The sequence below is a fragment of the Neofelis nebulosa genome, chromosome 12 (genome assembly GCF_028018385.1).
Source record: "Neofelis nebulosa isolate mNeoNeb1 chromosome 12, mNeoNeb1.pri, whole genome shotgun sequence".
NCBI lineage: Eukaryota > Metazoa > Chordata > Mammalia > Carnivora > Felidae > Neofelis > Neofelis nebulosa.
Window position 1 is genome coordinate 56,777,819 of NC_080793.1, and position 72,089 is coordinate 56,849,907.

The 72,089-nt window shown below is 37.6% G+C and overlaps 1 protein-coding gene across 1 annotated transcript; it reads right to left on the minus strand.

Moving 5' to 3' along the window:
• Positions 1 to 18,662: 18,662 nt before the first annotated feature.
• Positions 18,663 to 39,194, minus strand: TYRP1 (tyrosinase related protein 1). The gene is made up of 8 exons (XM_058695353.1): positions 39,084 to 39,194; positions 38,191 to 38,653; positions 36,763 to 37,085; positions 33,469 to 33,673; positions 29,454 to 29,621; positions 26,352 to 26,531; positions 21,218 to 21,364; positions 18,663 to 20,125 (listed from the first exon to the last, which is right to left on the minus strand). The coding sequence occupies exons 2-8, from the start codon at positions 38,573 to 38,575 to the stop codon at positions 19,920 to 19,922; spliced, it is 1,614 nt and encodes a 537-aa protein (XP_058551336.1). The 5' UTR covers positions 38,576 to 38,653; positions 39,084 to 39,194; the 3' UTR covers positions 18,663 to 19,919.
• Between the last annotated feature and the right edge of the window lie 32,895 nt (positions 39,195 to 72,089).

The window sequence follows — 72,089 nt, forward strand, 5'->3', positions numbered from 1 at the left end:
TTCCACCTCTCTACCTTTCCTTTCCTAAAGGTGTTTGTTGTGTTGCTATTTATTGTAGTACACACAACTGGTTGCTCATCTAATTTCTTTTCTCCTCAACATTTTTTTTTTTTATTTGCATTCTGTCATCCACCTCAGCCCTATTGCTTCAGGGCTGATATTTTCCTATTCCAGTCCTGAAGTTGAGCCTTGTAGGTTTTAGGATAAATCCACTTTTTATTTCCAGGCATTAATTCAGAAACACTGGTCTCTACTAAAGTATTGATGACTTCTGACCCACCACAGGAAATGGTTCACAAATGGGTATATGAGACATAATAGAGCACTTGCTGGGGCACTCGAAGAGCTGGTTTCCGTTCTGGTTGTGGCTGTGCTTTGATGCGAGGCCCAGAACTGCTGCTCTCATCTCTTTGCCAGCCAGAGGACTAAGCAGACCCTTGGAGAAAATCAGGGCCAAAAGCGCCTCAGAGGAATGGAGCCTTAGCTCTGATTGAACCACAGCTGAATGGTAGATTTTAACTGTGTAAGCTTTAATAATCCACCTAATGTTGTTCTAGCTATTTAAATTGGATGCCCTCTTGGGACGCCTGGGTGGCTCGGTTGGGCGGCCGACTTCGGCTCAGGTCATGATCTTGCGGTCCGTGAGTTCTAGCCCCGCGTCGGGCTCTGTGCTGACAGCTCAGAGCCTGGAGCCTGCTTCATATTCTGTGTCTCCCTCCCTCTGACCCTCCCCTGTTCATGCTCTGTCTCTCCCTGTCTCAAAAATAAATAAACGTTAAAAAAAATAAAAAAAAAATTGGATGCCCTCTTTTGATCAAATCCATCAAGCTGATACTTGATAGAGGAAAAAAAAACTATAAGTATCTTAAATGCCCATCAATTGAGAACTGATTCAATAAATAATCACAGATTTACTTATTTATATAATAGAATAGTAAGCAGGACTAAAGATGACACTGTAGAAGATGACATAGAAAAATATTCATAATATTTTTGTGTATAAATGACTTAGAAAACAGTATACATATGATCAGTCTTGGCTTAACATCTATATTTTCGTAGAAAATGAGTGAGAACTTAAAGAGTGCTCAGTACAGTGCTTACAGTACAGCAAATATACAGAAAATGTTACCTATTATTATTTTATTTAACACAATGTTAATAGTCATATGTAGGTGATAGAATATGGAAGACATCATTTTCCTATCTTGGCTTGTCTGTACTTTCTAACTTTAACATATTTCATTTTGTAACAGTAAGAAAAAAACACCTCTTTCAAAATGGTTTAGATCTTAGATGCTACTATATTATCATCATCGTCTACTTTAAAAAAATTTTTTTAAACATTTATTTTTTGACAGAGCATGAGCAGGGGAGGGGCAGACAGAGAGGGAGACACAGAATCCGAAGCGGGCTCCAGGCTCCCAGCTGTCAGCACAGAGCCCGATGTGGGGCTCCAACCCAGGAACCATGAGATCATGACCTGAGACGAAGTCGGACGATTAACCGACCGAGCCACCCAGGCGCCCCATCATCATCTACTTTTCAAAGATCAATACATCACTGTGGCATAAAGAATTCTGATAAAACCCCTGCCTATCTGCTTCTTAAAAGCATTTTCCAGCTGACTTCTCATTCTTCAAGCATTCGCTTCCATTTGAAATACTTATTTTCCCTACCCTCTTTTGAAACGTTTATTTCCTCTTCAAGACACAACTAAAATACTGCCTTTTGCATATATAGCCTTTCCAGGCCATGCTGATCAGATGTGGTTCCCTGCTCTTTTGAAAACTATATGAATAGAATTGGCAAGCTGATTTTTTTTTTCTTTTGTGTTTTGTGTATATATGTACTTTTTTAACTTGTATAGTTTTCTTTTTTTTAATATGTAGGCAATACCAATTAAATATTGGGAGATTTCCTCATAAGATAAGCATTCTGGATTTTCTTTTGAAAAATAGTGAGACCTGATAGCCTCACACGTGCAGGATGACGATGACAGTCAGCTGAGATGAGACAGCAGCTGCCCTTTGCAAGTTCAAATGCTTCCTGAAGCACCCTTTCCTTTGAGTGACCTCCTGACCCTAACATAGATTGTGGGACTATAGCACCTGCAAGGTTAGTTTGGTACTTACGTGCATATCCTAAGCTACTTTGCATGGTTGTTTTTCATATGTAGATATCCTAAGCTGTAAATTTCTTGGGGCCCAAAACCCATGCCTTGCACATATTTGTAAACTTAGTGCTCTATGCCCAGTGGGCTTGTAATTCATTACTTGCTGAATGAACCAGTGAACAAATAAATGAAACCTTTGCCACATCTTACAAATTCTTTAACTGAAAAAGCTTTTTTGCAGTTACTTTGATTAGTCAACTGGAGAAAGCATATAAGAAAGCCACGTTCGTACACAAATAGGAAAATTGCATCATGGATCGTGATTCCTGAACATGCCCCTTGTATCGTTGAACTTCAACGAAGTGGTTGGTTTTTAAAGGTGATACGTGGGATCTGATCTACCATCGAACTAACAAATATTATTTGCTTACAAAGGTTTGGATGAATTCACTTTTGTTCCTTTGCTGGTAGAAATGTGTTTACCGCCTGGAAAACAAGACAGTGACAGAAATGTCGAAAACTCCAGGATAGCACCATCACTTTTGGAAAATGCCATTAGTTCTGTCAAGCTGGGTTCACAGTGGTGAACTTGGGGAAAGAATCTTAACAGTAGTCAGTTTCAACTTCTATATTTAATTTTGTGAAGGAAGGCAGTGTAGTATCATATTGGGTTCCCTTACAACATCTCTTATAATTGTAGTTGCTTTAAGTTGGGGAGGAAAAGGGTGGAGAGCAAGTGACATAATGTTTGGTTGTGGAGAAAAGTTCTCCTGGTCATGATATTTTCTGTGAACACTCAGCTTCCAAAAGCCTAGAATTTGAAACATATTCTTGAAGATCCTTACAAACATGAAATCAAGCTTATTAACCTGTGTGGCAGGACAAGGGAGAAAGATCTAGACATATGGGTAAAAGCTATAAAGTTGAGGTTGCCATTTTAACAAAAGGTTCCTTGTTTAGAGAGTTCCTTTTCTCTGAACTGTCCATAACCTGGCAGCTTTCTGGCCGTATGATATGGGACAGGCAGTACATCTTACACTGGACTGTGACATTGATAAAGTCAGTCTTGTCTCGGTCTTATAGTCTGAACTTTGGAGATTATATGTGTGTGTATATATATATATATATATATATATATATATATGTGTGTGTGTGTATATATATATATGTATATATATGTGTGTGTGTATATATATGTCTATATATGTATATACACATATATACATATACACATATATATACATGTATATACACATGTATATACATACACATATACATATACACATATACCCATATATATACATACATATGTGTATATATATATATACCCACATATATATATACATATATATAGAGAGAGATACAGATATTATATATATATTATATATGTATTATATATATATAATATATATATTAGAGATACAGATTTTCATCTGAATACCAGCTCTGCTACTTGATGTTTAATGGTCTCTCTGAGCTTCATTTTATCTGTAAGATGTCAATAAATATCTTAAAAATATGAACTTCATAACGTGGCTGGGAATATTTAAAATCATAGAGTTAGTGTACGGCAAACAGTTTCCCCATTGTCCTCCAGGTTTTGGAACCTTTTTGCTTTCTTTACCTTCGTGTTTTCAAAGTGTGCTCAGTGGGGGAAGGGATCTGATAAGATCACTCATCTTTAGATGCAAATATTTGATAAGGTCTCAAGAGTCATCTGCCCTTGGATGTGTTTACCAGGGGTCAAAGGTTTTAAGTCAAAAGAATGAATCTTAACTGTGGAATTTTAGGAATTAACTACTGATTGAGGGAGATATTCATTGCTCAGATGTTCACTTCCCCATGCTTTTGTGTTCCAATCATGCAAACGGTAGGCAGTCTGCATGCTTCCAGTAGCCATTACCCAAATAATGGGTAGGACATAAAAAGATATTATATTAAAAAAAAATACAACATTAGGGGCACCTGGGTTGAGCATCCAGCTGTGGCTCAGGTCACGATTTCAAGTTTCGGTTGGTGAGTCTGAGCCCCGCATCGGGCTCACTGCTGTCAGCTTGTCAGCGTAGAGCCTGCTCCGGATCCTCTGTCCCCCTCTCTCTGTCCCTCCCTCGTTTGCACTCTCTCAAAAATAAATTTAAAAAAACATAAAAAAAAAGTTTTAAAAAATAAAATAAAAAAATTAAAATATTATTGAAAATAATAGTAGCTATTAGTATTAAATATTAAAATATTTTAAAGTATTAAAATGATTTCCTATGTTTCTATTTTAAAGACACCGGGTTTCTTCTGTTCCTTCTATGGTTGCCTGATACTTAAGAAATAAGTGTCTAATCTCTCTTGAAGAAAGGCAGAACTCCAAAATAAAATACTATTGGTAACAATGACATTGTTATCAAACATTTTTTTCACTCAACTAGGGGAAGCACCAGCACAGAAATTAAGGCAGCATCTGTAGGATGGAATTTGCCAGGTAAATAAATATATAGAGTAAGCCAAGGGCTTTGTCTCCTTAAAGGGAAAGAACACCTTGAAGGTGGGAGAGATTACTGAATATACAGTAAGTTTTATTTTTAAAGCCCATTGAAAGACTAAACATTATTTTTTGAATCCAGAATCAGTGGGATCAACATTTTTTTTTATTAAAGATTTTTTTACGTTTATTTTTTTATTATTTGAGAGAAACTGAGACAGTGTGAGTGGGGGAGGGATAGAGAGAGGGAGAGAGGGAGAGCGACAGAATCCCAAGCAGATCCTGCCCTGCTAGTGCAGAGCCGATGGGGAGCTCGAACTCACGAACCCAACCGTGAAATCATGACGTGACCAAAACCAAGAGTTGGAGGCTCAACCGACTGAGCCACCCAGGCGCCCCGGAATCAGCATTCTGAACTGAAAGGTGAGGTTTGGACTATGATTGGGGACTAATGGATAGAGCTTTGGGCAAATAGAGCTTTTGCCACATCCTGTATTGCTAGCACTCCTGCTCCACCATTACCATTAGACTTGTAGCTAATTTTGAAGTCAACCCCCCTAACAAGCAAATGAGGCAGAGATTCCCTTAAGATCCATTTTATAGCCGATAAAAATGAGGCCTGCATGACTTGTTACACATCAAAAAAAGTGGCTAAAATAGATTCCAGCCTAGGCAACCTGCCAAGATGAAAAAGCACTTCGATTCTTTAAACTTGTTAAATTAAAGAAACAAGGAGGCTTGATGTAGCTCAGTAGAGCTATGTGATCTAGATACCCACGTTGGTCTAAGCCTGTAAACGCCTCAAGGCTGGGAAATCAAAACACTAAGGACAACCAATCATTAACAGCCAAAGAGGCTTTAAGCTGTAACCAATAAATAATTTCCTTTCTTTGCTTCTGTACTTTCTTCACTCAGGTCTTTACCCTGGTTCCTGCAGGCAGGGTGCCCCTTGCCACTTTCAGTTTGGCACTCCCTGCTTGCAAATAGATTTTCGGTCAAACTCTTAAAAAATGTTTAATATGTATCAGTTTATCAATTAACGAACATCAAGGCCACATGAATTTTGTAAATCTCCTCATCTTTCTAATTTCCTCAAATCATCGTATCCTCTATTTCTTCGCTGTGCCAATACTTGAAGGGTCTTATAGGTTGCGCAATGTTTAATATTTCCCATCAGAATTTAAAGTCAAGCATTACTGTCCAGTGTCTGTACTTGAGACTGTGAATGTCAGTTGTACCCAGCAAAGGCTCTCTGCTCATAAGCCCCCTGCAGTCTTTCCATTCTGTCTCTCTAGTTGGGAACACCTTGAATTATCGCAAGAGTGGCCATTCACTGTCATAACTACTCTGAAAACCTTTGGGGGCTAACGCTATAAAAGAAAAAAATATATACCAGGTCCTTTCTGTTTAGGTAGATTGGCTATGATAACTGCCCAGGAATTTAATATTTTTTAAAACTCTGCGTTTGTAAAGATCAAAAAGGAGACACCAAAACGACGGTCCGTATTTTGCATTGATGTAAGTGGGTATCAGTGAGGAGAGTTCCACTCTGCACATGCACAGACACGTGCGGGATCTATACAAATACACTGAACACCGCCCTTGTACTTCCGGGTGTTGGGATCTTTTTTTTGGTCTCTGTTGAAAATAGAATAGTGCCACCCCGTGGAAGTTAGGAGTTGTGCGAGCAGCTCCTTTAAGTTCACTCTGCTCAATTTTGTTCAATTTAGTATGTATCTACTTGCTTCTACCCTGCACTAGGTAATCTGCGGAGTATCTGGTCACAAAAAACAAGTAAGACATAGTTTCTGTTCTCAAAGAATATGTAGGATCACAAGGCTGCTAGCATGGAAACTGCCAAGGATAAGCCTTGGTCAAATTGCGGTGCAGAGTAAGACTGGTCAGGTGCAGAAAAGGTGGAGCAGAGAGAAGAGCATGAACCATAGCCAGAAGCAAGAAAAAAACATGCTTTTTTGAGAAAAGCCAGTGGTTGGTGGTCCTAGAACTTAACCTGTGGGAAGAGGGCGAGACAGCTTGCAAAGCTGTCCCAGGCTGGTTGCAGAAGGCGCCAAAGGCATGCTAAGGAGATTGCACGTTAACTGACTCTTTTAGGTGGGGCAGGGGCATAGTTAAGATTTAGCAGAACAGTTTGGTAGTAAGAGGAAGAAGTGAGAGGGGGAAGGAAACAGTGGTTGATTAAATTTCAAGTCCTATCAATGAGGGAGAGGCAGGGCAGAGGGAAGATCTAGGAAGGAGGTGTCATATCGGACTCACATTCACAAAGAACCTCAAACATAGATTAATATCATCTCCAAGTAAAATTATGCATTCAGGTTCAGGTAAACACTGCCAGGTTTGAAAGAATATGTTATGAAGCAGTTTTAAACTTGTGTTCCAATATTAGACATATTTCTTATAATAGAGTCTCAATTTTCAGTAAGTCCTATAATTTTTTCACAAATAGCACAGTGTTACTTGCCCTGAAAGCATTACTCAACCTATGTATTTAATAAATGCTTTATGGTTTGTAACTGATTTGGCTTGTTAACATTCTGAAAGTCTCACTAAATGAAAATATCCAAGTTCCGGAAAAATTCAGCTAGGCAGTGGTAAAAGGATTAAAGAAAGGGCAATGAAAACTATCTTGGGGGACAAATGAACAGATATGGTGTGGATTAGTTATAAAGATGATTGGTGGCTAGCTAGCAGATGAAGGAGAAAGGAGGAATCCAAAATGGCTCCCAAGGTTCTAAGTGACTTGTAGATGTGCTGCCATCTTTTACCTGAGGCAAAGGCTGAAGGAGGATGAAGCATTTTTATGTAGGAAAATGAAATAGTTGCATTTTGGAAATATAGCATTTGAAGTTCTTTAGAGCAAGTTGAATGGATTTGTCTAGCCCGCAGTTACATACATGAAACTGAAGCTCGTGGCAGGGGCTAAGGTTAAATATAGAGATTTGGGCATTAGCCACATTGAGAGGGAAATGAAAAGTAGAAGGGTTGAGACCCCTTGGAGAGTGTGTAGTCTGTAAAGAGCAATGGAATGACGATGCCCCTTGGGACACTTTTTAAGTCTGAAATATATTTTTACAAGGGCAAGTGACTTACCTTTCTTGTGAAAATTGTAATATATAAAGCCATCTTGCTTGCATGGAAGTTTAAAGAAAAGGGGGACAAAAAAACCCCAAAAAACAACTAGGATTAAGATGAAGAATGTGGAAATTTCTGCTATATGGTTAAACCAAAATGTGTATTCTAGAAGTATTAGAAAAGAAACATAGCAGAAAATGAGGAATCCAGGTAGAGAGGAGGGAAAATAATTGGAGAGCAGGAAGCTTCGTGGAAGATTTATGAGGATATAGCAGAAATCCTCAGTCAGTTTTCCAGTCTGGATTCAGTGTCCTCTATCATTGCTGAAAGAGAGGCTAAGGATAAAATTTTCATGGCAGTTTAATGAAGAAAAATGTAGAATTTGGAACTGGCTAAATTTTTCTCTATTGGTAACAAGCAAGCCAATTTCTCAAAATGGGCACACAAAGGAAGTATTTATGGTCAGCTGGAAAATGGCCCTCAAAGATATCCAGGCCCTAATCCCTGGAAACTGTGAATGTTACCTCACATGACAAAATGGGTTTCGCAGTCTTGATTAAATTAAGTGTCTCAAGATGGTGACATTATCCTAGGTTATCTAGGTGGTCCTTAAATGCAATCACAGGTATCCCAAGTGGAAGATTTGACAAAGAGAAGAGAAGAAGGCCATATAACCAGAGAGAACCCTGCTGCCTTTGGAGATGGAAGAAGGGGCCATAAACTAAGGAATGCAAGGAATAATATTCTCTAGAAGCTGGGAAAGGCCAGGAAAAGGATTCTCCCCTAAAGCCTTGTGAAGGAGCACAATTCTCCCCACACCTTGATTTCAACCCAGTGAAGCTGATTTTGGACATCTGGCCTCCAGAAGCGTAGGAAAATAAATTTGTGTTACTGTAAACCATCAAGTTTATGGTAATTTGTTACAGTGGCAAGCAGGAAACTGAAACAGTATTTTAAACTTATAAAATAGCTTCTCTAGAGATCTCCCGAAATATTCTTAAATAAGAAAAAATCCTTTACTTAGGCAAATGTAGAAATATTTTTAAAAGTGTTTTGGCACAGTACAAAATAAAGCCTCAAAAAAAGTGGGCATAGTTCCAATTTAATTCTCTGAAGAACTTGCATAAATGAACTTTAACCTTCAGCTATAAGAATGACATGATCAGTAGAGTTGGCCAAAGGGCTATGGAAGCAAATTGAATAGCTGAAGATTTGGTGTCCAGGATAGGGTAATAATTTTTCAGCCATTCAAACAGACAAATTAATAAATATATATTAATTTCTTTAGTAGACAGTGTCACTTCCATCATGGAATTTCATTTATTTCCTCCCTCTCTCCCTTCCTTTCCTTCCTTCCTTCTTCCTTCCTTCCTTCCTTCCTTCCTTCCTTCCTCCCTCCCTCCCTCCCTTCCTTCCTTCTTTCCTTCCTTCCCTCCCTCCCTCCCTTCTTTCCTTCCTTCCTTCCTTCCTTCCTTCCTTCCTTCCTTCCTTCCTTCTTTTCTTCCTCTTTTTCTTCCTTTTCTCCTTCCTCTTCTCTTCCTCCTCCCTTCCATCTCCCTCCCCTCCTCTTTTCCTTCTTTATTTTTTACCTGAAATTTCTGTCACTGGGGCACCTGGGTGACTCAGTGGGTTAAACGTCCACCTTCAGTTCAGGTCATGATCTCACGGTCCATGAGTTTGAGGCCTGCTTCAGGCTCTGTGCCGACAACTCAGAGCCTGGAGCCTGCTTCAGGTTCTGGGTCTCCCTCTCTCTCTGCCCCCCCCCACCCAACTCACACTCTGTCTCTCTGTCTAATGAATAAATGTTAAAAAAAAATTTTTTTTTTGAAATTTTTGTTACATTTGATCAGAGAGGGAACACTTTACATTTTGCTGTAGATGAAAGGAATTGTCTGTGATGTCATTAGAACCACGTTTCTAAATTTTCCAGTGATGTCTTCCAGACCCTTATAGTTCGGTAACCCAGGCCATCTAGCTTTCTCTGTAATTGTCTCCCTCCTCAGATGATAGGATAATGTTAGTGATGTAAGACATGAAGTGCCCTGGCTGTTTGGAGGAGACCGTGGTTGTGCGAACTCTGGAAGAGATCCTGTCATCTTCTTGTTTCCTGACTGCCTTGTGTGTCATTATCTGCCTGATTCAGATCTTCAGCTATTTTTTTTGGGGGGGGAGGGGGGCAGCTACAAATCATACCACTGCGATTGGACACATACATACATACATGCAGACTTCCTGTGTCATGTGGTGTCAGAAATGGACTGAAGATGACATGTGCGTCAGTAGTCACGGTTTTGGTTTTCCAGTCATCTGAGGACTTGATGTTTTTTCAAATAAAGTTTGGAGAAAAATTAAAAGGTAAGCTCTAGTGGATTTCTGAAATACACTAGATCTGTAAGTTTAGAGATGTCACTCTTACTTCTCTGGTTTGATCCTGGGGAGGCATCCAGAGGACAGATACAGCCGACCAAGAAACTTAATTCGGAGAGAAGAGGAAACAGAGAATGACCTGACTAAAGGGATGGGCGTTTTCATAGACAGCATGCTTTGATACGTATCAGATACACACTCTTCCGAATCACTGTATGTGGATGTATTACTTTATTTGAATGTAAAATATTTTTATTTACTTTTTTATTTTTTTATGTTAATTCCAGCAGAGTTACCACACAGCCCTATGTTAGTTTCTGGGGTAGAGCTTAGTGATTCAAAAGTTCCCTGTATTACTTGATGCTCATCAAGATAAGGGTGCTCTTAATCCCCTTCACCTTGCATTACGTTTTAAACTCTGTGTTAGTCTCATTAAACAAATCTGTGCTGTTGGTGAAAAAGATTAATTCAAGACTCCATGCTGATGGGCTTGTTGAATTGAGTCCGATTCCTATAATAGATAGCAATAATGACCTCAGATAAGGTTTAGTGAGTTTCTAAAACATTATGTGTCTGGAAAGGAGAAGATAATTTATGATGCCTAAGAATGAATGATAGGGCCTTACAATGCCAAAAAAGGTATGGAAAATAATGTGTGTTTGCAAAAATGTATCATTGCCATATTTTGTTCCTTCTAGTACAAAATCCATTCTGTCATCTGCAGATGAACATTCACGGTTGCAATTTTAGCTCAGTTTTCAAAAGAAAAATCTTTCAAATGTATAAATAGTATAGACTGGCATAAACATATTTATTTTACTGTGCTCTTTTTTCATTAGCACTAAAGTTTGCAAGTTCTGGGACTATACTGACACCTAGAGGAAGTCAGTCTTAAGCAACACTGGCAGTGGTTTTCACAGTCCCTTGTAGGTAAATTTCCCACCCTTGGGGCTTATGTTTAATGACTTATGTTTTTCCTTCTTTTCTAAGAAAACTTTGAGTTTAGTTTCTGTAGAAGCATCTCATATCATAAAGTACAGTATAAGACAGCGAGAAAAGAGGGGCAAAATGAAGAAACCTGATCTATTTATTAATGGAATTAAAATTTATACCAAAATTAAACCGCATTCTTGTTACTTAGTAATGCACTATTGCAGATTCCACAGTGCTTTGGGAAGTTAGTAATTTGAAGATAATTTTAAAAATCAAGTTAGTTTTACTTTTTAAGTATCTATTATGCAGCATAGTTAGAAGCATAAAGTTTGTAATAGAACAAAATTATAGTATTATACATGTATGCCTAACAGTTTAGGATTTTGTGTCTACACGTGCTTTAAGGATTTATTTATGTATTTTAAAACTCAATGGGGGAGTCAGTTAAGGAAATGCATTTCCCCTTAGTTTGGTCTGTGTAGTCTGATTCTGTCTTAAATAGATGTTCTTTTGGAGTTTCCACTGAACAGGGGGTATTAAATGTACTGAGAAGAGTTTCAGTTTTTCCATGGCAAAGGGACATAAATACAACAAGAGTAGGGGAAAGATCTATTTTGAGGTTGCCTCACAAAGCTGTGAAGGCACAAAAGAGGCAGACGCTGCCGCCACAAATGAGGCTTCTGAAAGGAAATGTTGCCAAACCCAGGAGCTCCCATAGCTATTTGCATAAGTGCTAGCAAAGTTCCTCAGCCGATCTGGTCCTGCACCCCAGACGCAGGAAAGCAGATGAGGCAGCAGATGACCGTTTACATTGCCAGGGTGTGTGAACCGGCGAACATCCCCCACATTACTCACTAAGTAATGAGGAGGGGCCTCAGATATGTTCCACAATTCAGATGGGCCTGCCAGTTGGCCCCTGGGCTTCATTCTGTGTGATCCATACACAGCAGAGACACTCAGGAGGCAATGCAAATGAATCAACAGACAGCACGGAGGTCCCAGCAGCAGCAGGCAAGGTACCGCCTATGCAACAGGGCGCGATGACAGATAATTAGCTGTGACATGCCCCTCGATGGCAGTGGGATGAGAGCGTTCATTTGGAAACCAGTGTGCAGCATGGCATCGTGAATCACGAGATTTAAGTTTCGGGTGTAAATTCCTTTTTTTTTTTGCCCAGGCCTTTTTTTATGGAAGTTGTTGGAAAAAGTGAAGTTTTCATGATTCTAGGGAGGGAAGTGAAAATTTATTAAGCACATACTACTTTCCAGGCATCAGGAGATGTACTTGCCATGCACTGCGCTTTTAGTGTTCTAAAAAAATCCCTGTTTTGTAAGAACTGCTCTTCTTTTACCGAGAAGACAACTGAGGCCTCTAGAAGCAATTGAACTTGTTCAATGACATATTGCTAATAAAGAGACATGAAACCAACCCAGGACTGTTTGGGTGCAAACTCGGTTGGTTCTCTCATGTTGCCCATCACATACAGATGTTGACTACCTCTTCTTCTCCTTCTTCTCCTTCTCCTTCTTCAAGAGAATTCCATAGAAAGTCCTCATCTTTCTCTTTTACCCACCTCTTTGGATTTTATTGGCTTTATCCAACTCTGGTGATATGTTTTTCTTTCTTATGTTTTTGATATTTTTATGTCATGCTATTTTTATTTCTTCTTGAAAAAGTTGAAGCAGTTATGTTTTTTAAAAAAAATCACTGTAGAGGACTCTATTGGAACTATCAGGCCAACTTAATAGGGACTATATATTAGAAAATTGTATTGTATCATGTTAATTTTCCTGAATTTGACAGCAGTGTTGCGGTTATTTAAGAGAATGCCATTATTCTTAAGAGATACATGGAAATACAGGACAAGGGGTCCTGATAACTGCTACTTTCAATTTGTTCAGAAAAAAGAAAAAAATATATATACAACATATAGGTATATATGGAAATAAAGTGACAAGGAAAACATACAGAATATTGACAATCGGTAAATTTAGGTGCAGTGTATGTGGGAGTTTATTGTATTCTTGTAACTGTTCCATAAATGGGAATTTTTTCAGAGTAAGTTAAAAATGAGTTGTAATATTTTTTGTAGCCTTCTATTAGACCATTTTTTTTAAACATTAGGTGTACATTTACAGAGTTAACCATGATTTTCATTATTTGTAGTCTCAGTGGCTGAATGGAGCTGATTCCCATAGCTGACTAGCCCTTTCACCCTTGTCACAAATGATCAGTGTCTTTGGTGCTGGCATACTAATCGATTGTATGCGAAACCATTTGGGTGATATGCCACTCACTCTTCATTTTGTGGCCTGGAAGGGCCTAATGATAAGTGATCATGATGAAGGAGGATAATGTATACAGGAGAATTCCAGTCAATAAGAAGACACATTTTGGTCATTAGTATTTGGTTGAGACTTTCAGCCGTGTGCAAACTACTAACCTTGCAAGCCATTTTTTCCAACAAAATGAAAAAAATTGCATTTATTCTGCTTTCAAAGATCACATGAACATTTTTTAAACCAGAAGAGGAATGGCAGATGTCTCACTGTTCATTTCAGTTGGAGGCATTTTGATGTTCATAATCAACATTTTCAAATACGTTCAAAGCTGCCATCTTGTGGTAATGTTCTATTCAATTTTTAGCAGCTATATTGATAAATGTCTGGCTAAATCTGAAGACCAAAAGGAAAGCACATTACAGAAATATATTTTAGGACATGTCAGAAACCTGTATTTTGAAGCCTACACACCAAGACCACAAGAGTGTATTTTCATGTGTAATTTATTTAATCCAATTGATTAATAAGGGTCTTACTCATTTTGCGAACAGTTTCTATTTGAAGACTATGACAGATTTGATTCATTGTCCTTTCTTACCCTCTCCCCAAAGTTAAAGTTCTAAAATTTCCTATTTTGTAGAGGAAAAAAAAAACTTGAAGAATAAACTTTTGCTGAATGATGTCAATTTTGACTCAGTCATTCTTTACTGAGAATTCCAGAAGAATCATTCTCTTCTTTTTGCCCTTCACTGAGCACCTGGGTGACTCAGTCAGTCAAACGACCAACTCTTGATTTCATTATCCTAGGGTGGTGGGGTCGAGCCCTGTGTCGGGCTCCGTGCTGAGTGTAAAAACTGCTTAAGTTTTATTCTCTCTCTCCCTCTGCCCTTCTGTCCCACTCGCATGCTCTCTCTCTCTTAAAAAACCAAAAATGAACAAATTAAAAACCTCCTTTCAAAAAGTCAAGATTCACAAAGAACCACAAAGGTGCTCTGCTGCCCCAATCTATGCCCCATGAAACTCACACTTCCTGGATATAATCATTTGCATCTTAAGTTGCTGCTTCTGTTTTTGCCTCCGTATTTCTAAATAGTATATTAAAGTTTCTATTTCTAATTTTTAAAAAATATTAGAGGAACATGTTTTGACATTCCACTGTGGATAATGAGGACATGGCTTTTATCCTAGCCTTGTTTGGTTAACTTTTCCAGCAGTGTTCTTGTCCTATCATTCAGCTCGACTTCACTTATTCACCTAATCTTCCAATTCATTTGTTTAAATTAAATAGCTTCCACCAGAGGTTTTTGTTTGTTTGTTTGTTTTTGTTTTGTTTTGTTTTTATAAGGAAAACACACTGTGTGTTTCTTTCATACTGCTGTAAATATTGTCTTGATTTTTTGCTCGTTTATTTGTTGTGGCAATACTCCAGGTTGCCACAATCCCAAATATATTCTCTCTTATCCCTTACTATTAGAATTCTGACTTTATTTAGGATAGTAACCAGCTAACAAACAACAACAACAAAAACAAACAAACACCCCCCCCCCCCACAAAAAAAAAAAAAAAAAAAGAGGAGTTCCTAGATGGCTCAGTTGGTTGAGTGTCCAACTCTTGATTTTGGCTCAGGTTATAATCTCAAGGTTCATGAGTTGGAACCCTGCACTGACAATGCAGAGCCTGCTTGGGGTTTTCTCTCCCTCTCTCTCTCTCTCTCCTCTCTTTTACACATCCATTCTCTCTCTCTCAAAATAAATAAATAAACTTTAAAAACAAAAAGACTGTTAATTTTCTATACTCCCTTTCATGTAATAAACTTCTAATGAGATATAGGCAGAATTCTTGGGTGGATATCCACTTTTGAACAAATGGAAAATTTCCTTGTGGAGTAGATACAAAGCCTGGTGATGTAGCATCCATATTGCAGTCCCAACAGTATAAATAAAATGATGGAGACCACATACTAAATGTAATGGGAAAAAGATAGAAAGAGCTTGAGTCCTTGAAAGTACCATTGTGCTTAACTACCTTGAACTCTGTACCTTTTAAATTTATTTTGTGAGGAAATAATGTATTCCTAACAAAGTACATTGGTTTTGTCCTTCTTTCCCATTAGGTACTAAGCTCTACGAAGTCAGGGACACCGTGAAACTTGTTTATCCTTGTAGTTCTAGATCACATTTTCTTGACCTCAGTACTATTGACATTGGGATCGGTTAATTTTTCAACGTGTTGGCAATGTATGATGTTTTGCAGCACCCCTGGGCTGACCCAATAGATACCAGTAGCAATCCCAGCCCCAAAGAACTCCTGGGGGTAAATAGCCTTCCAATTGAGAACCACTACTGTAGATCATGGGTTTAGTGCTCAGGATACAGTGGTCAATGCATATTGACTGTATTAACAAAACTAGTAATTAATTGGATATGAAGATTGAGATAGATGGTAGAATTTAAGTGTGACTTCAAAGTTTCTCTCTTAGGCCTGTAATTGTATCATTGTATCACATGGAAGATGAATAAGCAACAGTGTGTCAATGTTTCCTTAAACAGTTGCTCTAAAGTTAAATAAATACTCCAGGTGTGATTCTTAACACTACAGATTTCGGTGTCTGTATTAATGAAGTTCAATCTATCAATATCTGCACAGTACTTTCCCCCACTTTCATAGCATAGCATTTTGTCCCTATTTTGGTCTCATTGCCCTACTGGTTTCTATTGAATTTGAAATACACTAAAAGCTCCTGGTTATTTTGTAAAGAATCCTGACAGTTCCTGTCTCCCTTCATCCTTTAATTTTGCACTTGTGCTTTAGAAGTACCGGATTTTGCACTTTTCCTTTTAAAATTGTATCTCTTTTATATCAGGTCCTGTTCCTGGTTTGTTAATATATTTATTTTTTATTGTTGTTCTTTTTCTATTTCATATTAGCTCTCTCAGCCCAACATGATGTTCCGTCGGTTGGTTGGTTAATAAAAATTTTGACTAGGCTAAGGACAAAATACATAACATAGCTGTGTACTCATAGGCTGAACTTAGCACAACTGTCTTATAACCTAATCTTGAAACAGATATTTTAAAAGTCCAAATCTTTTCCCATGCATCCAGTTTTAAAGATTACACGTAGCTGTCAGTAGGCACTGTGTCTGAAATTTGCTTCTGGGAATGAAGACAGTATGTAACTTCAGAGGGGCACAAAAACAATAGCTTTACATTTTTGATTGTATAGGAATGTTCAATTGGGCGTTCTTACTCTGTTGAGACTATAATGTTTAGCTCAGTTGGTGGCACTGGCATATAATGGGGGTCTATGCACCAAGACAGAATCTGTTTAAGTGGTGTGAAATATGCTTTCCAGTTAGTGCATAATAACTTCATTGACTACGTTTTATAAGGGAAATGAAGGACTGACAACAGTAGAAAATATCCAAGATTGCAAATGACTATTATTTGAAGTGAATAATATGATATATTACAGGAAGAGTAATGGTCACCTGATCAAGATACACACACACACACACACACACACACACACACACATATACACACACACATATATATATACATATACATATATATACTAAACTAAATATATATATACATATACATAAATATGTATATAAAATATGCATATATTTATTGTATACATATACATGCATATATATGTATGTGTATATATATGTATACACACATACATATATATATGTATATATATATATATAGATAGATAGATAGATAGATAGATATGTACACACACACACACACACACACACTAAACAGAAGTCCTTGAGTACAAGAAAAATAAAGCAACATGTTTAGGGAGAAATAATGAAAGATACATTTATAATATAATGGGTTCTCTTATAATTAAGTTTTTTCCTCCTCTGTCCCATGAACTATTTGATATTAACTAGTCTCTTAGCTTCTATTTTAACCATTCCAAATTATTCTTAATAGACATTATTTACAAACATCATCATTATTATCTTTTTTTTTTTTTTAAACGGTTTTTATTTATTTTTTTTGGGACAGAGAGAGACAGAGCATGAACGGGGAAGGGGCAGAGAGAGAGGGAGACACACAGAATTGGAAACAGGCTCCAGGCTCCGAGCCATCAGCCCAGAGCCTGACGCGGGGCTCGAACTCACAGACCGCGAGATCGTGACCTGGCTGAAGTCGGACGCTTAACCGACTGCGCCACCCAGGCGCCCCATTTTATCTTTGTAAAACATACTTTATTGTCTTTCCTGCTCCCTCTTACCTGTAGAATGAACTCCAGATTTCTTAGGATTGCATATAGGACACTCTGATTTTATTCCTGATCTATCTTTCTACTCCTCTCCATGAAAAGGTGATGTAGCATCCATATTGCTCTATGCTCTAACCACACTGACCTACTTTATGTTTTTGAATGTTCCATGTCACTTAAACTTCTGCTACTTTGTCCCTGCTGTCATTTCTGTATGGAGTGCCCTTCTCTACTCTTGTGTTTGGTAAATCCATTAGCATTCTTTGAAGGCCAAGTCAAAAATGACCATCTCAGTTTTCTATTCCTTCCCTTCCCTTCCCCAATTCTACAGTTTTGGAGTATGTCTGAAATCTAGGTGTGCTTAATAAATGTTTACAAGGGGCAACTGGGTGGCTCAATTGGTTGAACGTCCTACTCTTGATTTCAGCTCAGATCATGATTCCGGGGTCATAGGGTCAAACCCAGTATTGGGCTCCATGCTGAGCGTGCAGCCTGCTCAAGAATCTCTCTCTCTGTGTTGCTCTCTCCCTCTGCCCCACTTATACACTATCTCAAATAAAAATAAATAAATAAATATCAGTAAAGAAATAAACATTTATGCAATGAGTACTTAGTAAATCTCCAAAAATATGATGTGGCAGACTTATTAATGTCTGCTATAAACTTTATTAAATGTTTAAATAAATCTTACATTATATAATAATATATCTGAAAAGCAATGAGTATATAATATTTTAATAAAATGTAGTCAAAAATCAATTCAGGAATGGTATTTGAAAGTTAAAAAGATACTATTATTATATGCATTCTCTTTTACTAACACATTTTGTCTGTTTTTCTTGTGTTCATAGTCTTAAGATTGCTTAATATAGGGAAACCCATAACCAATTGTGTACATAACTTTAATCTTGTTTTTTGAGTTAGGAATATCAGACTCCCCACTTTCTATAGTGTATAATTACTATTGTTCATATTTCTTTTCACCGATTTTGCCAAAAATGTTTGTTCCCAGTGACCAGCCTTTCAAGTTCTTCATTGAGAATATTTCAGTAACCCAAGATCAAAAACGGTAAAAATATTTTAGGTTAGAAGATAGGCAGAATAAAAATTAATGACAGCCTTACATAACTGCGTCATGAAAGCCTCACACAACTGATGAAACAATATTATAATTATTTTATTTTGAAAACATATGAAAGACCGATAAGTGATACGAGAAGGCTACTTGAAACACGATGAATCGAATGGTGTTTGTAGGGCACGGTATTGCGTATTCTTCACTTTATGCCTTGCTTTGGGTCACTAAGATATTGGAAGAGGAATGGGGACGTGAAATGTATGAATGGGTTGTTGGCTTCCAGTCCATTGGCAGGTAGAACATGGTGGCAAATAGGGTATCAACTGTTTTTTAAACAAAGTGAAGTCTTTACCTCTATAGAGTGTGACAAAGATCAGGATTTTTTTGCGACGTTGAACCTCAGACTAAACCTTAAACTAAACTAAACTTTGATGCCCAAGGGGAATCCTAGTTTGAAAAACTTAATTGGGATCCCATTTGTAATCCACATAATTGATTTTAATTAATAAATGTGGCTTCCTATATATCCGTTGTTCGATGTCAGTGAACGGAAATGTGTTTGCATTTTCACATTGTAGAGATGCCTACTGATGTATTTTAATCAGAGATTTACTATTATGATTTTTCTTTATACATAAACAAAGCACGACAGCTTATTTACATTATCATATAGTTGATCTTTAAAACACGCCCAAATCTTCACATTCTCTGCTTAAATATCATGGAGTTGGTGCAAACTACCATTTTATTTTCCTTTATTCTTTTTTTAAATCTCTACCTTCAACACCCATTTCCAGAAATCCCACCAATTCTTAAATGTTTGGAGTCTTCTCCAGGGTAACTAGGCTGTTTCTCAGCGTTTCTTATCATGTGTTCAGGAGGCCACTTTCTCAGATTCAGGGTTAGGGTTAGTATATGTGTCTGGTATTTTGCAGTTCAGAGACCTCTCCAGAGGGTTAGGGTTAGGGTTGGGAATTAGGGTTAGAGGACAGGGGTGTATGCCTGCAACCTACCATTTTATTTATTTTATTTTATTTTATTTTATTTTATTTTGTTTTGTTTTATTTTATTTTTTATTTTTTAATGTTTCAAGTTTTATTTAAATTCTAGTTTGTTAACATACAACCTACAATTTGAAATAGAGTTGAAAAAAAGAACGTATTAAAAAGACTGTGACTCTTCTGTGCTCTAGCAAATAATATGTAGAGCTCTAATTCCAACATGGGCGTGCATAAGAAAGAGAGTAAGGGAGGAAAAGAACATACAGTAATTTCATCTATTATGTTTCAACCAGGTGTTCTTGTGATGCTAATGTATCAGAGAATTGGTCGTTTGTCATTAGACCATAGACTGATTAGGATTGTGCATTTTTTCATATTCTTCAGCATAGTGTTGATATTGATCAGTGAGAAGAGGCTGATGTGCTTCATCCATGTTGCTTCTGGCACGAATCATACAAGAAGCACCCGCAAAAATGACCGCGACCAGTGATAAAGCAGCAACTACTCCTATAGTAACAAGTTCAGAAATACTAAAATTCCGACCTGTGAAAAACAAAAGGAGAACAAAAAATAAACAGTAAAATGGTTGCCACCAAAAATCAGCTACCCTAAACTTAGGCATTGTGGCAGGCATTTTACCAAAATCTTCATATATAATTTTTTTAAGTTTATTCATTTATTTATTTTGAGAGAGAGAAAGAGAGAGAGAGAGAGAGAGAGAGAGAGAGAGAGAGAGAGAGAGAGAGAATCCCAAGCAGGCTCTGTGCTGTTAGCAGAGAGCCTGCAGGGCTCAATCTCTCAGTTCCTGAGATCATGACCTGAGCTGAAATCAAGAGTTAGACGCTTAAACAACTAAGCCACCCAGGTGCCCCCATATAGAACTTTTTTATTGTCCACATTGCTGATGATAGCACCTATCATGTTGAAGGCACTTACCAAATTTCTCCTACTAAGTGGACCCTATTGGGATAGCTATTATTATTTCTGTTCTAAAGGTGAGAAAATGATGCCATAGAGTTTGAGCCACTTGTCCAAGGTCACTTGGCCAGTAGGCGCCAGAGTTGGTTTAGGGGCTCAAGTCTTTCAAAACCCAGATGCTGTGCTCTTCACTATACCCTGCTGCCTTTGTTGGGAAGGGATTGAAAAGAAAATAAGAATGTTTGAATTTCAAAATCTCAGAAAAAGCAGCACAGAGTATCTCACTCCATTTTTTCTTTTTAGAATAAAGATGCGAAGGCACCATTATGTAGTAGAAAAATTGGGGCGTATTACATGAACTTAAGCTCAAAACTCATTATCTCTGCCTACTAGAAATATGACCTGTGACAATTACCCTTTCTCAGCTAATCATAGCTAGCCTCATCTTCCTTATTTGTAAAATGAGGATTACAACACTTAGCTCAGAGGGTTGTGTGGATTAAATGAGATAGTATGCTATAGAATCAGCTTAATTCCAGATCAGAGTGGGCTCTCAACAAATGTTACATTCAATCTCTTTATCCCAAAATAAAAATCCAAATAAAACCTTCTAAATCTAAGTGGAAAATATAGGCCTCAGAATACTGTGATTACCTTAAAAGGTAGCAAATGTAGTTTTGGTAATTTCCACAGAAAAGATACATTTTCAATACTCACTTGGCCATTGAACTTCATAAGTATATCCCAGATTGTCTGGAGCAGTGACAAACATTTCTATGTTGGTAACTGGAGGCCAGAATGGCACCATATTGTATTGTCTATTATGTCCAATTGGGGCATTTTCCAATGGAAATGTGGATACATCTAAAATATGCCAAAGACATCTTGTTAATAACATAATAAAGTTAGTATTAATAGATTATTATGTCCTGAAGGTGACCTAAAATATTCTAGGATAACATAAAAATGTTTTTTTTTAAATTTTTTTACTGGATAAAGACATAAAAATAGTTTTACTGTATATAGCAGAACAGGGAAAATTGCATAAAACAGAGTTCAAATGTTTTGAACACAGCACTAACATAACATCCAATAGATCAAGAACGTTTAAAAACAGGGAAGTTTTAGTATTTTATCATCTATGTTGATCATTAGTTGTTTTACTTTTAAATTACAGAAACTTATTTGAAAAAAATTCACTAAACTTCTCTTTCAAGGCTAAAAAAAGATGGACGTATAGTTTGCTGAAGCTTCATCTATAAATTTGAGAGGTGCCATGTCTAATGGAGGTTTGTCCTTGAATATGAATATGTCTGTTTAGTATTCTTCATTTTTTTCTGTTTACTTCCCGAGATATAAATATGAACTTATCCCCTATATTTTACTCTGTTAGAAAAAACACTTACATTTTTAAATCAAGTTCCTGGGATATTATTTCCTTCCTGCCACTTCTCCTCTTTCAACTTAAATACAAGTTACAGGCATTTATATTATTAGTGAGTTTCTGTCATCAGGGATAAAAAGAGTGATAGGTTCTTTGTGGCAGAAGATTGTTTTTTTTTTTAATTTTTTAAAAATGTTTATTCATTTTTGACAGAGACAGAGCATGAGCAGGGAGGGTGAGAGAGAGAGAGGGAGACACATCATCCGAAGCAGGCTCCAGGCTCTGAGCTGTCAGCACAGAGCCCGACGCGGGGCTCGAACTCACGAACCGTGAGATCATGACCTGAGCTGAAGTCAGATGCTTTACCGACTGAGCCACCAAGGTGCCCCAAGATTGTTCTTTTTTATTATTGATGTTCTACATTTATGTTGATACAACTAAATGAGGTGGAATATCACAAAACCAGAGTTGGAATCGGGCTTGGGCTGGACACGAGTGGACAACTATGTAGAAGAGCTGGAATATGTGAGAAAGTTAGCGGAGTATTACATTTTCTGTTTGCAAGAAATATATCACCTGGACAGTCCCTGTGATCCTGGGAAGCACAGAAAAGTATTTTAGCGTCTACTTTGTAAAACAACTGATCATAGCATGGCATGTAGTGTTTATATTTTTGCGACTTTAGATTTACTATGTATTCATGCTAATTTAATATTTATTGCTTCAAATCTGTTGAGCTCTTACTAACGTAAGACACTGGTCTCGGCATGGAGGCTACAGCACTGCACAGAACAGACAGAACGCCTGGCCCAAGGAACCCACGTTTTGGTGTATTCTCGTTAATTATTTGTTAAAGTTAACAATGTAGATAAACTTTTTTTTGTAACTTTCTATTTCACCTTTCCACTACATCCTGACTCGAACAGCCTCAACCTCATTCAGCATCGCGTGGTGATAAAGTTACATCGATTCAACTGAATGGAGGAATAATTGTGAAAATAGCAAACAAGAACAGTAGAATCGTCATGAAACTTCCCTATGCAAGACCCTTCCCATCTCAGAGTTAAAGCCAACAGCCTTCAGGATCTTCCCCCTGTCACCTCTCTGACCTTATTTCCCACCATTTTCTCCCCACTCTCTGCTCTGCTCTGGCCACAGTGGGTTCCTTTGTTCATCCCAGGATGATTTTCCTCCATGTATTTATGTAGTACTCACCATCCCCTTTCCTGATTTTCTTAGCTTACAAATACTTTCTCCCATCTAACATACTTTATATTTATTTACTTATTTTTACTGCCATTTCAACTAACAACTAGGGGAGTTCCAGGAGGGAAAATATTTTTGTGTGTTTTGTACGCTACTGTATTTCTGGTACCTAAAATACTATGTAGGAAATAGTAGGCACTCAAATAGTATTATTTTCCAGCTTTACTGAGGTACAATTGACAAAAAATTGTATGTATTTAAGGTATATGACATGATGATTTACAAATGGCCACCTGGTCCGTGAAAAGGTATTCAATATCACTAATTAGGAAATGCCAATTAGAACCATCCTGAGAGATTACCTCACACTTGTAAGGATGTCTGTGGTCAAAAAGAAAAGAGATTACAAGCGTTGGGAAAAGCGTGGAGAGAAGAGAGCTGTTGTGCCCTGTTGGTGGGAATTGGTGCAGCCAGTATGGAAGCAGTATGGATGTTCCTCAAAAAATTAAAAATAGAACTACCATATGATCCAGCAATCCCACTTCTGGGTGTATGTCTAAAAGACATGAAATCAGTATCTCGAAGAGATATTTGCACCCATGTTCATTGCAGCATTATTCATAAGAACAAAGATATGGAATCAGATACTGTTTGTGAAAGGCTTTGAGTGTGTGCGTAATTAGTTCATTTCTCTCAGGGCAGGATAAGTAGGGTCTGGTCTGCAAAACATATACACTGCTTCTTCTGAAAAGCTCACTATATTTAGTGCTATATATAGAACTTCATTCACATGACTCACATTTGGGAAAAATAGAAAATTGAATTAAATGTGCACATGGATACAAAATGTTAGTGAATAAAACTTAACATCATATTGAATAAAGTTTGCGTGCTCTATATTATACCACCTCATGTCTAATGAGACATCACATTATATGTGATGACTCTCATTCCTTCAGCTGTAAAATGCAATTCTTATTCCATTCTGACCCTAATAATTTTATAATTCTATGATTCTTGAAGATACTTCCTTATTATAAAAATTTTCAATACATTTTGAAAACTAATTCCATCCTCCACTCATAGACTTATTTGCAACAAAGACTTCTGCTGTATGCATCATTTTAGACATTTTTCTAATCTTTTTATTTTCTTCCTATGTAGTCGTTCTATGACATTGTTTTTCCAAGGGACGTTTGCAGGGACATGGAATATTTAAGCAGAAGGTTAATCATTAGTGTTCAGTGTTCCTGCAATTTTTTTTTAAATTTTTTTTAACGTTTTATTTATTTTTGAGACAGAGAGAGACAGAGCATGAACGGGGGAGGGGCAGAGAGAGAGGGAGACACAGAATCGGAAGCAGGCTCCAGGCTCCGAGCCGTCAGCCCAGAGCCCGACGCGGGGCTCGAACTCACGGACCGCGAGATCGTGACCTGAGCCGAAGTCGGACGTTTAACCGACTGAGCCACCCAGGCGCCCCAGTGTTCCTGCAATTTTTAAGTGTTTACATTAACTTGTCTTATAATTTTATGGCCACATTTTGTCAAAAATATGCTTTAGGCTCCCTACTTTTTGCTCATGGTACTTTTCCCTCTATACTATGCAAGTAACTGAGAGCTATTATGCAATTTATATAGTACAAGCAAAGGAAGTGGGGAGAAAATAACAAAGGTATTTATCTGATTCATCGATGACCATTAACAACTTGTTATAGATGTCAAATAATGATCTTTTCAATCAGGGTATGTAAGGCAAAGGAATACTTGTTTGCATAGTTGAAAGAAAGCTCCAGATTACCCAAGATTTTCCACCTCCTTTTACTTCTTAAGTAAGCCCTAAGTAAGAACAACTTACTAACAGCCATGGCCTTGCGAATGGCTGAATAACTACAGCTTGTGCATTGTTGTCTAGTTCTGAGAAGTGCGTGTTTAACAAGTTTTTGTTCATTCCTAAACCTATGAACTCCACTTTACTTGCTATTGTCATAAGAAGTAATATAGCTAACCATATGCAAAATGATAATTATGATTTCTAAAGGAGAGGGATGTTGTTTTATATTAAATGTATGAATGTCTAAGAAAGGTTTGCTAAAGGAGAATGCCTGAGATATTGGTAAAGAATTAGAAGTGAGCAATAGGATTGTAAACATAAGGTAGTCATTATGAAAATCTAGACGCATACTAGACTCAGATTGCATCTCAAGGGTTGTTAATTTCTTGTTTCTTGTTAAAGAAACAGACATTGTAAATTGTAGATAATTCATTATGACTGTAGGTATGCTTGTGAATACATATGAAATAAGTGAACTCCAATTAGTGAATTCATAGCAGATGGATGAGTGAATAGTTATATGTGAGTTATTTGTTTCTTGAATGATTTTCTGATGGAACATATGATTTTGACCAACGTATCTGTGAATGGTCGTAAGCAGGTTGGATTAGAGGCTTCTCCTGTACATACACACCAAGAAATAAGAGACTGGCTGAATTGGGTAGATAAGTCAATAGATAGTTTATACCCAATATTATGTTTATGTGCGGGATAAAGTAAAGGCACAGAAGCCAAAATTTACAAACTTTTGAAGTATGAACATGTATGATGCTTTAACAGATAGAAGTACTTCATTGTTTGCAAAGTGACTCGAGCCTCTCAGCTGAGTAGAAGTGAAGAGAAAGTGGCCTTCTAAATAATATTTTTAAAAACCCATTAAAATGAAGTTGAAAAAGATTTTCTATGCTGTGCTCTCTATAAAAACCAACATTAACTCTTCAAGTTGAAGAGAATTTCCATATGTAAGAGGCCAGCAGTAATAAAAATCAAAACTGTGGATTATGAGCATATTTTTTTCTGTCTTTTAGGTATCGAAGAAGAGATCAGTGAAATTTTTTTTTATTCACAACGAGAATGCTCCAAAAAAAAAAAAAAAAAAAAGACAAAAAAAGACATGCAAATGTTCATTGGAAGCTACAAGGAAGAAAAATTTGGGAAACATGACAGTCATCTTTTCAAACTAAAAAATGAGAAGGGATTAAGTGCTTACTCGGATAATAATATAATATTGTCTCGTAACTATTTTTATAACTTTTTATCTGCATTTTCAGAGTCGTTTGGGACATGTGGAAACAGCTAGATATCACAGCTCTTTTCTCCTTATTTTGAAGTGTAGTTCACATGTGTTAAGTGCGTAGTCTATAGTGATAACTATACCACCTGAACGGTCTCCTTGCTGAGCCCGCAAAAAAGCATAGGAGAATGTCTCACCAGCATTATATCTCCTCAGCCATTCATCAAAGACTGCGTCAGTGAAAGTGTGCAGGAGGACAAAAATAGGATCGTTTGGAGATAAATGGGTTTGTCCCCCTGTTCCATTCAGGAATAGATGAGCCAAATTGTGAAGGCTTCGAATAGCAGGGTCATACTTTCCTGTGGGATCGCTGTAACCTAGATATAAAAAGAGGGGTGAGAAGAATGAAAACCATTGCCAATATCTTGCTTTTCAAATCAACAGCAGCGATTATATCGGGAAACAGTTTCCCCGCAGTTTGTCAGGCCAATTTTTGCCCTAATATAATAGCCTTGCTTCTCCGTACCTATGGTTGGTGACATTTCTTGCTATACCCAGAGCTAGGTTAACTTTAAGCCAGTGGCACGACATTCTAAATGTAGCCTCAAGGTTAAAAATAATGACCTGCAAAGATGCCAGCCAAAATGTATAGAGCACTCTATTTTGACAAGGCAAACATTGGTTCAGTGGAAATAAAGAGAGTGGAAATCTCCTTCTCCTAAAAACTAACACAGTTGGGAGGACATCACTCTGATTGTCCTGGACCTTAAATTGCCAGATATTACTTCAGTTTCCTACCTCATTCCTTTTCACTGTCACCATGTTTATTTCGGGAAAGTTATCTTATGTTTGTGGAAAAGTCACAATTTCCCAGAGCATGCTTATCATGTCTGTACTAGTTTTAAATATCTGGAAAGCCTATTGTCAAAACATTTATATAATATTTAATAATTTCCTATGTATCCTCTCTCTCTCTATTTCCCATATTCTATATGATGTATATGATATTCCTATATAATATGTATATTTCCTACATTTCATGTATTATGTATTTCTTATACTGTATGTCTCCCATATTATATATTGTATATATTTTTCATACATATTTCCATATGATATTTATTAGGTATATATATTAGGCAGAAGGTAAAGATAGATCACAAAAACGGAGGGTCTGTGATGCAGGATGGAGTTATAAGTATACCTGGTTGGCTTTAAGAATCAGAGGTGGAAGAACAGGGAAATGTTACATATTATTAAATAAAATTAGAATTTAAAACACATTAACCCAAGGGTGCCTGGGTCAATCAGCTGAGTGTCTGACTCTTGATCTCAGCTCAGGTCTTGATCTCAGGATCGTGAGTTTAAGCCCTGCATTGGGCTCCACACTGGGTGTGGAGCTGTGTTTTTGTTTTTGTTTTTTTGTTTTTTGTTTTGTTTTTCAAAGATGATAAAATATATTAACCCATTTGTACAATTACACTCACTCATTTAGTCATTTTGCATATATTTATTCCATTATTATTTTTTTTATTTACGAAATGTTTAAAGACTGCAACATACACAGCATGCTGGTGGGCACTGGTCCTTTCAGACCTACTGTCAGGAAATCAGTATAATTTGCCCTTTGATTGGTCATCTTTAAGGTTGCATCATTAAGATGCAACCTACATATTCTTGTAGAAATTAGTGCTTATGGCCAATAGCCAGATTATGGAAAGAGCCCAAACGTCCATTGACTGATGAATGTATAAAGAAGATGTGATATATATATATATATATATATATATATATATATGTGTGTATGTGTGCACACATACACACACACACACACACACACACACACACACACTGGAATGTTACACAGTGATCAAAAAGAATGAAATCTTGCCATTTGCAACAACGCGGATGGAACTAGAGTGTATTATGCTGAATGAAATAAATCAGTCAGAGAAAGACAAATATCATATGACTTCACTCAAATGTGGAATTTAATAAGAAACACAACAGAAGAACATAGGGGAAGGGAAGGAAAAATAAGATAAAAACAGAGAGGGAGGCAAATCATAAGAGACTCTTAAATTCAGAGAACAAACTGAGGGTTGCTGGAGGGGAGGTGGCGGGGGGGCTGTGCCAAACTGGTGATGGGCATTAAGGAGGGCACTTGTTGGGGTGAGCACTGGATGTTATATGGAAGTGATGAATCACTGGGTCCTACTGAAGCCAATACTGCACTATGTGTTAACTAACTTGAATTTTAAAAAGTAAATTAAAAAAAAGGATATAATGCTTATGGCCTTAGTTTATATACACCAGTTTAGTCAAAACATAGTGATTATTTATTGAATAATCTCCAAATCAGTGCATTCATATTTAGTTATTAATATTAACATAAAGACAGAATAGAATGGCATCCAGTTTTCATGATAATAGGGGAGAGAAAGGAAAATAATGATTAGATTTCTATGTCAAGTATCTCAGATCATGGAGACAGAGAGATCTATTCCTATTTTTTTTTTCCTCAGGGGGAGGAGCCTAACATGTTTAATGCTATATTTAATGTACATTGTGACAAGAAGAAGTTTATAATACGTTAAATGTGATTCTGTTGTTTTAAAACTTTAAATATGTATCGGTGATGATTTAGAGATATTAAAATGTATAAAGACAATGGACTTAAAAAATTTTGATTTGAAATTGTGTTCTGTTACAAACTATCTTGGGAAATTCACTTCTTTGGTCTTTAGTTTCCTCACCTTTAAAATACTTTGAATGAAATAAGGAGAATCACATTAAATATCATTAGATGGTAGTTTGAATTTTTATAGTCCTTTAAAAACATTCATAGGATAATACAAACCTAAATGAAATATATGCCCCAGCCAGGCATTATTGGATGTCAACTAATTGTTTAGAAACTTTATTGTTATTTTTTAAGAAAAAAATTTAGGCTCTCAAAGTCTTGAAAATTATTTGCCTCTACCAGAATTTGATAGAGTTATAATGATTAGCCACCTCACAGATTTGAGTTAATACTTTTCAGGTATTTTAGAGATTGAAGACTAATTTCCCAAGGATTCTACTATGATAATTTAAAAGTGTTTCATGGCCTGACACTTTTCTTTAAGAAGTTCTTTTTTGAGCAGGGAATTGTGACTACATCATAATAGGAGGCAACATTCACATAAATTCATAAGATCAATATGGCTTCCAAAGATTTTTCAAGGAGATCTGAATGTGAATAGTTCAGTTTACTGTGACAACTACATAAAATCAAAGCACTGACTTCTTTTACTTACCTTCTACTGTATTTCGGAAACTGTTTGTAGAATTGGAATAAAAAGGAGGGGTGTCAAATAAACCAACTTCCAAGCACTGGGCGACATCCTGTGGTTCAGGAAGACGTTGTACCATTGGCCTTGCCACATTTCCAGCTGGATTTCTCCTAATTGGCCCCCCCTCAGTGCCTGGAAAAAAATACAGGGTATAGGAACACTTACAGAATATTTACAGATCTCTTTGCTCTTCCATTTTTATGTAGAGCATGATCACTGAAAGATAGGTTCTCCCTGGTAGAAGAGAACATTTTAAAAAGGCAGACTTAGGGGCATTACAGTGAGAAGATTTAAGTTATCACATTCATATCATTGTGATATATCTGTGAGCCGAGTTAGATATGTGATACATAAAATCATTGGAAGAAAAAAATGATCACAATAACAGATAGAGGTCCTGTTATTTGTTTAATCAATGTATACCTCATTACTGAAAATATATTAACATCAAAAGTCCATGGAAAATTGAATTTTGCCAAAATAGTCTCATAAACCTAAATCCCACACTAAATCTATATTTCACACATGTGTGAAATTTTATATTCAATTACTGTTTGTTTCAAGCCTTCAGAGAAATAAAGAAAAACAATCTACAATTTCTTTGGGAACTGGTCTATATTTCAATGGATACATATTTTTCAGCAATTAATGTGAGAAATAATTAAACTTGTTAAAAGGCACGTGTTAAAAGGCACTAAGACAAACAGGCAAGAAAAGGGCTGTGACACTAGGGATAATAGAATGGGTGCCTTGAGGGAGGGAGGGAGAGAAGGAAGAAGGAAGGGAGGGAAGGAGAGAAAGAGAAAGAGGGAGAGTGGAAAGGAGAAGGGGAGAGACAGAAAGACAGAGATTGAGAAAGAATATCAATCCTTTCCAAGTGTGTGGTTTCAGAAAGATGTCATTAAAGAAAAGAGATTTGCAGGAGTGCCTTGGTGGCTCAATTGGTTAAGCAACTGACTTCGGTTTAGGTCATCATCTCATGGTTCATGGGTTCAAGCTCTGCATTGGGCTCTGTGCTGACAGCTCAGAGCCTGGAACCTGCTTCTGATTCTGTGTCTCCCTCTCTCTTTGTGCCCCCCCCCCAACTTGTGTTCTGTCTCTGTCTCTCAAAAACAAATAAATGTTAAAGAGAGAGAGAGAGAGGAGAGAGAAAGAGATTGGAAAGAGCTCTGATTCTCTGAGAAGAATTTTCAGGGTAAATAGGGGAAATGTTACAAGTGGAACATTTTTGACAGAGGTAATAAGAACGATGATATGCTTTCTCCTATCTATGAGATAAGCTCCCTCAGAACAAGAACTTATTCTATTCTCGCTCACCAGTACATCCCTTAATCTTGGTACAGGGCCTGGCAAATAGTAGATGCTAAATAGTTTTCTGGTGTATGCTGATATATGGAAAGATCGTTTGGGCTGTAAAAAGGGCTGGTTGGGCAATAGCTTGCCTGGAGTATAGGACAATGCAAGAGGATAAGGGACAGTGGGAACAATGTAAAACTACACCAGATTCATATTGTGGAGAAATTATGTTTAATTCAATAGGAAATGAAGAGAAGTCTTAGGTAGGTGGGAAAGGAGGAGATCAGTTAGGAATATTTTGCATTTTCTGTTCCAATGATCTCGAGAGAAGTATGTGTGTGTCCTAAGAGGATATGCAGAATAATCCACTGGGGTGGGAGAGGTGATATTACAATCTCAATTTGTATTCATTTTACCTCATTCATAAAGCTTACTATGTTGTAATGTTTATAATTAACATAACGATTAGTACCTGATGAATTAGCATAGCAACTTTATATAATATAAAAATAAAACATATTCCACTCTTGAGATTGGGAAGGAGATAGCACACTGTTTTAGGTATGCATTATTATTAAAACTTTCAGACCCCACTGGCTAAAACTATCAATCCAAGCTTGTGTTTTAAGGATTATTGTTCAGGAGCTATCAACACATTCCAAGAAAAACACGACAGATTACATGGATTTTGAAAACATCACACCCTAATCTGCCCTCATGGAGTTTCACAGTGGAAAATTCTGATAGTAAAGAAACTAGTTTAAACGAGTTAAATTTAACCTGGGTCTTTTTAGATTTGTGTGCACATGGACAGCCTCTGCTAATGCACCTGATTTAACCTCATATGGATTGGAGTCCTGTGGAGTTTCCATGCAGGAATGAATGAAAAGTTCTGAGTGTATGAAGGAGAAAATAGATTTAAGAAATACTGTGTAGAAGGAACAACATTCTTCATATGATGAATCCAAGATGATATTTTAGTGTCTAGAAGAGTCTTAGGTGTCAATAACTCATTCTTGCAATGTACCAAGTTTGGCGCTTTAATGGGACGCTGGAGAGGCATTGTTGCAACAAACACATGAAAATACAGGATTGGGATATGTAAGGAAGGTTTGTTCTAAAAATGTACGTGCATGGCTGTCCAGTAAAAGATGATCAATGAAACCACAGGAATGGATAATTTCATCCAAGAACAGAATTAGGAGAATTAAATAAGATATATGAAAGCATTTGGTACCATATCAGGCAGTTAGTATGTGTTCAATAAACTGTTAGTTTCATCTTTCACTGGCCTAATAAATAAAATTCTTGGTGTTTATATCACGAACTAAGAAAAGAAGTATTCCTCAAATTTGTTTCCCTAAAATACACAATCTTCAATTTTTCATGAAACTACGTGTCTTGGTTATGAGACCTCTTGACAAGAACAAGTGATGAAAATAGAATCTTCTCTCCTCTGCCATAATTTTATTTACCCACTTAAACTGTGCTATATTTTGGCATCCAATCACCAGTATCGTTAGAAAAGGTCTGGAAAAAATTCCTAGGACAAAATACAATAGCCTGCTCAGAAAGGGACTGATGTTTTCGTATCTAAAGATATATTGATTCTCAACGTCATTTCAAGGTGGGATCACTCATTCAGCTTGCTAAACAAATACAAAATTTATTCTAATTTTTAAACTTCAACCAAAAAGAAATCCATACACTATCACTTCTCTTTTTCCTATATGCAGCTAAAAAATCTTATAATGCTGAAAAAAATCTACTGAATTGTTCTATTTAGAATATTCTTTTTGAAAGATATTCTTTTTTTTTTAAGGTTGGTATAGGAATTTCATATTTTCAGCTGAAAAGAATATATGGGAATAAATATATTTTGAAGACGTTAACAAAGTAAATTCCCATGAATCCAGTTTTTACATTGAAGAACAAGTTTAAAATAACCAAACATGCCTGAAGAAGAAAAGTAGATGGGGTAGGTGACTAGTAATTAAGACCTTGTGTTGGTGCCACAGAGAGAGTAATAATGTGATCCAAGGAAGAGAACAACACTCTCAGGAACAGATCTACATATCACAGAACCTTGATCTAAGGCAGCAGTGGCCTATACATCACTGGAGAAAGGACGCCGGGACACCTGGTTTAGCATTCCCTTTTTGTGTTCGCTTTGACAGAGGTTCAAAGCAGTTAGCTGGAAGACATCTTGCATAAGGTATCTTCCTTTTCTTAAAGATACCCTGCATATCACCTTTTGCTTTTGACCCTCTGACTAGAACTTTACTCTCAGGTCACTTCCAACTCTTTCGGCATATTTCAGATTTCCTAGGGAAACAATTTGCTCTGAAATTTCAACTCAAGACACATGACTACTCAGGAGTGCTGATGTGCTAAGAGGATTAATCTTATATAACCATACGTTTCCAAAGTAAGAGAGCGAGCAAGGCACTGGCCAAATTTCTCAAGAAAAGCAGTGTAAAAATGTATAGACACTTTCTGTTCCCCCCGGGAACCTTATAGAGTGCCTTGAGTAGCATAGGTGTTCAATGAACATCTGTACATCGATTCTCTCTAATAAAATATTTTATTCTGAAGTCCTTAGTAGAACGAGGGCTTTCAGACAGCACATTTAATCTCTTTAGGTAATAGGGAATTCTGAATCCTAGATGGGTTTGGAACTTACTATTACAAAGTGTTCCCAGGGTATCATAATCCTCCAAGGATTCGCAGACCACTCGCCATTGAGAAAAGACAGAGTTCAGGCTTATAAGAGTGGGGTCAAAGTTGCTTCTCGATCCCATGAGGTCATCGGTGCAAATGTCACAGATATTCTTCCCGGTTGCAAAATTCCAGTAAGGAAGGGAGAATGAAGGATCCTGCAACATTTCCTAGATCAAAGAAACTCTGTTAGCGTTCTCTGCTTTTGTTTAAAATTCTCCCCCTTTGCTTGGTTTTCTCCCTGGCTGTCTGTTTCTATCAACTCTCTTTTGGTAATTAGAACCAGTTAGTGTATCAGTGGTGTCTGAGTAGCCAGAGGAATTAAATATCTTACTTAACAAAGCTTATCACATACTATGAAGAGTCATTGAGGCACTAAAGAGAATGAAACTCAACTCATCATACAGAAGTTTCTACAAATGCTATTTTTGGGGAAAGAAGTCTTCTCTTTTTTTTTTTTTTTTTTTTTTTTTTTTTTCAGGTAGGTAATTCAAGTTCTATTGGTGATACCAAAAAAAATATATCAATAATAGCTTTCGCTCCTTGACATTTTACCTCCTGTTTTCATATCTCTAATTTTCATATCTCTAATTCAAGCACCATGGAGTCTTGGTCTGGAGCCAGATCCAGTCTTTAAATATATTATGTAGAGCAGTGCTTTTTGTTTTCTTTCTTTCTTTTTTCTTTCTTTCTTTCTTTCTTTCTTTCTTTCTTTCTTTCTTTCTTTCTTTCTTTCTTTCTTTCTTTCCGTTTAACATGAATGACTTCAGGCATTTAGATTCTGGTTTTTAAAATTTATTTGTGGGTTAACAAGGGTAGTGGAAGAAGCCTATGTGAATTCCAGGTTTTCCAAATATGAGCTATATGGATTCGACTTTTCACAGGCTACACAGACAATCTCTTTCACATCACTGTATCTGCCTGGATACTGAAGGCGTTTTACTTAAAGACCCCCGCTTCAGAATCAAAACTGTTAAGACTTGGGTTTCTGCTTAAAAACTAATACCAACGGGAAATGTGAAATGAAGCAGAGTATTTCTTTGGGCACACAGTTCTTTAGACCAGGGACATAGTTTCCTTTCAGAGCTGATCTCAACAATTTTAAAAGTACTGGATTCAGGGGATGCCTAGGTGGCTCAGTGGTTTAAGTGTCCTACTCTTGATCTTGGCTCAGGCCATGATTTCATGGTTCGTAAGATCAAGCCCCACTTCAGCTCTGCGCTGACAACGTGGAGCTCTCTCTCAAAAAACAAAATAACACAAAACAAACAAACAAAAACCTTAAAAGAAAAAGTAATGGACTCAAGATCACATGCTTATTTTATTGAGTTCCTTAAAACATATTTTTATTGTATTTGTTCTCATTCCTTTAGACCTTTGGGGAGTTATATTTAGGGAGTGAGATTTAAGTGTAGAGATTGCCATCATTGTGCCTCACCTCCTAAGCATTTAGTACATTTCTGCTTTTTCACTTTAAACCCTTTAGGAAGCATTTCCTGGTCCCCAGGGTATTTTAGAGGACCAAAAGCTTTCCAAAGCATCCTCCTTTATTGATCTCCAGGGGTTTAGAGTCCTTGTTTAGAAGCCATTGTTCTGGTTCACAAAAATTAGTGACAGCTTCCAAGGGATCATTAAGAGTCAGTTTGTGGTTCAGAATTGACATTTGGGAGTTGGAGAATATTCATGTGGCATTTCAACTGTGCATTACATTTAGACTGTAATTCGTTGGATCCCTTGTGCTGTTGGGTTTTAAAAATATAAGGCATAGAGGTTGAAGTTTACACAGGCAAAATCGAAGCTTTTAGATACTTTCCACCTGCCCTTTCATTTTGGTGTGCCCATGAGAAAATGACTTGGAGGCATGGAGATCTGGAGTTGATTACAAATGACAGATTTATCTACTCGTAATCTACTAAATGTCTTACTTGTAATAAGAGCTATAAAATATGAAGTTCAGAGTATCAGATGAATTAACTTAATCACTCTCAAACTGAATATGGATGGACTACTTTTATACCAATGTTTTATTCTGTATTTTAGTGCATTAATTCTCTCTCGCCTCACCATTTATTTTCTTGTGATAGTGCTGGATACAAGCATACTGCAAATCAATAAATGAATCTAAACACCTTTTTTACCCTCAGATATTTTTAGATTAACTTTTATATTTTAATTTGAGGGAAGGAATCCAGTTATCTAGAAAACACGTTCATTTTGTGGATTTCCTAGTTGAGATCTAATAATTTAAAATTTCATTTTATTTTTTTATGTTTATTTATTTATTTTGTGAGAGAGAGAGTGAGCAAGTGTGTGTGTGGGGGGGAGGTGAGAGAGAGAGAGAATCTCAAGCAATCTCTGTGCTGACAGCACAGAGCCTGATGTGGGGCTTGAACTCATGAACGCTGAGATCATGACCTAAGCCAAAACCAAGAGGCAGACACTTAACCAACTGAACCATCCAGGCACCCCTCAAATTTCATTTTAAAATTACTCTTCTCAAGAAAAGCAATTGGTAAAATAAATGATAAAAAAGTATCTATGTTAACATACTTTAATGTGGTTTGAGGTTCTCCGCTTAAAAGATAAGCAGGAAATACTTATGTTTGGGCTGAGGTCTACTATATGCCCCAAAAGTTGATGCCTTTTAAGTAAAAATGAGACCTGAATGGTGTGATACTTTTAGTAGGTTTCTGAGGTAGGAGGCATGGAAACAAAACAGAGTTCAATCAACATATGACAATATAAAGGATATTGTTTTTCATAATTTATACTTTGTGCCATAAACTCAGAATCATTTGCTGGCATAACAAGGTGTATATTTGGGACTTGGTAGACTGAGAACTGTATGCACACTTTTTTTTTTTTTTTTTCTTATCCAAACCAGGAGGAGGGGGTATCGATTTACATTTGGGAAGGCCGGCCCATCAACTGAGATTCTTTTGTTGCAAGCTATATGAAGATCATTTTTTCAATTATGCTGCAGCATATGTCCATCACTTTACATCACACCTAGAGATGTCTCAACTGGCTCCCTCACCATTGATATTACTTTCTTTTCCCTTCACAAAAGATGAAGACTAATTAATGAGTAGGTAATTTACTAATAGGGAGAAATTTAGAATGTCAAAGACAGATCAATATCATGAAATTGCTTTGCCATCACGTGTTTCGATCGCTCAGAACGTAGTGGATGAAAACGGCTTCCAAACGATCCACCTTGTCTGTTGGGGACCTGAAAAGTGCAACGTGTCACACATACCTGCATGTCTCTCTCCAACTGCAGAAGGTGGTACCTGTGCCATGTGAGAAAAGCCGGTCCCTCATGAGAGAAATCCACTTCGCCAAAGCTTTCCTGTCCCGGCCCAAGGAAAGTCTTTTTGACCGAATAGTAGTGTGTCCAAACAAAGTAGTTGTAAATGGAAATGTTCTCAAATTGTGGCGTGTTGCCATCTGGCCCCAATATTTCTTCTGATCTCCTGGTGGCGATGACAAACTGAGGGTGCATTGTCCGCTTGGCCAGATGCAGGGCCTGGACAAAGCGGTTCTTTTCTTCTGCACTCAAGTCCAGAAGATTTCTCCTGACTTCAAGGATACAACATTCAAACGTGAAAATGTGCCACGTGGGCGTCATCGTAACACTGCATCCCATGTACCCATTAATGATAATTTGCATATATGCTTAAATAAGTTTATACTCCTTTAAAATTCCCCTCACCGGAAACTCTTCTTTAGGCCTATTTTCTGCCCCCGCCCCTCCCCTGCCCGCCAACTTACTCTAGGGTTTTCATTAGTTTTCGTTATTATGACTGTGGACTTTATGATTCTGTGATCTCGTATTTATTTCTGCTCATCATTGGTGTATTTTTCTGGAACTTTCTATCTTTTCAAAATCATAAGCCTCGTAAAAAACATGGCATAGTGGTTAATACCAGGGACTTACTCTGTGACTCTGTACACGTGTTTCTAAGTCTCACCTTCTCACCTGAAAGGGTGTATATAAAAATAATACCTGCTTTATAGAGTTGTAAAGGTTAAAGAATACACACATAAAAAGCAATTATATCAGAGCGTGGCTCATAAAAAAGACTCAATAAACATTCTGTTAGACCCTTGGCCCAATGTTTGGCACATAGAAAACAACTATGTATCGCTGGATTTACTATTTAAAGCTTTATTATTTATTGCCATTTAGTAGAGTGAAGGCCAGGCTCGTCACCTGAAATGGCTGAACTTGATCATCACAAGGGGAAATTTCTTTGTCGGTTAGCAAGTGTAGTAGAAGTAGATCATGGCTTAGAGCTAGACTGACCTCACTGGCAAATTCCAGGTTTTTCAAGTACCAGCTGTCAGGATTTGACCTTTCTGAACCTCACTTACTACAATTAACATCACTACCTTGAGAAGTCACTGAAGGGTCTAGTCATGAACACCTACCATGGCTCCCTGCATGGAGCAGTTGCTCCATAAATGTTTTGGAAGGAGGTCTTGTCAGTCAGAGGATCTGAGCCTTAACCTCAACTCTTTAAATACACTTATTAGCCTCTCTGAGCCTCAGTTTCCTCAACTGTGAAGAGGGAAGAGTGAGTTGTATGATTTTCAGATGTGCTTCCAGCTCAAATGATTTAGGTTCCTATTAAATGCATGGAGTCTCATGAAGAACTGTATATACATGCAGATCCCCACTTACCTGTGAGAACTCTCTGGTCACAAGCAGCTCCTTTCCATCCAGGACGGCAAGTCCCACAGTTGTGTCCTGAGAAATTGCCATTGCATCGGCATGTCCTGTTGAAGAACCTCGTGGGCCAAGCCTCCCGATCATCTCTGCCATCATGCGGGTAATGGGGGCTGTGGGGTCGTGAGTCTGCAGTCACTGCCTCACACCTGCCCCGCCCTGACAAGGAGCCACAGCGGTCAGTCCCAGGCCCAGACAGTGGGGACAGGTCTGGGCAACACACACCATTTCTCAGAGCCTCAACGGTGGCACACTGTCTTGGGAATTGAGCCCAGGTCTGTTGAGAACACAGCAGGGGCAAGACGATGTATCCCAGAGAGAGGAATTTATGGGCTTTCATTCTGCTCGAAGCAAGAGTGAAGAACAGATCTCTGGTTTGCAGCCCTTTGTGTAGAGACTGAAACACATAAAAATCAGGCTGAAAAGGAGAAAGCAAAATGGCATTAGTGCAAGTTTTCTTTTTGTGCTGTTATAAACAGGCAGGAGCCCTCCCCAGCCGCCCACAAAATGCTTTTCATATCTGTGAAATGACATTTCTCGCAAATAGTAAAAATAGTAATTTACCTGGAAAAACTTGACATGGATAATAACTACATAATTAAATCCCCTGCCCTAGCATTTAGTTTTCTTTATTTTAAATTTCTATTCGTGAAAAAAAATACTTATCATAGATGTCTCTTATCCAAAGCATTCGTTAGCAGGTCATGGCCATTAATTACATTTAGCCATGAGGCTGAAAGGATTGGAAGCAGATTTCCTGGTAGTTAATTTCCGTGACTTAAAATCTCCCATCCTAATGGAGTTTTGGCGGGCATCCACCTGCTCCCCATAGAGCTTCCCTCCAGTACCTTAAACTCCTGAGCCGGTTCTCTGATGAACCCCTCTCAGAGCTGAGTGTTTTATATTTGCTCATCCCCTGATGTCAGAGCTGTTAATTGCATGTGAGTTTCTGCTTGATAACTAATCCCAAATCTGCTCACCCAAACTGGGAGGGGCTGGTCCTCTTCCCCACCCTTTACTAATCCCCTTTCACTTCAGTGCGTTTTTCTGCCCTTTAAGTACTTTGTTAGCACATGATTCCCTTCCCACTGATTTCCTTGTGATGCTTAAAGTTTTAAGAAAAGGTCAGAGGCACTAATTTGGAACACAAGTCAGAGAAACTAGAGAGCTTTTGTTTGCGTTGTAGAAATTTAGGTGTTCTTTTTTTTTTTTTTTCCTTTGACTTACATCTTTAGAAGATGAATGAGATTACTTACATTTCCTTAGTGATACAAGGGCTAGACTAGTACTTGTATCTGATGGTAGCTTTGAGTTGTGTTTGGTCTTGAAAACAGATGTTGCCATTCTTATAATTTCTATAGGGAATAACTGAAGTAGAAAAGCCATCAGATACAACTTCCCCGAGTTACATGGCATTGGCTTTCATGGCGCCCGCTGGTGTTGAGAGTTGGGTACTACAGTTCCTTTACCTCCACTGGGGTAGTGTCATCTACGTGGCCAAGCATCACAGGCTCACTACTACTTCTGTTGTTTAGAAGATGACCGCTGAATGGCTTCTTCTTTCCTTGTGCCAATGGCACACTAATTTTAAATTTTAAAATGTTGCCATAGTGTTAATGGCTTCATACAATCATTAATTGTTATCTCAAGGTTTCATATCCATTCAGGGCAAATTTAATTGTGAAAAATAACGCATATAAAATGATATTTAGATAGTCTTTTTGGTTGTTTTGCTTTTTTTAGTCCGACCTCTTACTGGATCAAAGTAGATTATCATTTTTCTCTCTGGAATAAAGGTAGTAGTAATGTAACATTGGTGGGTTCCTTCATTTTGACAAAAGGTACTAAAGGCATGAATGTTAACATCTGTGTAACTTTTCTGTATATCTAAAATTATTACAAAATAAAATATGTATTTTAAAAAACTATTTAAAACACAGTTTTAAATTATTCATCCATATTCATATATCATAAGTTATTCATCCATATTCATATATATATTCATGTGTGCAGATATAAGTATACCACAGTGTGTTATATTACAGTGAAAGAAAAAAAAATGAGGCTTTGCCCATTACACCTCTTTGTTATATAATTTTTACAGTTACCTCAGGGTACCCTGAATGCCGTGTGATACATAACTGATAGGCACAATGTGGGGGCATCTGTATCAAAGCACCTAATATTAATTAAATATAAGAATAAATGTAAAATGATGTTCTGATATTTTCTTTCTGGACCCCTTAGGAGACTGTGAGAATCCCACCCTGGAGATCACTGCTAAGGGTGATCTCATCCTACCACGTGGGATTCATCTATGGGCTAGAGAATCTCAAGTCAGTAGCTCTAATAACACTGTCTCCCCAGAGGTCCTGACTTCTATATCTAACTGCCTACTCGCTAAGTCCATTTAGGTGCCTAGGAGATTCATCAGACATTTATAAAATGTGTTCCTCTGTCTTTCACATCTCAGTAAACGGAATCACTGTTCAGCCCATTGCTTAGGAAAAAACCAACATGCCAAAGTCATTGTTTTTTCTTCTTTGTTTCACAGAGACTGCGCTCATCAGTTGGACCGACAGGGTCTAATTTGAAGCCTTCCTTAGCTCACACCTGCCCTGTGGCCATGACCTCATTTATCTCTTCACCTTCCATGCTTAACCACACAGTAATGTATTCTCCACAGAAGATTTTATTCTCCACTTAGCAGTGTGAAAGAACTTTTACTACTGATACCCGATCACCACTGCTCTCAACAAAACCCTTCAATGTCTTCCAAATACACATAGAATAAAATCCAAAAGCTTACAGGAGCCTATATGATCAGGCCCCTCCTATCTCTTACAACGTGCTAGCATCCTTCTCGTTACTCCTTTGTTCAATGGCCAACTTATTACCCCATTGGCGTTGTCCCCAAGTCTTTGTGCAACTTTCTATTTCACTTCATTCAGGTTTCTATTCCAATGTTATTTCTTCAGAGTGGCCTTGCCTGATGATCCCACCTGTCAGCTCCTAACCCCATCATTTATTACTTCCTTTTTAAGATTTAGTCTTTAAAGTACTAAACACTGACTATAATTTTTGTTCCATATTAATTTTTCACTTATTGTTTCTCTCACTCATCATAAGGCAAGTTTTTGTCTTTCTTTTTCAATACTGACCTGAGAAATCATTAGACAATCACATAGCCATTAATTTTTTTTTTTTTTTTTTTTTTTTTTTTTTTTTTTTTTTCTGGGGCGCCTGGGTGGCTCAGTCAGTTAGGCGTCCGACTTCAGCTCAGGTCACGATCTCGCTGTCTGTGAGTTCCAGCCCCGTGTCGGGCTCTGTGCTGACAGCTCAGAGCCTGGAGCCTGTTTCCGATTCTGTGTCTCCCTCTCTCTCTGCCCCTCCCCCACTCATGCTCTGTCTCTCTCTCTGTCTCTCTGTCTCTCTAAAATATATAAGCATTAAAAAAATTATTTTAGAGAGAGAGTGTACAAGTAGGGGATAGGGTGAGAGGGAGAGAGAGAGAATCGGAGTCAGATATGGGGCTCGATCCCAGGACTCTGGGATCATGACCTGAGCCAAAATCAGGAGTGGGACACTCAATCGACTAAGCCAGCCAGGCCAGGCATCCCTAGCCATTTTTGTTTGTTTGTTTTCAGTGAAGTTGGGCTGGATATCTGACTTATTTACTCCTAGTCTAAAGATTCATCAGTATTCCCACTAAAAGAAAAAATACAACCTACCTCCAGTATTTTTATTAGTTACTATTAATGAACATCTATAATTTCCTAAATGTTATACATACACTATATACCCTTCTTCAAAAATATTATTAAAATATTACTTTTATGCCTGTGTTGCAGATGAAGACACAGAAGTTTATGGAGATTAAAAATTCTTTAAAATTCATGTAATTTTCAGTTTCAGGTTTTGAACTCAACTTAGTTTGTTTCCAAGACTGTGCTTTGCAAGTACTGCTCACATTCTAAAAAAAGAAAACCGGAGAATGGAAAAAGTGCTGTATTTTGAGTCATAAAATATACCAGCTTCGCCTTGGTAGACAAGTGCCTTCATTTCTCTGAGTCTCAGTCCCTCATCTGTAAGTCATATGTAATAAAGAGATATTGTTGGGGTGAAAAACTCAAATAAAAAAAGCCAGCAGAATGCAGACTGTCAATCAATAGTAGTATGGGGCACCTGGGTGGCTCAGTCTGCTGAGCATCCGACTTCGGCTCAGGTCATGATCTCGCGGTCTGTGAGTTCGAGCCCTCGGTCGGGCTCTGTGCTGACAGCTCAGAGCCTGGAGCCTGTTTCCGATTCTGTGTCTCCCTCTCTCTGCCCCTCCCCGCCGTTCATGCCCTGTCTCTCTCTGTCTCAAAAATAAATAAACGTTAAAAATTAAAAAAAAAAATAGTAGTGTAATAAGTAAATGAATAAAAGAAATCTTAAAGTAGATGAAAAATACTGAAATTAAAACCATATTCATAACTAACTCCGTAGCCTAGAATGCATTGTATGCCGTGTCTTTATTATTACTAAATATCCAATCAGTTCTACGAGGAGTCCTGTGGAGCAAGAATTTTAAACACTGAAGAGAGGCGAAAAGCTGAAATGGCAGTGTCTACTATTTGTAAAAACCTTGAAGTAGATGACAAGTAGTATATTGTACCACATACGCTGGCATCGTTTCTTAGCTTTCTCGTGTGTTCTAATGTGGGAGGCTGGTGCAAAGTGTAAAAAGAAAAATGTACTCACGCCTTTCCTCTTTCACTGAACACTGTGGACTGGTTAGCATGCCATAATCCGGCAAAGTTATTCACAGCATAGTTCAGAAATGAATTTTAAAACACATATGCAATAGACACATGTTGGCAACATAAGAAGACCTGTCAGGAATCACCGTTGGTGTGTGAGATACATTCAGACCGGATGTGAAAATCACCTCTTGGGGAAAAGGAACTGATCCCTACTTCCTATTTTGTCCTTTCAAGACTTATCAACATCATTTATAAAAGGAGTTACCAGAAATCTAAATGATAAGGACCAGGAATTAAGGTCAAATTGAGGAGAAAAAAAAAGTTTCAGGAGCATCTTAATTTTGTCAGAAGACTTATTAATGAATATTAATGTCTTTAGTGATCATTTGTGGCAAATGACACTGAACGTATTCATTGTCCAATTGGTTCACATGTTATTAAATTATGTGCTTACTTGTACTAAGCTTAGATTAATGGCTAGAATTCCAAAGGCATTAAGGCAACTCAAAGTCGTCTGTTGAACCAGTCATGTGCTTTTACCTCATGGAGAAGCTTAAATTCAGTGAAAGCAATGGGGAAGAATGTCAGGCCTGTGTTTTTGTGTCACAAAACAGAGTTTCAGTGAAACATAACGTTTCTGTTTTAGGGCAGAATATTTGAAGTTGAAGTCTCTAATGAGACTTGCCATTAATTTCTTATTTGAGTTTTCAGATCTTTACACGACATTGCAAATACTGGTATGGGACAGTTAGCAATAATTTGATTTCTGTCTAGTGAAATTCTTTCTGGCTAAGTTAATTTTAAAGCAATTAGGGGCGCCTGGGTGACTCAGTCGGTTAAACGTCCGCCTTCGGCTCAGGTCACGATCTCACAGTTGGTGAGTTCGAGCCCCGCATCGGGCTGTGTGCTGACAGCTCAGAGCCTGGAGCCTGCTTCAGATTCTGTGTCTCCCTCTCTTTCTGCCCCTCTCCCATTATCTCTCTCTCTCTCTCAAAAATAAATAAACAGTAAAAAAAAAAAAAAGTTTTAAAGCAATTAAAGAATTTCTTTTTACTGATGATTTACATTCTTCTTGTTTCAGCCAGTGATATTATAAGATTTCCCTGCAGAAAAATTTCTAAATACACATGTTAGGCATCAAAGTCAAAACAAGCAGATGTACTTATGTCTGGAATCAAATTACGTAGCGCGTTTGTTCTGTAGTTATGATTAGAATGCTCTTTTCCAAAGATTATGTCTGCACGACAATATTGGTAAAATATACAGTCTCTGTGGTCTTGACATTTCTAAACCTATTTCTTCTGTGGTCAAAATAGTCACCTTCCTCTTATTCAACGTCTACTGTGTGCAAGGGGCTGAACCAAGGCTGAGGCTTTGAAAATGATGGGCAGTCTAGTCATGATACGTCAAGTGCTTATAAAGTAGTTAATTAACTGTACATCTATGTAATGTTGTGTAAGATCACACACACACACACACACATATATATGTAGAGAGAGAGCATGCACGTACGCTAGAGCAAGCGAGCGAGAGCACACATTGGCTCATTTATTACTTTTTAACCATATTTTGAAATTATGTGGGAAAGAGCAAAATATCAAGCTTATATAATCTAAATCAACATTGTTGACACTTGTTTCTGCTCTAACTTCTATTATATTATTCATAATAGAAGGCAAAGGGATAGTGATACATTTTACTAGTGAAAGAAATATTTAAGAAGGCACATAGTGAAAAAGATGTCAATGTATACATAATGAACACTGAACCATTTTTTTCTTGCTCACTACTTCAAAAATCTAACGTATATGTATGTTATAATTTTGAGATATATATATATGTATGTATACACACACAGCGTACTATTTGTAATAGTTTCACATATAGATGTCTGTTACATAATGTCTATATATAATATAATATACAGGATATAAATATATGTATACATATATAATTAGTGGAAGTGACTGCTCTGGAAATGAGTCTCTGCATGTAATTTGATGCACATGTAAAATGGACATTGAGGCTTTTTCCGAGATATATCTTACATAACAGAGCACCGTAACATCTGTGATATACAAATCTGGCACCGTGGATGAGGGTGAGGCTGGAGGTGACATTTCTTCTTTCTCTTCTTTCAATGTGATTACTTGTGCAATATATTTTTTCTAATTCCAGTTATAGTTACAGACAAATTTCAGACACTCAGTAGTCTATCATAATTTCCTCCTCATGTGAAGTGTGAAATGGATGGTCCTAATCACAGTGGTTCCCCTTTAAGTGAGAGAACTTCTATTCCTTCCAGGTGTGAGTCTTCCGTCTTCAACACAATGGCTTCAAAGATCACCATGGATATTGGCATCGATATAGTGAAAAGGGAAGGAATATGGACTATTATATGGGAGATTTTTTTTATGGGCAAGACCTGAAAGAAGCCTCACCACTTCCTGCAAAATCCTGTTAGAAATTAGTCATTAGTCAGTGGCCCAGTAGCACAAAGAAGGTTGGGGAATATAGTCAAGCTATATGCCAATGAAAAAGAGGAAATACCCATAGCTAGTGGTCTCCATTACACTGACCAGCCATGAAGTATTTTTAAGGCTCCAAAATAGCCAGCATAACAATTATAAATACATATTTATTAAGCTGCTGATTCATATTTTTGAAATGTTTGATCATTTTTTTTCTTTGACCTATGCTCATGCTACTCATTAGAAGTTGTCTGACAGAATTTCTAAATAGGTGGATTTATCTCATGGGTAAAATTCTTCATATACCAGCCAATGTCTCAACCATAAAAGAAAAGTAGGGACTGGCCCTCTTCATCAATGAGCTTACATCTAGCTGAGAGAATTACGGTCCCCAAAATACATTTGCTGAAATACCTAATAATTACTCATGAGAAGTGGAAATTTGGCAAACAGTAAGATCATTATGGATTGATGCATGGCTGGCATTCTTTTTCTGGGCAGAGTCTGAAGAAAACAGTACTGATGCCTGGGGATTGTAGTGCTGCTGTCGTGCCAAGATAATATTCTCTGCTTATATTGCTGTTACTTAAATAGAATGGATGTCACATACTTGTAACATCGTCTGGTAGCACGCTACATTAATGGCTCTGTGATAACCATCCCCACTGAAGAAGCAGCCCAGGGAGAAGTGAGGAACTCAGTGACCCATTGGACAAATGGATGTTGACTAAAAAATGGAAATTCAAATGCTGGTCTAGTCTGTAAAATTGGGTGGTGGGGGGGGGTGTGGATTACATGGGCTAGAGAAACCAGGGACATTATCTACTGTGAGAAATCAATTATCATCTCTTAGTTACCCCTACCAAACTAGGAAGCCCGGAGATGGATGAGACTTCTCAGTGGTGGCAAAAATCACTTTCCTACTTCAGAATACTCCTGGTCCCCATTCACAAATAATGCAGTGACAAGCATTAAAAGATATGCAAAAGGTTGTGGTTGTTCTCTTGGGAACACTGACCAGACTAGGGCATTGATTTTTAGAAGTATCTTCAATAAAATGCAATAAAGTCAGTGCTACCAGAAATTAAATTCTGCTACCCAAAGGAGACATCCAAAGTTTTGGATTCAACTCCTCCTCCCTATTGCCCATTTGAAGGACAATTTGTTATTTATTTATTTATTTATTTATTTATTTATTTATTTATTTACGGGACGTTTGTAGAAACATCCCTTCTGCTAAAGGACATCAGATAATTCTGAGGCTAGAAAAAACTATCAGCTTTGGGAACTGTCAGACAAACATTCAAACAGAGAGGGAGCAGCTCAGAATTTACTGATAAAGTGAAAGTAGTTTACTCATGAGTAGGTAACAAGGAAGAATTTGAAGTGGGGAGTTCACTGCCTTTAGGGACGGGCTGTTTACTGCCTGTTGGCCAAAAGACAACCCTCTTTTGAAAAAAAGTCTTTGAAATCCTGTAAGAGGTTAAATTATTTTTTTTAAAGTCATACCCTTAAAAATTAAACTTCAACTTTGAAATATGCAGAGGCAGAAGTGAGCTGTGGAAAGGTTTATCATAATCAGTGTCCAATTTACTAAGGAAATAGGATGAAATCCATATACAGTAATGAAGTGAGGAGGATCAAACTAGCTTATCTGCATTTGAAATAAAATTTTTCATTGAATTAACATTATAATTTTCCTATTTATAGGATGGGAAAATGAAACATGTAAAAAGTTAAAATTAGGGGATTCAGAGAGATACATGAAAAGCATTGTCAACATCGAGGGATTTGTGTGCATGTGGGATTATTGCTTCTTATAAGTGGTTTCGATATGTTTTGAAGGGTTATCACTGCTCCTTTTCTCCCTTTCTACACACTACACACACACACACACACACACACACACACACACACACACACACACTTTTCTTACCCTGAAACTTATATGGTCTGAGGGGACTTTAATGATGTAAATCAAATTTAGATAAGAAGACAGGTTTCTGTTATTTTGTTTTTTACTATAAAAAGTTTGAAAGAGACAGCTAATACTTGCTTAATACTCACATTAAAGATATTCCTTCAATTTTTAGATAATTTTGATGATGAGGCTTTGAAATGGTGGGGGTTCAGAGCTGACAGCCAAGAAAGAATTCTTGAGGCATCTTTGGTGCAAAATTTTATTAAAGCACGGGGACAGGACCCGGGGGGTAGAAAGAGCTGCACTGGGGTTGTGAAGAGCAACTGGTTATATACTATGGAGTTGTGGGGGGGGGGGTGTTAAAGTCAAAAGGGTGGCCTCCAGGAGGACTTTGATATACTAAAGAGGACTCCTAAGATACCTGAGGCCTTGCTATTGTCAAGCTAAGGCTTTTTTCCTCCAGTAAGGCATTAACAGTGGGATAGTAGGGGGTCCCTGGACAAATGTTGCACTCTATATTTGCCTCAAGTATCTGTCAGTGGGATTCAGGTTATAAAGAAATCTGATTTTACCTGTTATTTGTCTTTGTTCCCCATATCACTATGGAGGGGAAGGTGATGTTGGGGCTCCAGGAAACTGAGTCTATAGGTTTCTAGACATTAGACTAATTGATATGATTGCCTTTTTTCTCATAATTTACTCAGATATTGGTAAACTGATGAAGACTCTATCAGGCCAGGAGTACGTGAGGAATATCGTACATATCCCATCTTGGGGTGGGGGGTGTGCTAGCTTGTACTTTGCCCGCAGCTTCCCTTATGTCATGTCAGACAATGGTGGAGACTCCCCTGCCCTTTCTACTTCTCCAGAATGAAAAATACCCTCTTTCCCCTCCATACTCCCTCTGATAATCCGCCACAGAGGCTGGACCTCAGAAGTTAACACCACAAGGGGAGGGAATGAAAAAGTTGGCCACGCTGGAGTACTGGGGACAGACTAGAGGGCTGCAGGGGAAGGGGTGTCTAAGGTTCTGCAGCGTGACCTTGGAGGACTGAGTCAAGACGGTGAGGGTCCTCCGTGTACAGTGATGGGGCTGAGACACACGTTGTACCCTGGAGAAGGCGTTGTCAATTCTTACCACCCCGTGGACTCTACGGTTGAGAAACATCACTTAAATTTGGATTAAGCAGGCGGTTAAAATGGCTTGTGTCTAAAACCGAGTGAGTTTTATCAAAGCCTCTGTGTGGGGAGCTCTCTACCACGCTGTCCTTACCAATTAGAGTCACGGCAGAGTCATGATTGCTATCGCCAACTCAAAAGAATTTCTGCCCTTGGTGGTTCTCCTGGAATGTTCGGTGTGAAGGGGTGGGTAGGCAATCGTAATCCTCAGGCAGAACTGTGCACAATCGAGAAAAGTAGAAGAAAAAACCCAAACGTGTTGGTGTTCTTATGGGTCCCACAGGGAAAGTGAGGCGGATTGTGGTAGATTGCTTACTGTAAACATCACGCCTGTTTATTCACATGTATGGTTTCCAATATCTAGAAATTCTTGAGATTTACAAGAATGTTTTGTTGATGCCAACGATGACTTCTCAAATTTTTAAAAATTTTAAAAATTTCTAAGTTGATTCTAAGAAAAGTGCTTATAGAGACTGTATAGGGAAAGGCCTTTAGTCTTTATCTGGAAATGACCTATTAACACTGCTTATTTCATATTCTAGATCTTACAAGGGATCATTAATTTCCATTTTTATATTTGCCTTTTGTTATTCCATCATTTAATTCTTTTTTTAAGTTTATTTATTTTGAGAGAGAGAGAGAGAGAGAGAGAGAGCGAGCACAGGCAGGGGAGGGGCAGAGAGAGAAGGGAGAGAAAGGATCCCAAGCAGGCTCCGCACTGGCAGCCGGTCTTGATCCCACCAACTGAGAGATGAGCTGAACAGAAATCAAGAGCTGGTCACTCAACTGACTGAGCCACCTAGGTGCCCCCATAATTTAACTCTTGGTCTGGGATGTTAGTAAAGATATGTCTAGCTTAACCATTCATTATTAGCCCTTTCGTTTCTGTGGACATCAGTCGGGGTGAGAAACTCACATTCAAACAGTACTTTGCAATCCCGGGGACAAATTTATAACCCATTTTACATTTGATCCTCACGTAACTCTATAAACTACATATTCTTACCCATAGAAGTTCATAAAACGAAAATGATTTGCTTCGGTTTGGATGCCAGTAAATAAGCAATCTGGGATTGAACGTGTTTTCTTAGTCCCATTTCCAGCAATATTTCCATAACATTACAGCTGATTGTATTTGTGTTATTATATAGTTTGAAATAAACAGGACAATTGTGACAGGATACGGGGATGAAGGAGGCACAGAGGGAATTATAAAAAGCAGTCTAAGGGACTAAGAAACTGGTTGATAGGACGTGTTTTTTATTTATGAGCTTATAAGACTATAAAAGCTTATAAAACTGTAGCCATTTAATATCAAACTCCTTGCCTACCGGTGGGATGGTGATCCGAGTGCTATTTGAGTCTCCTGTCAGTGATCATTATTAAATGTTTTCCTGTATTATGAAATGAGCTCTACCAGTAGATTATTATCTTATGCAAAATGAGAAGTAGGTCAATAAAAATAGAGCTCTGCATTCTTTCTGAAGTGCTCAATGATTTTCCTCCAACTTGCATGAAAGGTTTAAATGAGAAAAACAGGAACTTGATGAGAAAGAAAATTAAGCCCAGATACTAATCAGTAGGGAAGATCAAATGGAAGCAAACAAAAGTTTTCTTTTGAATAAATGAAGCATAGTAGTCTAGTTACAAAATAATTTATATTCTCTATTCATGGAAGTATATATTAAATATTCTTATCATTATCTTAATCCCTGCATTTGAAAAAAAGGGTCCTTAAAACATTAGACACAGCTGTCATTGAAGTTTACTATTATTTTTGAAACATAATGTGGTAAACTAAATACTTTCATCTGGCTAGTAGATTAACAAATTTAGCCTAAAATTGGTCAAAACTAGTAAGCTTCCCCCCCCCCCCCGGCTAGAAATTTTCCACATTGGGACGCCTGGGTGGCTCAGTCGGCTAAGCCTCAGGGATTCTTGATTTGGGCTCAGGTCATGATGTCACGGTTAGGAGCCACCAAGCTTGGGATTCTCTCTCTCTCTCTCTCTGCTCCTCCCTGCGCTCTCTCTCTCAAAATAAATAAATACACATTAAAACATTAAAAAAAGCAAAAAAAGAAATTTCCTACATAAAAATTATTTTTTCAAAATAAAAGCGGGACACACACACAGCAACCTGAACAAAAAGCAAAAGGAAAGGCATTAAATATCCACCTCCCCGCCCCCACCTCTGTTCCTCTATCACCTCGGGAAGGTTAACTTCTAAAAATTAAAAAGAAAACTCTACTTAACTGATTATACACTGTGATTTTTTCTGAAGCATTTTTAGCCTTTAAAGTGGTCTATTATTTTTTCAGTTACTTGTTTATTTTTAATTCTTTTTTTTTTTTCCAATTAAAAAAATAATGGGGCTCCTGGGTGGCTCAGTCGGTTAAGCGTCTGACTTCGGCTCAGGTCATGATCTCATGGTCCGTGAGTTCTGGCCCCGCGTCGACTCCGTACTGACAGCTCAGAGCCTGGAGCCTGCTTCAGATTCTGTGTCTCCCTCTCTCTCTGACCCTCCCCCATTCATGCTTTGTCTCTCTCTCTGTCTCAAAAATAAATAAACATTAAAAAATTAAAAAAAAATAATATTTATTTTTGAGAGAGAGAGAGTGTGCGGGGGAGGGGTGGGAGGGGTGGAGGACAGAGATCTGAGCGAAGCAGGCTCCACACTGACAGCAGTGAGCCCATGAGGGGCTCAAATTCACCAGCTTTGAGATCATGACCTGAGATGAAGTCGGACCCTTAACCGACTGAGCCACCCAGGAGCCCCTTATTATTTTTTTTAATGTTTATTTATTTTTGAGAGAGAGGCATGAGTGGAGGAGGGGCAGAGAGAGAGGGGAACAGAAGATCCTAAGTGGGCTCTGCGCTGTCAGCAGAGAGCCTGATGTGGGGGTTCGAACTCAGGAACTTGGAGATCATGACCTCAGCCAAAGGTGGACCCTCAACCGACTGAGCCACCCAGGTGCCCCTATTCTTCATTCTTAAAATCATGATGCCTTCTCAATTTGTACCTTATTTTCTAGAACTGTTTTTATTTGTAATAGAATGCAAACATTACCAGTGATATCCACAGAGTGGAGCCAATTTTAGGAATTATAAGGAAACAGATTTTCGTTCAATAAGTGCAACAAAGAAGAAAATCTTTAATAATGAGCCGTGAACCTGCTTGTCACTGGAGGCACTCAAACAAAGGTTAGATGAAGCGCGGGTGACATCTTGGACAAGGAGCTTAGATCACTGAGTGTTCATCTAACTTACAGATTCTATTATTGCTTTTAACACTGTTACTGGTGAGAGAGTCTACATTGCCTGAATAGAAGTCGTGGTCCCTGGATTCCCCCCTGAAGATTTACAAGGCCATTCGCACTCGAATAAGGCTAGCCAGAAGGAAAGAAACGAGTGCAAAGCAACTTATTAAAGCCAAAGCACTCTCTGCGTGGGAGAGGGTGGAAGTTCTGCAGGGTGGACGTAGCCCTCGTTGTTCGGGGATTGGATAGTATTGTGTCTCTTTGGGTTGGGAGGAGCTGGGACATCCAGTGGGGTCATCTCTAAAGCAGGCTGCTTCTAATCCTTTGGAGAAACTCCTCCCACAGTTTGGGAGGGGAGTTTTTGATCCTACAAGTTTTGCACAGGAATCCTCCTGACAGCTTCTCTCCTTCAGGGGGTGCTGTTCCCCTAAAACGAATGACTTATAATCAGTTTAGGGGTTACCTTGGGGCAGACGTGGAAGGAAACAGGATCTGTACCTGTGGCTCCTGATCTGTCATCCCTAAGGTCTTGGAAGCCACAAGATCAGAATACTGAGCATCTAGACGTTCGATTTGTAGTTTATTTATCACTGTCATTGTCTCCAGCTCCTGTCTCTATCATTCCCCTTCAGGGACTTGGGACTCTGCCTCAGGGCATTCTTTCCACTGCTCTTGTCCAGCTTCTACCAATACTGGGATAAATATTGTGGTAAAGGCTTGTAGTGCTCACCCACACTTGTTACCTTTTTCCCCAGGCATGGGGATTAGATTAAGGGGTTCCCTTACAGCTAAGTAGGCCTGTGTGAGGAGTTTTGTCTATAGATTGCATATGGAAGTGAAGCATATCACTTCCAGGCCGAGGCATTGAATTACTGGCACAATCCCTACGTCTTTCTTGTTTGTGCTGATGGAAGGAGGCTCCATGCTGAAATGGCAGGGCTATAAGATCCAGGCGGTGAGGACCACACAGCCTACATGGAATCCAACGTGGCACCACAGGCAGAAGGCATAAACTCTTTTTGTGTGAAGAGAGTGAGATCTGGACACTGCACAATACGTGCTTCACCTTATCTTGGCTAATTATATGCCTTTATAGGGAAAGGTATATTTAAGTTTCCTTCTGCCCTAGGATCCCCACCAACAAACACAACAGAGTCCCAATAAAGCGTCTCAAAAACCAGGCAAGGTGAATTTGCTCAGTCTAATTTTCCAGGTAAGTAAGGATCAGAGAGGTCATAAATATCTGTCAAAAGGTTGTCAGTTGAGAAATTGGAATTTGAACTTAGGGTAAGTTTGCTGGGTGAAACACAGGGCTCTTAGATAAATTTGAATTTCAAATAATATATATTTTTTTAGTGTAAATATGTTGCATGGGGCATACTTATGCTAAAAAATGTGGTGTGTTGATATGAAAATTTACCCAGAAATCCCATAACTTTATTTTTTTAATCTGGCAACCCTAACTTAGAGCCTTCAATGCACACACTGCGTCTACAATGCCATATTATGAAGAACAGAGTGATTTTTTTTTAAAGCAAAAGGCAGAAAAGGTATTGCTGTTTACCCTTCCACATTATTGTCCAACAAAGAAGGTGGATAATTTGATATGAATAAAACTGCTATTCTCATTTGTCCTCAACTGAAGTGCAAAGCAGCGAGTACAGCACTTGACCTGGACCAGCATGTGGTCACAGCAGTGGGCAAAGCGCCGGACCCCTCTCCCTGCCCCCATTCACCTCCATGGAGGACTGTCACCAATTCATCACATTCATTGTCGTGGATGCTCCATTGTTGTCAAATTGCGAAAAAAATGTAACATCAGCCTTCTATGTGTCCCACTAAAGCCTTAAAGGAGGAAGCCAAGTTTCCTTTTTGGTTCTCTGAGGTGCAGCCGATTCAAGCTTAATTTGTAAGTTACTTAGGCTGATCGATTCCCCAGCTTTCCAGATGTCGGGAGAGACAAAAGAATTAGGTCATGGTATTATTTCTTTGTCTCGGAATACAGAAGTACTTAAACTTGGCCAGCAATGTTTGTGGTGTGTCCGTACTTGTTGCTGGAGTTTTCATACGACTTTCCAGTCAGTGTGCTTTCAGGCATTGAAATAGTTTTCATTCCTTTCTTCTTTTTTCATTGTAACTCATATGATCCTGGAATAAGCCCAGCGTTTGGAGACTGAGATCCAGTCTCCGAGTAGTTAAGTATGTCAGCGGCCGGCCAAATAATCATGTCTTTGTTTCAGGAAAGTACTAAAGGCAGCTTTCTCTGTCTTCTGTTCTCCGTTCAGGTAACGTTTAGAAACTGTCTATGGGCTTGTCACCGGGTAATGGAACAGCACACAAAGAAATCAGGTGTGCCTGCTCTTCCCCAGGAGCTCAAATCGTTCCAAAGTGGCACAAAATATTAATTGATAAATGGATGTGAATGACCAAAGAAAAAGAAATATGGAGTACGGAGTGATTAATTTTGGTTAATGATCTAGGATCATCATTTTATTCAACAAATTATTGACCATCTATGTGCCAGGCCTGTGAAAACAAAGGGAATGCCGATTTTTACACTGCAAAAGTGGCCCTTGTCTCAAGAAGCTTGTATTCTAGTAAAAGAACCCATGCAGATACACACACACACACACACACACACACACGCATGCATGCACACACGCACGTGCGCACACAGATCAAGTAAAAAATAAGTCCCAAGCCCTGACAGTTAAACAAAAAGATGCATTAATTAAAAACACTGCAAGTTAAGGGGCGCTTGGGTGGCTCAGTCAGTTGAGCGTCCGACTTCCTCTGAGGTCATGATCTTCCAGTTCATGAGTTTGAGTCCTGCGTCAGGCTCTGTGCTGACAGATCAGAGCCTGGAGCCTGTTTGGGATTCTGTGTGTGTGTGTGTGTGTGTGTGTGTGTGTGTGTGTGTCTGCCCCTCCCTAGCTCTCTCTCTCTCTCTCAAAAATAAACATTAACAAAATTTTAAAAAAACAATAAAAACATTGCAAGTTGTGCTCTGCATTATGAAGGAGACAGATGCAAGGATGGGAGAGAAGCTAACTGGAGGCTTGGGAAGCTTATTTCATTTTTAATGAGGAGATCAGGAAGGTCTTTGTGAAGAGTTGGCATTTAATATAAAACTGTTAAAATGCTGCTCACACCGAATTTAAAATTATAGCCTTCATATATCCTCGGGAACATAGGTAATTAATTTCATTTTTCTGTTTTCACTACAGAAAGCAGGAACCCTTGAATTTACTTGACCCAACTTCCCTAGCTCACAGCATGGTATTTGTGAGGTGACACATGGGGCTAACAGCTGCTACGCACCTGTAGAGTTGTTGTTGCCGAGGCATTGAAACACTTCTCCATTGATGGGCAAATACATCCCAGAGCCCAGTCCCATTAACGTCCTCTCTCAGGACGCTTCATACCTTCTCGGCATCCAACAAGCACTGGGTCAAAGCCAGGTGCTACAGGACTCTGTTCTTCATATCTGTTCCGACCGACCAGTGAATCTCTCTTACTGCTAGTAACTATTTTGAAAATTACTTTTAGTTTCACCTAATCATTGTTAAAAAGAAGTGATCTAGAATGGGATGCTCTGGTTGATCCATTTACAGAAGGCCCCTGGAATATTCAAAGAGCCACAGATACTGGTTATATGGTCATATAATCAGAGACTGAAGGCAGAAATTGCAAATTCACAGTGAATCTTCTCTAAAACTCAGAAACATCAGGATTTTCCATTCACTACTTTACGTGTGAATAGATTTATTCCTTCTGCTCTTTGGTCCTAAAAGTGGTCTGTATTTTTTTATACTTTCTTCACTAATTTGCTAATATATATTTTTACTTAATATTTTACATTTTTTCTTAACTAAATGACGTTTATAATAAAAATGAATTTGATAGGAATAAAATCCAGAAGGCAGTATTTCTGATTGGTCCATGACTTGCTGCCACAATTTTCACCTGATTTTTAGAATAAAACCATATTTTCAAACAAATGCTTTGTAAAAGATACAATAATGCTACCAAGGTAATAGTTTTTATTTGATCTTTATTTCTCTATTTATTCAAATTTGAGTAAGCCAGGCTTTGGGAATCTTTGCCTGAAGAGTAAGAATAACCTGAAACAGACTGTTTCAGAAAGTCGTAGCCAATTAAAGCAACTGCATTTGATTTACTGGCAATAGAGGAAAGGGAAGGTATCTTTAAGAGACCTATGGAGAAGCTATATTAGGTAAGGGAATGAGGTAGGTGGGAGGTGGGATGCTCCCTGGCAGAGAAACAATGAGGGTGGCAGGGTAGCATGGTATGTCCAGGGAGGTAGGACTTAGATCACAGGATCCTAATTCTTCCCATACCCAATGTGTGGCAATGAACGGAAAGCCACACGAGTTTGAGTCGTCATTCTGAGCTAAGAAAATGAGGTTGCCAGCAGTGACATGTATTTAGTGTGTGTGTGTGTGTGTGTGTGTGTGTGTATAAACATATCGATACATAAATGTATATATGTATATATATTATATATATAGAAAGAAATGATTTAAACAACAAACTAACAAGACTAAAGAGTAAAGACATCAGAATAGAAGATCAAGATGGAGAAATTAAGAATGCATATGCTTATATGTGTATATCAGAAATTTCTTTTTTTTTTAATGTTTATTTATTTTTTAGAGAGAGAGAGAGAGGCAGAGTGCGAGTGGGGGAGGGGCAGAGAGAGGGAGACACAGAATCCCAAGAAGGCTCCAGGCTCTGAGTGGTCAGCACAGAGCCGGACACAGGGCTCGAACTTACAGACATTGAGATTGTGACCTGAGTGGAAGTTGGACACTTAACCGACTGAGCCACCCAGGCGCCCCTGTGTCTCAGAGATTTCTAAAAAGTTGACAGCATTATAGGGTGATTGATTATTTTATTTATTTATTTTTTTTAATTTTTTTTAACGTTTTTATTTATTTTTGAGACAGAGAGAGACAGAGCATGAGCAGGGGAGGGGCAGAGAGAGAGGGAGACACAGAATCGGAAGCAGGCTCCAGGCTCTGAGCCCTCAGCACAGAGCCCGACGCGGGGCTCGAACTCACAGACCGCGAGATCGTGACCTGAGCCGAAGTCGGACGCTCAACCGACTGAGCCACCCAGGCGCCCCGATTATTTTAAAGGCAAAAGAGAGATCATGCGGGGCGCCTGGGTGGCTCAGTCGGTTGAGCGTCCAACTTCGGCTCAGGTCATGATCTCTCAGCTCGTGAGTTCGAGCCCCGCGTCAGGCTCTGTGCTGACAGCTCAGAGCCTGGCGCCTGCTTCGGACTCTGTGTCTCCCTCTCTCTCTGCCCCAACCCACTCGCATTCTGTCTCTGTCTCTCAAAATGAATAAACATTATTATTTTTTTTTTTAAAGAGAGATCATGCTATCCCCTGTTTAAGAATTTTAAATGATTCCTCCTAACACATGGAATCAAATCCTAATTATGTCTTTTTACCTACCATGTGGGCACTGCCTCTTCCTGCCCATGTCTCTGACTCACCTGGTTACATACAAATTCCAGCCACTTCTGCAGTCTCCTCCTTCGCCTCCCTTTATCCACTGGGGGTTTATTTACATTGTTGCCCTCTCTGGGGCTTTCATTCTTGCGGTTTGCTTTGTTCAGGCAATCTGATCCCAGGGCTTTGGCAGTTGCCCTGAATTAATCAGGGATCGATTCCTACCGAAAATGCCAGATTCTCAGGATGTCTGGGTGGCTCAGTTCATTAAGCGTCCAACTCTTGATTTCATCTCAGGTCATGAGCTCCTGGTTGGTGAATGGGAGCCTCTCATGGGGCTCTGCACCCACACTGTGGAGCCTGCTTGGGATTCTTTCTCTCTCTCCCCCTCTCTGCCCCTCCCCTGCTCTCTCTCTCTCAAAATAAATAAATAAAACAATAAATAAATAAAATGCCAGATTCTCTCCATCATGCCAACTTATTTAATTTCCTTCAGAACATTCTCTCTACTGAAATTATTTTTCTCGTATGTCTCTTTACTTGTTTCATCTTTCTGCTTTCCATGTCCACAAACAATGGACGTTGCAAGAGAATGTTCCTTGCCTGTCATTTTCACTGCTGCATTTCCAGTACCTACAACAGAACAGTTTCTGAACCGTACTGGACATTTATAATAAATTGATATTGAGGAAATAAGTGAGGGATTGAGTGAATTCTGAATTTGCAAGCGATAGAAGGGAAAACGAGGATATGATTAGTTACAGAGTTTTTATTGTCCAATAAAGAAATGTTCCTCCGATGAAGGATCAGAGTTTTTCTGTCAATAGTAATGAAGACATTTCTCTGATGGGGCTTCACAAAGGGACAAAAACATAATATGTGACAATGTTCTTAAAAATATGCTGGAGGCATTCTTTTTTTTAAAAATTTTTTAACCTTTATTTATTTTTGAGACAGAGAGAGACAGAGCATGAACGGGGGAGGGGCAGAGAGAGAGGGAGACACAGAATCCGAAGCAGGCTGCAGGCTCTGAGCTGTCAGCCCAGAGCCCGACGCGGGGCTCGAACTCACGGACCGCGAGATCGTGACCTGAGCCAAAGTCGGACGTTTAACCGACTGAGCCACCCAGGCGCCCCAATGCTGGAGGCATTCTTAAAAAAAACTGGGTTTTTTTAGTTATCCAACCAGTGCTTGAGCTAATCAGATACAGGCAATGAAGCAGGATTCTTTTCCTCCCTTATCCTAGGTACAGTGTTTAGAGTTCATCCGTAGAAATAGTCTCTTAGTAACAACTGCTCCATGGTCATGTACAGCATCACAAAGGATGAGACCAGTTTGAACTGGGATGGCATTATAGCTGTCACTTGCCCTCACCTAACCCCTGCATTCTTTCTTCTCCATGATTATTACATGATTATATATACATACATACATAGTTTTTTAACTATTCAATTTCCAAGACTATGCTTGTTTCTTTTGATATCTATCCAACATTCTCCCTCAGGTCAATGTACTGTTTAAATTGTGGTACCCAGGGTTGTATCCAGGATTTCACCTCACCATAGAATTACTTGGGACTTCTGTCACCATTTTTTGTATCCTATTCGTATTGATTGATTGCCTGATTGATTGAAATTATTAGATTTCTTCTAGTTAAAAATGCTTTTATTTGTTTTTAAAGATTATTTATTTAATTTGAGAGAGGAAGATAAAGAGGGAGAGGGAGAGAGACTGAGCAGGGGTGGGGTAGAGAGAGAGAGAGAGAGAGAGAGAGAGAGAGAGAGAGAATCCCAAGCAGGCTCCATGCTGTCAGTGCAGAGCCGGACGTGAGGCTTGACTCATGAACCGTGAGATCATGACCTGAGCCAAAATCAAGAGTCAGACGCTTAACCGACTGAGCCACCCAGGTGCCCCTGTATCCTAGTCTTTAATTAAAGTAAATCCTAAGATTGTGTTGTTCTTGTAGCAGTCTTATCATCCAAACCTCAATTCTTTACATATGTAGTTGGTAAGATAAATCTCTTTGCTCAAATTTCTTTTACCTTCCAATTCTGCTTTTGGTGTTTGATTGTTCCTGTTATATTTCTCTTGTTTAATTTGGCCAGTTTTTATGGCCTGATAAGATCCCTTTGAAGTTATTATTTTCTAGATTTATATTCAGTTCTATGTCACTTGTACACTTGGTTCCCATGTCTACTTTCTGTTTTTTTCAAAACTTTGACACAATTTTAATAGTTAAAGAATTATTCTTCCGTGTGGACTTTGCTTGGTTGTAATGACTCATTGAATAATCATTCAGCTGCTGAAAAACTACTTAACATTAATCCAGCACTCATTATTTTAGGTTTTGCATGATGAAATGAGACTATCAAAAGGGCTTACTCAAAATCAGCCACACTATGCCTGTAACATTCTAGTAGTCCCACAATAAAGATGTAGAGAGTAAAATACAGAGTTGGTAAATGATTATGGAAATTGTGTACATAAGGAATTTTATGACGGTTGAATAAAATGTAACTAAAAAATAATGATACAGATGATATATATGTAGCTTCTGTTTTCAAAAAAAAGATACTTTATAGGATACAATGCCCTCCCAGATAGTAGTACTTGATTAAAAGCATCCCCCCCCCCCATGTGACGGAAGGCTAGGAATCATTATAATAATAAGTCACTGAGCACACAGCATATGATAGGTAATGTGAAAGCATTTGCAAACGTATCTTTTCAATTTTTCCCACAATCTTATGAGCTTGAGTTTATTAATGTCATTATTTTCCATCTGAAGATACTCAAGGATTAGATGATTTAAATAAATTAGCTATGAATAAATGCAAGTAAAAACAAAAACAAAAACCTGAATTTACCTTCAGGTCGTTAATGTGAACTGCAATGCCAATATCTTTTATCATCTACAAATTATGGCATGTTAGATAGGGATCAGATCTCAGAATCATGGAATCCATGGAAGCCATTTAATATGGAGAAGCTGAGGTGCCAAAGACATGAAAGGACTTAATTGCATTGGCCAAGTCAAATCAGAGAAATGCCAAAGTAGGAAAATTAAAACCATTCTACTTTTTTAAAATTGAGGGAAATGCCAAGGGGATATATGCAAAAGGAAATATCTGAGTGAATTGCACAAATGAAGTTCTCATGGATGTTTTGATAACTTGGCATTGTTCATTGAGCCCAATGACGTCAGTTATGTACGCATGCATATATGCGCGTAACCCATGACCTGCAGGAGAAAGAATAAAATATTGTGTTTCCCTCACAAGACTGAAAGTCCTTCGCCAGTTTAAACTGTGAAAATGTTCTGTTCTCACAAGTCCAACAGCATCGTATTTTCTCTTTTCTAATTAAGTTTGTCATGCCTCAGTCAGGCACCCAGTCACAGCCCTTTTCATGTGTAGTTATCTGAGATTTAAAGGCATTAATAAGAAAGTAGCACCTTGAAATAAGTGCAAATAGTTGGAGAAACAGATTATTGATTTTAAAGAGATTTTGCCAACTACTTAACCAACTCCTCGCCTTCATATTAGTTCATTAATTATACATTCACAGCAATTAACTTCTGGGGAATAATTAATGTGAAGGAACAACCTAAAGATGTACAGATCACATTAGTTATGATAAAACTATTACTTTTTAAGAAAAATAGACCCATTCCATGTAACTTCAGACTGGAAATGTGACACTATTGAGTACAGGGCTGTAAATAAATGAGTAAGTAAATGAAACAAAAACCAAATATTACGTTGGTATGGAAAGGCAGATAGAAAATCTGTGCTGGGCATTTACTAGGTCTTATTTGGTGTCTGTTCGGTTCTGCATTAATGAGATACCTTTTCAAAAAATAAAGAGAGAAACCTTCTGACTCAATGTAAACAAAAATGTTATATAATTACATAACTGTATTTATGGTTGTTGCTTACCTGAGACTACGCTCCGCACCATACAAGACAATATTGCGCCTATTTTTAAATAACAGCAATTCTTTCAGCATGGGAGTTTCGTTGGAATCCACACGTGCTTCTTAGTATTTGATGAGAGATTTGGGCACCCTGATAAACTTAACCTTCACGATTATTAAAAACGTGTAAGAAAAGTTAGGATATTCCTAGTCCCAGTTGTGTTCTGTCCTAGAGGCAGATTGTGTAGATTTTCACTAACCCACCAAATATTTTCAGACACCTTTCTACTATTGATAAAATTTCTCATCTATAAATAGCAAGATGTACTTAAGTTCAAACAGTGATTTAAGACCAATGAAAATCATTAGCATTCTAAATTGTACTAGACATAGAGAAACATTGAATTCTTTCAAATGTATTACATGAAGCTCTAAAATCTATTCATCCCCAAACCTTGCAAAGATAGCATATAAAAGCAAAATTATAGACTGATCTCAGGTAGGAATGTAAGTACAAAAATTCAAAATAAAATACCAGTAAATAAATTCCAGTAGTTTGTGAAAAGATAATAAATTTTAATCCAGAATTTATTTGGAAATACAAATGGAAAGTTAATTGTAAGAAAATTAACAATAGATTCTTTAATAAGTAAAAGTAAGAGACATCATGGAGTTCTTAGTAAATGCTTAAAAGACATTTAAGAAAATTTAGTTCTTGTTACTGATAAGAATGAAATCTTGATGTCCGAATAACAAAATAATATTTCCTTAACTTTATTTAAGGTGCATATTTAAGTCAACAGCTAATATTGCAGTGAAAAGAGGAAGGAAGGCTGTGGTCATTTTTATTAAAATCAAGATGTGTCCAGCATGATTCCTATCACTATTATTATGAACATTGTTTTAGAAGTTCTATGTAATACAGTGAGACATGAAGTAGGAAAAATTTATATACCTACTGGAAATAAAGAGATAAGTTTATGATGCTGGTACTCTGCTGGTGGGAACTTATAGGGAAGGAAATCAAGTTAGATATTTCTCTTATACATTGTATCAGTACGATAAGTAGATTAAATGGTTTAAAGTAGTTAGTGTAAAAATATAAATCTGTGTAAAAAAAGAGGTAAATAATTGACATAAGCAGGAAACTATTTTCTAGCACACAGCCTTTTTATGAAAAGGAAAATACTTATGAAAATTACAAACTAAACTACAAAATTCACTTATAAATCTATTAAAGGTATCATAAATGTTTTGCACAGGAAGTTTAAAGAATAGAAACACATGGGACATCTGGGTGTCTCAGTCGGTTGAGCGTCCGACTTAGGTCCAGGTCGTGATCCCACGCTTCATGGGTTCGAGCCCTGTGTTCGTCTCTGTGCTGACAGCTCAGAACCTGGAGCCTGCTTTGGATTCTGTGTCTCCCTCTCTCTCTGCCCCTCTCCCACTCTGTCTCTCTGTCTCCCCAAAATAAATAAACATTAAAAAAATTAATAGAAACACATATTACCAATGAATTTAAGAAAATGTATGCAATCTTATAATCAATTAAATTGATTAACAATTTTAGATTTTTTTTTACAGTTAAATTGACAACAACTTTTAAAAACGTCCTTTATAGCCTTGAGTGTGTAATGCTGTCCACATTTATACACAGCAAGTGGGCATGTGGATACTTGTGAAATTCTTCTTTAAAGAAATTTTGTGTTATGTATCAAAAATATAAACTGCACATGCTTATTTATGACATGACATTTCAAGGACTGTATCATTAGGTAATAATCAAGCATATGATGACATATTTAAATAAGGCTTCCATTGCACTTTTGTATTTTAGGATAAGTAATAACTAGGTGTTCAAAAGTGGTGAATTCAAGAATTAATTATGGTGAAATCATACGAGCCACTGCAAGATCCCTGAGAACAAGATTCTCATCTGCCTGTTCCCTGCTGTATCACCTGTGTCTAGAATGGTGTCCTGAACATAGTATGCCCTGAATAACCATTTGTTGAATGAATGGATTAGAATAATATAAAAGTATTTAACATTTGTGCTTGTGAAGATTTTTGGGGAAAATAACTATGACCACGGTGTTCGTTCATTGACTGAATGAACCAGCTTTGATTCTGATGATTGTATTTCAGAATCAACTTCTTTAGGCCAGAATACCTTACGAATAAATACCTTATAATGAATTTATTATTTGTCATTATAATAAATTTAATTTGCCAACTCAAATTAAATATTAAACTAATATTGGTTTTATTTACATCATTCCTTCAAATGTTACGTCAACTTAATTTTGTGGGATCTTGAATTATTCTTGAAATTTGATCTTGAAATATTTGATGATTAACAAATAGGCTTCTTTAGCAGGAATGGTTTCATTCCTTTCAGGAGCAGGAATCTCCTTGGGTCTTCCACAATGCTTGCTATAACAATATTTTTCTGTTGTAGTAATTATCATCAAATCTGTCAATCACTCTGGCTTCTGTGTATCCAACTATCTGCTTTTTAACTTTTTCAAAGCCCGAGACCTTCATTGCAAAAGGGACTACATGTTATTTGTCTTTTTATCCCACATGCCTGTAGCACACAATGGGCTTGGCTTTTGTCGTTTTCATTACCACAAAGCAGTCAGCGTTTTTCTAACCTATCAACACATTCCATCAGTAACTATTACATCCTTAATATAATATTAATTATTCCATCAATAACATATAACTCCACAAAGGAGGAAATACTGATGTATATGCAAGATTAGCAAACAATACAGGTGTGAATAAGTGTTAAATGGTGTGGAATAGACCACGAGTGTCACTGAAGATAAGAGGAATTGGTGATCAATGAGGCTGGGGTTCATCAGGGCTGGCATCAGAACGGAGGTAAACAGAAGCAGAAGTTGACGTCTACTTGCTGGGCTCCAAGTATTATTACAGCCTGGGATATTGATCTGTTAAAGAAATCAAGTGTTTCATTCACTTTCTAAAATGAAATATTAATTAGAGTTCACAAATATCCTTTTAGTGGGTAGATGCTAAAATGTTCATTACATCACTAGTGTTGAATTTTAATCAGTACTTCAGAAATGATATGTGAATTTTCTGATGAAATGTTAATGAAGCATTACTTTCTTGCAGTGTCCTCAGATTCCTCTGATATCGTAGTTGAGACTGGAGTTCTAGCACGCATGGCAAAAATTAGAGAGTAAACCACTCTCTTGTGGGTCCCTTCCATCTGTAGCAAATTACCTCCTCTGGGGAACCATGAAGTGACATTATTGGGTGTGCTACGTCTGGTACACCTCCTTAGGATCTCCCAGTGCCTCACTCTTCAAACATTTTTTTTTTTTAATATGCTTGAATAAATGAGAAACTGATGGAAAGCACTTTTCCTTTAGAACTACATATTTAATTTTTGATTGATAATTTATGTTAATATAGGAAATTATTTTCTTCAACGGCACCATATTCTTTAATCAGGCACTGTCAGTCTTTTCAATGCAAATAATCCAGATGCCATTAGTGACTTACAAGTAAACCTATCACAAATGATGGAACTTTGAAGTCTAGTAATGTTACATACGGTTTAAATGTTTGAAATATGTAAAGCTGTGTGTATAAAATATGAATGAACTATTTTCTTTGGACTCCTAGGGATAGGGCTTATGGTAGATTTTTTTTTTTTGTCTCTTCTTATTTTATAATGGGTCAGAGGTTATTTAGTCCTCATATGCATATTTCTGAAAGGGCAGCACGCATTGAAAAAATGTCACTGCATTAATGTGTGCCATTCTTGGCTTCCGTGGCCATGCCCACTTGTCACAATTATTGCCAAAGCAGTGGCATTGTGTGTCCTGTGATTCTCTGCCCATGCAATTTAGACCAACCCATTTTCATGTTCTTAAGGTAATTATGTCCCTCCAAATGTCAGCTAAATGACTTTGACATTCAAGATTTGTAACAGCTCTTGAACACCATATTATCTGTGCTATTTGTAATTCATATTCATGCAAATCCCCAGCCCCAGACACATTACACCATCCCATCTGCTAAGAAGGTTCCTACTCCTTCCGCCTTTGAATTGTAGCTGGCTAGAGAGACTATATACCTTTTGAAAATGCTTTTAAGGTATTTATTATCTTCATAAGGTTCTACTACAGGTAAGATACGCTGACCATTGCAAATGAGGAAACTCCAATATATTTATGTAATGTGAAAATTCTTCTTTCAAAATGTAGCAATTCGTTGTCTTGTGGAAACACATACTATTTCCTTTCTTTGGGCAGTAGCAATAACTTTCCTAGATTGGTTTTTGGCTTAGTTTATCTTTGGTTTATTAGTAAAATAAATAAATGTGTACTTGTAGAAAATCTCAATAGAAGGAAAATATGTGGAAATATGTCAAAACAGGGGATCACGTCTGGATTCTTATAAAATATATATAAAGTAAGTTTCTTTGGAAGATACACACACACACACACACACACACACGACAACTTTCTCAATGTAAACTGGAGAGTTATCGTGAAATTATGTGGATAATCTAGGCAAGCTATTGTGGTTGTCATACGATCTCTGTGCTACATATTGTTTAAAGTCCACTTGAAATTTTGTTTTTAAAGAGCAGTCATTGTATGGTGTTAAAAAGTGACCCAGCAGCACAGAGTCATGTTCAGAGATGGCTAAACCCATGAGAATGGCTCTTTTTCCTATAGCACAAATATAAACCTCTCAACTCTTTTATTAGCCATTTGAATTTATGTTTGATTAGCTGACGTCTGCAGCCATTCCCAAGGAAAATAATTATCCCCTGTCATAAAATGAATATATTCCTGATTCTACTCACCGGAGAAACATACTGCACAGAGTTGCTCATGTGAGCAGCAGGTTAATCACAAATCAATGCTAGTAATTTTGTGTCCGTCCCTGTGAATTACAACGTAAGGCTCATATTGGAATCATGCCATTTACTTCTGATTGGGAAATATAAGAGCCTCTCCCTATTCCTTGGTTTTACTTTTAATGTTAATTGTCCTATCTCTTGTAGATGTAATGTTCCCTTGCCCTAGATCCATGCAAAGAAACCATAGTTTATGTCTAGAAGTAATTATAATAGAAAACAGATAGAATCTTAGTAATGGCTTGAGAACATCAGTCTCTTACTCACAAATTCATTTGAAAGGATTGAATTATCTAATCCAATTTGACTGTCACCACTCCTAAACTCTTTGGAAGTATTTTCGATTATATATTTGAACTCTTGTTGTTTAACCATATTTATTTTTTAGAAAGATGAAAAATCAACAGTTATACCCCATATATTATTGCATTGCAATGATTAAAATCGATCATCTGGCTCACCTTTAATGAAAAGCTCATCATTGTTCAAGCTTTTGCTATTTGACCACTAACACAGCAATTCTGTTATACCTTTGAATTATATTTTACAAGGAATTCATATTATTAAAAGGGATTATAAATACTTACCGCAGTGCATTTCTCACAGAGAATTCCGCTATAGAATGAAAGAAGAAGTGTGCTGTAAATCCCGTATGTTAAGCTTACAATTAGCTGATGTCGGCTAGGAAAATAGTATGTATTTTTAAAAACGTGCCATTTCCCTGAACTGTACTAAGTTATATATTCATAAGCAGTGTTATAACATTTATTCCTCACAAACACCTTGTATGTTTATTGTTGTTTATATACTACATTGTCAGGCAACAAGTTAGATACCAAGGATACAACAATAGGATATTAAGATCTGGTCTCTATTCTCATGTAGTGAATAGTCAAGAATTGAAAGCATAGGAACTCACCTATGTAACTACCTAGAGGCATCTCTAGAACATTTCCAGCAGAACTTGAAGGCTCATGCATGCCTCCGTCCAGTTAATATGCCTCTCCAGATAGATTATTCTGAACCCTTTCACTGAGCAAACATCTTTGAGATTCATCCATGTTGCTTTGTGTAGCAGAAGTTGCATTCTTGGTTATTTCTATATTTAATAAATAATTATATACAAATACATTCCACAATTTATTAGCTTAAATGGGCATGTGTATTGTTTCCAGTTGGAGGCTATTACAAATACAGTACTATGAATGAACATTTTGCATATTATATTTGATGCACATTACTATACATTTCTCTTGGGTATATACTACAAAGTGCAATTGATCAGTTACAGATTATGTGCATATACAGTGTTAATAGTTATTGCTAAACTGTTTTCCTAGGAGAATGTACAAATTTATTTCTTTTTATTTATTCATTTATTATTTATTATTTGACATACAATGTTGCATTAGTTTCAGGTGTACAGCCTAGTGATTCAACAGGTTTATACATTACACTGTGTTCACCACAAGTATAGCTATGTACACTCTGTTCTGATATATCGCCATTAAAATGTCATGAATTATATTCCTTATGTTATGCTTTTTATTCTGGTGACTCATTCATTCCATAACTGGAAGCCTATGTCTGTCACTCCCCTTCATCCATTTTGGCTGTACCCCACCTGCTTCCATTCTGACAACCATCAGTTTGTTCTCTGTTTTTATAGACCTGATTGTGCTTTTTGTTTCTTCTTCTTCTCCTCCTCCTCCTGCTCCTCCTTCTTCTCTCTCTCTCTTTTTTTTAAGATTCTGCTTATGAGTAAAATAATACAGTATTTGTCTTTCTCAGTCTGTTTTATTTCATTTAGCATAATATACTCTAGGTCCCTTCATGTTGTCTCAAATGGCATGATCTCATTCTTTTTTATGGCTGTGTAATATTTCATTGTATATATCTTCCTAATTAGAGAATGTACAAATTTAGACTGATACAAGCATTGTATGGAACTTATCACTTGCTATACACCTTCCACTTATTTAGGTCTTCAATTTTTCTGTGTTTGTGATTATTCATTTAATAACCTTATGTATCTTTCATTATTTGTCTTTTTTTCATTATTTGTCTTGATAAATATTTTATATGTAATGATGGGCTTTTAAGTGACATTTAAAATTCCTTTTTCATGTTTTGTCTTCAGTATATAGAAATGCAATTTATTTTTTATATAGATTGACATTGAATTCAGCCCCCCTCTATGAAATTTGCTTATTAATTCTAAATGGGTTTGTGTGTGTGTGTGTGTGTGTGTGTGTGTGTGTGTGTACTCTTCATATTTTCTGTGAATGCAGTCAAGTCATCCATGTACAAAGTCAATTTTAGTTCTTTTATCAAACTCCTTACCTTTTATTTATTTTTCCAGCCTTAGTGCATTGATAAGCTCCTCCAATACAGTGTTGACTACAAGTGATGACACTAGGCATCTTTGTCTTGTTCTTGCATGCAGGTGGAAACATTCACCTGTTTAACTAATAATTAAAATGTTACTTGTAAATGTTTTAATAGGTACCCTTCATCATATTAGGGGAATCCTTTTTAATTACTTACTGACTGAGATTGTTAAGACCATAAAAGGAAATTGAATCTATTTAAATCTCTTAAGATTATCATATGGTTTTTCGCATTTATTCTGTTAATGTGAACTACACTGATTCGTTTTCTAAAGCTAAATCAACTTTGCTTTTATGAGAGAAGCTAATCATGTATTTACTTATTATATACCAGTGAATTCCTTCTGCTAATATTTGTTTGGCATTTTTGCATAAATGTTCACAAGAGAGGGTTACCTATTATTTTCTTTTATTTTAATATCCTTGTTGGGTCTTTTTTTCAGTATTATAGTGGCCTCATAAAATGGGCTTCATAGTGACCCCTCTCTTTCTGCTGTCTTAAGAAAGTTGCTGGGGGGGCGCCTGGGTGGCTCAGTCGGTTAAATGTCTGACTTCGGCTCAGGTCATGATCTTGTGGTTCACAAGTTCGAACCCTGCGTCGGGCTCTGTGCTGACAGCTCGGAGCCTGGAGCCTGCTTCCGATTCTGTGTCTCCCTCTCTCTCTGACCCTCCCCCCATTCATGTTCTGTCTCTCTCTGTCTCAAAAATAAATAAACGTTAAAAAAATTTAAAAGAAAGTTGCTGGGATATATTAAAATTCACTGGTGAAGCAACTTGAGGGTTAGATTTTTCTTGTGGAAGAGCTTTAATTATAAATTGAGTTTTTTAAAAAAACTATCGTACTACTCAGATTTTCTATTTTTTTGTCGTTTTTTAAGTTGTATTTTTCATTTTCTCCAATTAATCTAAATCCAAATATTTTCACCTATCCTTGTGGTCATAAGACATGCTTTGCATAAGACATACTCTGTATGCTTTCAGTCTTACAAAATTCATTTAGGCCTGATTTATGACCCTGGATACATTTTGATTTCCAGTAAATTTCCACATGAACTTGAAGAGAATTTTTAATCTGCACTTTGTTGTGGAATATCTGATAAATGTCAATTATGTTGGCAAATATTAAGTCTTCTGTATCTTTTCTGATTTTTTAAAACCACTTTTCAAACTATGCAAGAAACTATACAATAATTTTTAATGTTTATTTATGTTTGAGAGAGAGAGAAAGAAAGAGAGACAGACAGAGTGTGAGTGGGAGAGGGGCAGAGAGAGAAGGAGACAAAGAATCTGAAACAGGCTGCAGGCTCTGAGCTGACAGCACAGAGCCCGATGCGGGGCTCGAACTCACAAACAGCGAGATCATGACCTGAGCTGAAGTGGGACACTTAATAGACTGAGCCACCTAGGCACCCCTGCAATAATTTAATTTGTTTCCTTCTCACATATTTTGGTCTTATTGCCTTATATTCAATTCTATGCCTATTTTAGACTTCATTTTTACGTTTCATTACCTATGATATGAAATCAGAGATTTTCATTTTCTTCCAGCATTTTGCATATGTAATTCCATTATGCTTGGCTTCTAGTTTCTGTGAATGAGTCAGTTGTAAGTTTATTGCTCATCTTTTGAAGGTATTGTGTTGAGAAATATGGTGTGGATTTGATTCTTTTACCTTTTCTTTCTCTCAAAATATTTGGAAGTTTCTCTGTATTTTGGATTTCTTGAAATCTCACTATCTTTGTTTAGGTTTCATATTATATATCCTGTTTGGCAATTTTAAACAAATTTTTTAAACTTTTTTTTTAATTTTTTTAAAAAGTTTTAAGTAGGCTCCATGACCAACAGGGGCTTGAACTCATGACCTGAAGATGAAGAATCATATTCTTTACCAACTGAGCCAGTGAGCAAGGCTTGCCCTCTGCTTGGCAATTTTTAAATATGTTTTTTTTTTTCCCCATCTTTTCAGATGTTACTTTCTCTACTTTGCTTAATTTTGGGAGTTTCTGAGTTAATATCTTTTTTTAGATATTTCTTCCTCTTCTTTAGTTTATTTTCCTCTTTTGTACAGATTTTGACACTTCTGTTTCTACCCACCTGTGTCTTGACTTGACATTATAATATCTTTATCCTTTCCTGATACTTTCTGGGAAATTTCTCTATCTCATCTTCCAGCTCATTCCATTATTAAACACTCTTTTTCAATGCTTTATAAAATGAATGTATTTGGATACCCTGAATTTCCAACTGTCTTCTTTGGAACGCTTATGCATCAGTCATGTTATCATTCTCTCTTACCTTTGAGAACATTTAGTGTCGTTGTGATTCTTCCATTTGGAAGGAGAATTTGGTTTTATTTTGTATATGTTTTCCCAGGGTGATTATATTCTTTTGTAATATTGCACTCTGTAGATGTCAGAAGTCTTTTCATATTCCCCTGAGAGCTCATAATTCTCTATGGGTATCAGTGACATAGTATTGTCCTCCCAAAGGGCTAAGTTGAGGTCTTAGCTTTGCCAGAGCCTGGAGGGTGAAAAGTGGGAGAGAATGGACCTTCTGAGTGGAGTGTCTGACGGTATAATCAGAGGTGGTTGTTTTCCAACAAGCTAGGTCTTCAGGGACGCTAGCCCTAGATAATGCCCATTTTTAAGAGTTTACAAAGACCTGGGTTTGTATGAGTAGAAGTGGAGGAGGGAGTCTGGAGGGCCATTAGACATACTTGTACCCCTTATTTACTCACCACCCAGCAGGAATTGTCACCCAAGATTACGCCCCCATCTGTCATTGCAGCATGGTTACCGCAGGTGTTTTCAGCCTTTTCTGTTGCAAGGGACAGGTGATGATCCTCGCAGAGAAAATGTGCATAAAAGAAAAAAGTGCGGCCAAAAATATTTTTTTCAGGGTAAGCTTCCGAGTGTTGCCCACCACTCTTCCACTCTGGGTAGGCCTCTCCTGGGATGAAATCCAAATAAATGTTGCCTCCTTGGAGATTCTTACTAGGTTTGCACTAACTTTTCCCATTTGTAAACTTTCATCACATTTTGAAGACTTCACTGGACTGGGGGGATTAGACAGGAAGCCAGAGGCTCTTGTCAGTCTGCCATTTTTTCCTCAGTAGCATTTGCGTGTTTATACTCTTCATTCTTGCTCTACTGAACATGATAGCTCTGATCAAACCATAAAACACATGTAATCCCTTCAACAGTCATAGTCCCTGAGGGACTAGAAGCAACATTCAGTGAGATTAAAAAAAAAAAAATGTTATCATGAAGGGACTACAGCAATGGGGTACGGAATGTTTACTGCGATCTTTCAAATTCGTTGAGCAGCAGTGGTATTTGTTAGTTCTCTTAATAGAAATATTAACTATCTTTTAGACTCACTTCACATGCATTTTTCAATTTAATTCTCCCAATAATCCTGTGAAGAGTTTAATCTATTATTGTCTCTTTTTTACATGCAAATAGACTGAGGCTTAGTGTTTTCAGTTTTGATAACATCTAAAGGGAGGAGTCAGAACCCAGGACTCTTTACTTCTGTATTACTGGTAGAGCATATTTAACTTAAATGACTGTTTTTGTTATGCAGGAATC

Coding starts and splice junctions, on each gene's coding strand:
- TYRP1 (XM_058695353.1), bottom strand. CDS start 38,575: ATGAAAGCCCATAAATTCCTCTCTCTGGGATACATCGTCTTGCCCCTG. Junction 37,086..38,190: donor TGACCAGAGAGTTCTCACAG/GTAAGTGGGGAT, acceptor GTATCCTTGAAG/TCAGGAGAAATCTTCTGGAC. Junction 21,365..26,351: donor GCTGAGGAGATATAATGCTG/GTGAGACATTCT, acceptor GGCATATTTTAG/ATGTATCCACATTTCCATTG.